We start from the raw sequence: 72,089 nt of genomic DNA, 5'->3' as shown, positions 1-72,089 counted from the left end.
TATTTATGCTTAATATACATTAAGTCATCATAAGGGTACCAGGTATGGATCAGGCCATAGGACACAGAGTCAACGCACAGTTATTCTAGTACAAAATTTACTTTTCAAAGTCAATACTTTTGTATACAAAACTATTGATTTCCCAGTTAAGGGCTTAATCCATTTTATTAAGCCAGTACAGTTTTAAAAGACTTTAAGTGAGTTAACTCTATCATACCTTAGTTTATACACCATGTTTATATACAAAACTAATATCCGATAGATAGCTAAATATGTGTTTTCCCCCTACGTCATGTTCCTGTTGGATGTGGGCTTAGAGCAGATTCCCCTAATTAACTATCTACCCGATATCAGATTATATATAGCAGTATAAACAAAGCTATTATAAAAGTAATCACCATAGTCAATATTTTACTATAGAAATATAGGTTTTCTTAAAAGAACTCTCCATTAGATATAAAGGAACCGTTACAAATAACTCCATGAGTAACAAGTGAATCACCAAGGTTATATATGACAATGATCTAACAACCAACGGAATGTGTGTTATCCGCCTTATTTACTGTACCCCGTTAGGTTGTGATGTCACACCCCCAAACCAGAACAACGGAAACATTCGGGGGCGGAGGATGTCATATTCAGTATCATAACAGTTCATAGAAAGGAAAGTACACACCACCATACATATATAAAGGTTTTAAAAATGTTTACATAATTGTATTCATTACATGTTCAAAAGATAAATACATAAACATCTTTCAAAAGAAGTAATTAACGCTAGCACGTTAATCCCAAAAGTTGATTTCCAAACCTGCTTAGCGGTTCCCTGAGAATACAAGTTATTTCAAAGAGAAAGTGTCAACAATTAAGTTGGTGAGTTCGTAAGTGGTTTAGAAAAATTGAATGCCATTCCAAAATGGGTGTTTGTTTTCCAATAAAATCCCTTATTTTCTTATTAGTTGTTTAATGTCCAAGACTAAAAATTGGAAGCAAGCCACATGCTTCTAAACATAGATCTATATAATAAACCTATCAAAGGATTTCGGTTTGTTAGATAAAGAATAGTTTTAATAACTACTCATTCATCAATCAGAAGTACTATAATAATTGTGTATCTGATGAGTTTTATAACCATACTAAACATAATATGCCTGTAGCGACGTTCTTCAGGCGTCGTAGCGTCATGAAAACTGTCACCCCAAAGGACGGACTGTAGCTAACAGTCAGGGCGCGGGATCATGACTTCCCGTATAGATCTATACCCATTTGACACATTCTCCTAATGGGAGACTCTGGCTATAGACAGGACTTGTAGCATTACTTTCTAATAAGAAAGTACTATTTGAAGATATACACGTCTCATGGATTCTCAACTAAGTCTGTATTAAAGTGATAGTTTTGTATGCAAAGTTTATCCTTTTTCACAATGTTTGACAAAGCATAAATCATAAGTTTTTAGAATGTATAAAATGACTTAGCAACAAAAGGTACTTTGAAATCACTATATACTTTATATAAGTCTAATGCACGCAAAGTATGACAAGAGTTTTCCATAGTAGTAATGAATTCCAAGTGGTTTATTCGATAAAACAAGTGAAGTGAAACTTTATAAAATACACGATAATAACCGTATGTTTACTCGTATCCCCCCCCCCCTAAAAGAGTATAAAAGCATTTAAAAGGTATTTAAAGTGTGTTTGAAGGGGGTATGAACTCACTTGATAGTTTGAAGAAGGTGTGAGGAAAATCGAGCGGAACTTTGCCTTGAAAAAGCGGATTTTCTCGGGATTTCTCGGGAGTAAAATCGACCTTCGGGACTTGCACAAAATGATCAGGGCTTTGGGGTAGTGCGGGCACGGAAAATGAGGCAAAATGCAAGAAAAGTGAGAGAGAATGAGCAATTTTTCCGGGAATCCTCGCATCCCTTTTATAGGACGCTGGAACCGCCTCGGTACGCGGGGCGTACGCGTACATCATGCATGACCGAGTCCTCGACTGCCTTGGACTTCGGATGGGACGGGGGGGGGGGGGGGGGTAGGTTCGTATAGGGGCGATGTGGACGATCCGAGGCCAAGGCCTTGAGTACGCTGGGCATACTCGTGTACGCACGGCGTACCTGCGTGACTCAAACTTCAGATAATACCGAAGTTTTCAATAAAAATATATATTAATTATTTATCAAACTTCAAAAATTCATATCTCCTTCATACGAACTCCGTTTTCAACGTTCTTTATATTCACGCGTAGGTGAGACTAAGATCTACAACTTTCGTTTAGATTCCGTTGGCAAATTCCGAAAATATTTTTATTATTTATTTATTAAAATGACGTGATTAAGGAATTTCTTTAGAAATTCATAACTTTTTAATACGATGTCCGATTTGAGCGTTATTTTTATGCACGTTTGTAGTTTAATGATATCTATGACATTCATTTAGACACCTAAGGTCAAAAAGTATTTTATTGAAACTTTGCGTTTTTACGTAACTTCGTTCCCTCTTAGCATTTGATCTTCTCATTCCCACGTGAACTCAGGTTCCCTCTTAGCATTCCATCAGACCTTTACTGTTGGAATGCGGCTCTGTTTAGTTCGTTTAACTTCCCTATCCATGATCTCGACGGGTTCTTCCACAAAGTTAAGATTTTCATTTAGTTCAATTTCATTGAGTGGAATTACAAGTGTTTCGTCGGATAAACACTTTTTCAGGTTCGATATGTGGAATACTGCATGTACTTTGTTAAGCTCGATTGGAAGTCGTAGTTTTGTAGGCCACTAGACCAACTCTTTAAATGATTTTGAAGGGTCCAATGTACCTAGGATTTAGTTTCCCACGTTTTCCAAAGCGTATCATGCCCTTCCAGGGTGAGACCTTCAGTAGTACACGATCGCCAATCTGAAATTCCAAGGGTTTACGTCTTTTGTCGGCATAGCTCTTTTTCCTATCCCTTGAGGATTTCAGTCGTTCTCGTATTTGCACGATCTTTTTAGTAGTTTCTCTGATGATCTCCGGACCAGTGAGGGTGCTATCAGGGACTAGACCTTTTGCTAATTGTGTGTCGCCCACTTCCGTCCAGCATAGAGGTGATCTGCACTTACGGCCGTAAAGGGCTTCAAATGGAGCAGTATTGATACTAGTATGATAACTATTGTTATAAGAGAACTCGACCAAAGGTAAATGAATATCCCATGCCTTACCAAAGTCGATTACACATGCTCGCAACATGTTTTCCAAGGTTTAGATCGTCCTCTCACTTTGTCCGTCAGTTTGGGGGTGATAGGCTGTACTCATGTCCAATCTTGTTCCCATGGATTTTTGTAATGATTGCAAGAATCTGGAAGTGAATCTGCTGTCTCTGTCCGAGATGATAGACATTGGCACTCCATGGAGTCGTACGATCTCTCGGATGTAGGTTCTCGATAGCTTTTCCATTTTATCAGTTTCCTTGATTGGTAAGAAATGAGCGGACTTGGTTAATCTATCAACGATTGCCCAAATAGTATCTTGGCCACCCTGAGTTTTGGGCAGTTTCGTTATGAAGTCCATGGAAATATGCTCCCATTTCCACTCAGGTATTTCAGGTTGTTGCAGTAGCCCTGAGGGTTTCTGGTGTTCTATTTTTATCTTGGCGCAAGTCAAACACTTGCTCACATAGGTAGCAATCTCCGCTTTCATGTTTGGCCACCACTAGAGTTTATTGAGATCTTGATACATCTTGTCTGACCCGGGGTGTATGGAGTACGGAGTTGTGTGTCCCTCGCTCATAACTACCTCTCTGAATCCACCAAACTTGGGTGTCCATATTCGGTTCATGAGGTAGCGTGCCCCATCACTCTTTATTTCTAAGTTCTTGTCCATTCCCCTAAGGGTCTCACCTGTCACGTTTTCGGGTTTCAAGGCCTATATTTGAGCTTCCTTGACTTGTGCTGACAGGTGCGAATGGATTGACATGGCTAATGACTTCACTCTTCGGCCAGAGTACTCCTTACGACTAAGGGCATCTGCCACGACGTTTGCCTTTCCTGGATGATAGTGAATCTCACATTCGTAGTCGTTGATCAATTCGACCCAACATCGCTGTCTCATGTTCAACTCCTTCTGGTCGAAGATGTATTGGAGGCTCTTGTGGTCTGTAAAGATAATGCACTTTGTACCGTATAGGTAGTGTCTCCAGATTTTAAGAGCGAAGACCACCGCCCCAGGTTCTAAGTCATGAGTGGTGTAGTTGACCTCATGCATTTTCAATTGTCGTGAGGCATATGCAATAACCTTTCCCCTTTGCATTAGCACGCAGCCCAGCCCTTGCTTCAAAGCATCGCAATACACCACAAAATCTTCGGTCCCTTCTAGAAGAGAAAGGATGGGCGCACTGCAAAGGGCCTGTTTCAAAGTCTGAAATGCAGCATCTTGCTTTTCTCCCCAGTTGTAGGTCACACCTTTCTGGGTTAAAGCGGTAAGAGGCTTTGCGATGCTGGAGAAATTCTGAATGAACCTTCGATAATAACCAACAAGACCTAGAAATTGGCGAATTTCTGTTGGTGTAGTTGCTGCAGACCAGTTTTTGATAGCCTTGATTTTTTATGGATCCACGTGGATTCCTTCCTTGCTGACCACGTGACCGAGGAAGTCCACCTTTCTAATCCAAAACTCACATTTTGAGAATTTTGCATACAATCTCTCAGTCCATAACATCTCTAAGACTTGCCTCAGATGTTGACTATGCTCTTCTTTATTCTTTGAATAAATGAGTATGTCGTCTATGAATACTATCACAAATTTATCCACGAATGGACGACATACCCGATTCATTAGATCCATGAACACGGCCGGGGCATTGGTTAGTCCAAACGGCATCACTATGAACTCGTAATGTCCGTATCTCGTTCGGAAGGGCGTCTTGGGAACATCACTCTCCAGGACTCGCAGCTGGTGATATCCCGACCTCATATCGATCTTGGAGAAGTAGTTGGCTCTTTGGAGTTGGTCGAATAAGTCATCGATTCGGGGTAGGGGGTATCAGTTCTTGATGGTAAGTTTGTTGAGTTCTCGGTAGTCGATGCACATTCTGAATGATCCATCCTTCTTTTTCACGAACAACATGGGTGCTCCCCATGGCGAGAAGCTTGGCCTGATGAATCCTTTTCCAAGTAGCTCATTCAGTTGGATGGATAGCTCTTGCATCTCTGTCGGGGCTAATCGATAGGGTGTTTGGCTACTGGGGTAGCTCCGGGAACCAGATCGATTCTGAACTCGACTAGTCTCGCAGGAGGTATTCCCAGAAGGTCCTCGGGAAAAACGTCGGGAAAATCACATACGTCGGGCACATTCTTGACATCCTGGACTTCACGTTTCACACCTACAACATCTGCCAAAAACGCGTGACACTCCTTGCGTAGGCACTTCTGAGCTTGGATACTTGAGATGATACGAAGAGTGGTATTGGGTTTGTCGCCCAAGACAATGAAAGTTTCGCCGGTTGGCAGATTAAGACGAACGGCCTTATCGTAACATAAAATGTCCGCATGATGAGAACTCAGCCAATCCATGCCAACGATGACATCGAAACTCTTAATGGAGACTGGCATGAGGCTGATTGAAAAGGGATTATCGTTTAGAGTTAGGGTGCAGTTTAAATATATCTCCTTAGTGCCTTCGGTTTTCCCGTTGGCCATTTCTACTATGAATGGTTCACTTAATGATTGTGGTATTGGTTTTAGCAGGCCTTTAAAGTCATGACTCACAGAACTCCTTTCCGCTCCACTATCAAACAAAATGCATGCATACGAGTTATCGAGAAGAAACGTACCCGTAACAACAGTAGGGTTCACAATGGCTTCATTCTGTCCCATTGCGAAAACTCAGCCCCTTTCGCCGGTATTCCGGTTGTTTGCCTTTGGGTAGTCCCTGCGGTAGTGCCCCGTGACTCCGCACTCAAAGCAGGCATGGCTTACTCCGGTATTAGCAGTGGGGGTGGATGGTTGGGTTGGCTCTTTGCAATAGCGGGTTGTATGTCCCTTCTTATTGCACCTGGTGCATTGAAGATCATGGCAAGGACCGTGGTGGTGGAAGTTGCATTGGTTGCACTTAGGAAGTTTCCCATTATATGAGCTTGTGGGGGCAGGGTTGGCAGGTACAGTCATAGCGTGGGTCGCTACTACTTGTTGTTTCTTGGGGTTCTCCTGGAGGGTTTGTCCCCTCCTCTTGTTCCAAGGCCTACTTTGGCCCTGAGCCTCCTTAGATGGATTTGCGGTTGCTGCAATGGTACCCTGTTTTACTCCGTGGTCAATGAGTCGCTGAGCCAGACGTTTAGCGCTGTTGTAGGTAATAGGGTTGGAAGCTAGGACATGCCCTTGAATCTGGGGTGACAACACCCAAATGTACCTTTCATCCTTCTTTGATTCTGGGTTGACCATGGTAGGGCACAATGCAGCGAGGTTGTTGAACCTAGCTGTGGCGACTAGGTCAGACCCAATCATTTTCAGATTCCAGAGCTCCTGTCAAGCTTTTGCACTTCGCCCCTTGGGCAATATTCTTCCAGTAGTAGAACCTTCAGATCCTCCCAACTCATGGCGTTGGCGACAGTGAGCATCACCGAATTCACATGGCTTTTCCACCAAGTGAGGGCTTGATCTATGAAGGTGCAAGCAGCGAATTTAACCTTACTTGTTTCTTGGCATGAGCAGATCTCGAAAACTGTTTCAGTCTTTTCGAACCATTGCATTAGCGCAATGACTCCTCCAATGCCATTAAAAGTCTTTGGCTTTGAGTTGGAGAACTCCTTGTAGATACATTCCCTTACTTGACCCTGGCCGGTGCCACGATTGGAATGATTCATGCTGCTTCCTGTTCCTCCATTTGCATTGGAGTTTATTTGTGAGAGAGCTGTTGTTACTGTTGCTGTGATAGCAGCCTGGACCATGGCCAGATCATAAGTTAGTGGTGGAGGTGGTGGTGGGGTTGCGTTTGTACGTGCTGATCTACGAGGAGGCATCGCGATGTCAAAAGAAAAGAATGAGAGATTATAAGTTTTGGTGGTTGCGAGTTGGATGATATTGAGTTAACTTTTAATAGTTTAAGAATTTGGTTTGGCCAACACAGGGTTTTTAGCTTGAAAATAAAGTTTGAATAGATGTACTTATGAATTGAACGAACTACACATAATTAACAACAAGAAAGGGATATGCCCTTATATATATTAAACATATAGTTGTGCTACATCTGAGTCTAGACAAAAGTTTTTGACCTTTCTAAAGGTCTCCGATTATAGAAAATTTTAAAGAAAATAATACTTTTATCCGAAGTCCTAATTTATAACAAAAATTTCGAGTCGGGCAAGTACTACTTGCGGCGTGGTTTGCGCTTGGAGCTTGACTCCGCATCGGACTACTTTGACTCCATGAGGCGCCTATCAAACGCAGCTTGTTGTTCCCTCAATTCTGTGAAGGCTGCATTTGCTTGTGCTTGGAATGCTTCAACGCGAAGGTGGATGTCGTTCTGCAACATCTCTAGGCGGTTGATATCGGCCGTGTGGATTTGTACTTCCACGTTGACCTCTCGGATTCGGTTGGCTTGCACTCCGGATTGATAGCACTGGTTGGCGAGTTTGCCAACCATGACCGGAAGTGCTCGGTTTGCTGATCTTCCACCTCTGACATCATAGAAGTCTCGGTACATGCCGTAGGGAGGGCGTAAGCTTTGTTGTTGGCTCCAATGGTGGAGGTGACTTCCCGACATAGGAGTGGGTCCTTGGAAGTTCCTCACGTGGACAGGAGGTTGTGGGATTGGTGGATTGATAATTTCTGGCTCCGAATATGTACCAGAGTCATCTCCTTCCTCCAACTCTATAAGCTCTTCGTCTTCTTCAAGATCTTCTTCGATCCATCCTCCATTACCTTGGTTAGGGTAGTAGGGGTCATTAGGGTGATGGAATCCCGCCATTGAGTCTGTACGAGAATAGGGTTAAGAATTTTCTATAAGCTAGAGCACATGAAACTTACCCTTAAGTTTAATGGTTGATGACAACACAAAAACTCCCTTAGTATTATGTAATGATGTGCTTTTGGTATGTTTTAAAATTGTTGTCCACTGAATACACTCCTTGGCATACGTTAGTCGTCTCTCGGACAAATATAGTTGACCAGGCTATATTCTTCCCAATTCCGATTACATGTCCCAAGGCGTACCTGTACTGCACAACTTATTTATAATACTTCTAAAATTATTCAATATGAAACTGTTATTAGTATGAAATGATTGCATGCTTACCTTAAAAACTAAATAAATTTAATTTCAAAAGTATGACTCTTCTCAGAGTGTTTTTGCCCAGTTGAGTTTATAGTTGTATATCAAAAAGAAATGGTTTTGATATACTTAATTCCCTATAAACAAAGCTCTGATACCAATCTGTCACACCCCCAAACCAGAACGGCGGAAACATTCGGGGGCGGAGGACGTCATATTCAGTATCATAACAGTACATAGAAAGGAAAGTACACACCACCATACATATATAAAGGTTTTAAAAATGTTTACATAATTGTATTCGTTACATGTTCAAAAGATAAATACATAATCATCTTTCAAAAGAAGTAATTAACGCCAGCACGTTAATCCCAAAAGTTGATTTCCAAACCTGCTTAGCGGTTCCCTGAGAATACAAGTCATTTCAAAGAGAAAGTGTCAACAATTAAGTTGGTGAGTTCGTAAGTGGTTTAGAAAAATTGAATGCCATTCCAAAATGGGTGTTTGTTTTCCAAGAAAATCCCTTATTTGCTTATTAGTTGTTTAATGTCCAAGACTAAAAATTGGAAGCAAGCCACATGCTTCTAAACATAGATCTATATAATAAACCTATCAAAGGATTTCGGTTTGTTAGATAAAGAATAGTTTTAATAACTACTCCTTCATCAATCAGAAGTACTATAATAATTGTGTATCCGATGAGTTTTATAACCATACTAAACATAATATGCCTGTAGCGACGTTCTTCAGGCATCGTAGCGTCATGACAACTGTCACCCCAAAGGACGGACTGTAGCTAACAGTCAGGGCACGGGATCATGACTTCCCGTATAGATCTATACACATTTGACACGTTCTCCTAACGGGAGACTCTGGTTATAGACAGGACTTGTAGCATTACTTTCTAATAAGAAAGTACTATTTGAAGATATACACGTCTCATGGATTCTCAACTAAGTCTGTATTAAAGTGATAGTTTTGTATGCAAAGTTTATCATTTTTCACAATGTTTGACAAAGCATAAATCATAAATTTTTAGAATGTATAAAACGACTTAGCAACGAAAGGTACTTTGAAATCACTATATACTTTGTATAAGTCTAATGCACGCAAAGTATGACAAGAGTTTTCCATAGTAGTAATGAATTCCAAGTGGTTTATTCGATAAAACAAGTGAAGTGAAACTTTATAAAATACACGATAATAACCGTATGTTTACTTGTATCCCTCCCCCCTAAAAGAGTATAAAAGCATTTAAAATGTATTTAAAGTGTGTTTGAAGGGGGTATGAAATCACTTGATAGTTTGAAGAAGGTGTGACGAAAATCGAGCGGAACTTTGGCTTGAAAAAGCGGATTTTCTCGGGATTTCTCGGGAGTAAAATCGACATTCGGGACTTGCACAAAATGACCAGGGCTTCGGGGTAGTGCGGGTACGGAAAACGAGGCAGAACGCAAGAAAAGTGAGAGAGAATGAGCAATTTTTCCGGGAACCCTCGCATCCCTTTTATAGGACGCTGGAACCGCCTCGGTACGCGGGGCGTACGCGTACGTCATACATGACCGAGTCCTCGACTGCCTCGGACTTCGGATGGGATGGGGGGTAGGCTCGTATAGGGGCGACGTGGACGATCCGAGGCCAAGGCCTTGAGTACGCTGGGCGTACTCGTGTACGCAGGGCGTACTTGCGTGACTCAGACTTCGGATAATACCGAAGTTTTCAATAAAAATATATATTAATTATTTATCAAACTTCAAAAATTCATATCTACTTCATACGAACTCCGTTTTTGACGTTCTTTATATCCACGCGTAGGTGAGACTAAGATCTACAACTTTCGTTCAGATTCCGTTGGCAAATTCCGAAATTATTTTTATTATTTATTTATTAAAATGACGTGATTAAGGAATTTCTTTAAAAATTCATAACTTTTTCATACGATGTCCGATTTCAGCGTTCCTTTTATGCACGTTTGTAGTTTAACGATATCTATGACTTTCATTTAGACACCTAAGGTCAAAAAGTGTTTTATTGAAACTTCGCATTTTTACGTAACTTCGTATCGCTGGTTTTTGTCGGAAAACTTAGAATGGTCATAACTTATTCGTTATAACTCGGATTTTTGTGTTATTTATATGCTTGGAAACCTTAAGATGATATTTACTACATAGCGTACTCCAAACAGAGATTTTGAATACTTCATTTTTTCGATGATATTCTAATCCCTTTTTCAAAGAGGTTACTAGACTCGATCGTTAATGACCTGAAATGATGGGTTGTTACATGTGAGTTGAGGGAAGATGTGTACAATCGATTGTTTATTTACTCTAAGTATATATAACTTGTACCCACTTAGTACGCATACAAAGGCCTGTAGTGTGATTTTACTTAACTTCCATTAAAGTAGGAAATATAGGATTTTCTAGAGGAACAGGAGAACTTTTCAAAAGAGAACATACAACTTACATCACTTTTACGTATACACTTTTCCACATCTTACAACTTACATCACTTTACATATACATTTTCAACAACACTTTACAGCTTACTCACATCACTAAAATCTTATGAACTCACTAGCTTAATTGCTGATCAACTCTTTTGAATAACTTGTATTCTCAGGAGACTATTAGACAGGTGCTCGTGCTGGGAATTTAGAAGATGGAGCATTACAGCTTCAAGTCTTGTTTTGTTATTTGTTTATGACTTCTATGTTTTACGATCACATACATTGTAAACACTTTCTTTTTTAATGAAATGGTTGTTCCTTACTTGCTTACCATATACATATCTCATGATACTTGACATGACGTCCTCCACCCCTGAACGTTTTCGCCATTCCGGTTTTGGGGTGTGATAGATTGGTATCAGAGCATTGTTTATAGTGAACTAAGTATATCAACCGATAACAGATATATGTCTATAAATACAATGGGGCTTAAGTTATAACGCCACGTTCCTGGTACGATTTTATTTAGATTTTTTTTTTAACTTTTGTCATGAACTCGGCGAGTCTGCGTCTTGACTCACCGTGTAGCAGCGAGGTGGACACGGGACTTAAGCTAGGAACTCGGCAAGTCGATATATGGACTCGGCGAGTTCACATGTTTGAATGAAACTTTACCTTCAGACGTTACACCCCAATTTTTCCCATGCAAAACATCCATTTCATCCCATTTACTCCCAGAGAATAGTAGAGAGCAACCCTAGCCCCTTTTTAGTGTTCTTGAGTGATTTTGATCTTCCAATGAAGGTTTTGGAGCTTAAGGAAGAAGGAAGAAGTTGGAGTGTTCCAGAAGTGAAGGTAGATCCGAAATCTACTCTGTAGAAGGCATCAAATCAGGTAATAAAACTCCCTATTTTTTCATTAGCTTCTTAGGTTCCTTTTTGTCCCCAATGGGTGGTCTTCAAGCCTTAAAACCCCCTGATTTCGTGTGTATATGTGATGACCAGACCCTAGGAACTGAGACCCACGAGTTGGATATGTTGCATGTCTCAAATTTGGCATGTACAGGAAGAAGTTTTGAAGGAACTCGACGAGTTGATTGAACAACTCGGCGAGTTCCAGGAAGCTGGCCTTAGACTCAGCGAGTTGGATGAATAACTCGGCGAGTCCTATGAACATTGCCTGGAACTCGGTGAGTTGTTCTTCAAACTTGGCGAGTCGGGTCACGAGTCTGACCAATCGTCCCAAGTAATGAGTCAGGCTGACTCAGTGAGTGGGAACAGGGAGTTGATGAGTCAGAATCGGACTAGATGTAGAAGGACTTGGCGAGTCGCTATATGGACTCGGCGAGTCCAGTCAATCAGAGAGTTGAATTTGACCAAGAAGTTGACTTTGACTAGTCATTTGACCTAAGGGGTATTTATGAGTAACTAATCCATGTTTACGGATTTATAGCCGGAGGGATTACCGGTGCGGTAGCCAAGCATAGGTTGAGTAGTTTTCAGCAGTTACTCTCGAGGTGAGTTACCTTCCAGTAGCGGTAGGTCTAAGGCCACAATGTCGGCTCACTAGTAGGAGACGTATGATAGATGATTGTCTTTGTGATATCATCTAGGTTTGCTATTACCTAATATGTTATATGTTAGCAAGATATGTGGTATGTGATAGTAACAGAGTTCGGTTGTTAGGACTGAAGGGTAGTCAGACACCCAGATATGTTTAGCAATATGTGATGATATGTTTGCACGCTGGCTTGTTATGTTATATGCGATATAGGTAGTAGGAGGGGACTAGTCCCCGAGTTCGGTTGATAAGACCGAAGGATAGTTCAGGCACCCTAGATATGTCTGATAATATGTTATGTTATGATATATGTGATAGTAGCGGTAGGGGGTGAAATACTCACCGAGGATCGGTTGTTAGGGCCGATGGGTAGTCAACACCCCAGAATGGCTTGACATGGGTACTCAGCACCCAAGAATGGCTTGACACGGGTAGGTCGGCACCTCAGAATGGTCGTACCGGGTAAGTCGGGCACCCTAGAATTTCCCGGCAGTATGTATGATATGTGATTGTATCGTATGTGGTATGATGGGGAACCCACGAAGCTTCATGCTTACAGTTTTCAGTTTTGGTTTCAGGTACCTCTTCTTCGAAGGGGAAGGAGCTGGTGCGGTAGCGGCACATCACACACACGCTTTGTATTCTGCACTATGAGATCTTCCTGGGGATTTGTACTCTGACATTGTTACATTTTATTAAACTAATTTCAAGACATGCACATATTTTATGAAATGTTATGATCGGTGAATGTTTTATCTCTAATGCTTTGCTAAGTATGTGTTTTCAAAATGAAATTTTTGGTTTGTATTTTTGGGATGTTACAAGTTGGTATCAGAGCCCTGGTTTGAGGGATTCGGACACACCTTCAGGGGTGTCTGAACTCAAATCAAGGGATTAACAGATTTTGAAAAAGAAAAATGTTTTCTCAAAGGATAAGTAAAGCGTTTTAAGAAGAAACAAAGTGTGTGATGTGCGCGACCGGCCAAGCTCAATTAAGTATTCCCTAATGTACCCATACAAGTTTATTTATGATTATCAGTTTCAGTAGAACAACATGCTAGAATAGGACTAAGGATCTAGGAGTGATGCCTTATATGCCTGCTTTATGTGCTTCAGTATATGAAAATTTCATGCTAGGGATGAGTAGACAGCAGTAGGATAGCTTGTTAGGTTATGCCTGATAACATGAGCTAAGCATTGTATGCTAGTACAATTTCCCATTATGAGGATAGAATTGCTTGAGTAGTCTCCTATGTCTGAATGCTTCTTGCTTTGTGCTTTGTGGGACTCTAAGTGATGGGATTTAGCCATTAGGTGAATGTATCACATCACATGCGAACAGGGTTAAATAATCTCAGAGTGCTAGACTTGGCCCTATTGCATAGCTCTTGTCTGAGTCTAACCGTGGTAGAGATGAGCCTTTTACTTGAAGGATTATCTGAGCCTCGCCGTATGTGATGGTATTCAAGTAATGGCTAATTGGCATTATAAGAAGGATTTCAGCAGCTGAGGACTGGATCGGGTATAATTAGAGAACTCCCTAGGGCAAGCCTAGGATGAGTATAGCAGTGATTGATAGTAGTGTAAGGGATCTGGTGGAGTCGAGGCAGTCCTTGAAGAAGGTACGGAGAGATGTGGAAGGTAGTATGGGCCCGTAGTACTGGAAGAAAAGGATCTGTACCCAACCCAAGGAAGGCCATGAAAAGACCAGGGAACTTGTAGTAGGGGTGATCCCTCCAGCGGTATCAATATCGCTAATGGGTGTTAATTATGTGTTGCAAAATGGTGGTACTACGTCTGAGGCTGACAGTTGGCGGTTCAGGAGAGGGATCAGGTTTGGGATCAGGTTCCGAGCCAGTAGATAAGAGACTACGTGAGTTCATCACGTCAGAGATCACCAGAGGCATACTTGAGTCGACCCCCATCATCTTCGGGTCGATCAAGGAGGGGATAGTTGAGTTGATGGATGATCGCCTCAGGGCGTTAAGGAGCGACATGGCATCTGACCAGTTGGGATCTCGCACATTGTCCTTTAAGGAATTCAGGGGCAGTGGAGCGCCGGATTTTCATAGGGAAAAAGACCCCATAGCTGCCAGGCGATGGATTGCAGACATTGAGTATGCACAGTTGACTAGTTTCTGCCCTGAGGGGTCAAAGGTGAGGTTTGTAGTAGGGTGTTTACGAGATCGAGCTAGGGATTGGTGGGAATCCGTTGATGACTCGTTGGGAGCCTCGGTTGTCGAGGCTATGACCTGGTCGGACATTGTGACCAGGTTTAGGGCAGAGTTTGCACCAGCTGTCGAGCTTTAGTAGCTGGCTAGGGAGTTTTTAGATTTGAGGCAGATGACGGAGACCGTGGTGGAGATCACCGCCAAGTTCCGGGAGAGGGCGTTGTTGGTGCCCCAGTACGCGGGTGATGAGGATATGAGGAGGACCCGCTATCATGATATGTTACGAGCTGATATTCAGGAGCATGTCAGTTTTTCAGCTTGCCCTACTCTGGACTCTATGATTGCCAGGGAGAGGGAGATAGATCTAGAGCACATCCGAATGAGGATGACAGAGGAGGGACAGACAGGAGGGGCTTCGGGGAAGAATCCCAAGGGATCAGATGGTAGGCCGAAAACCCAATCAGCACCGAGCTGCTGCAGGAAATGCGGCAGGCCTCATGAGGGGGCATGTAGATGGGGATCGTTGGGCTGCTATAAGTGCGGCAAGATGGGGCATTACACTAGGGATTGTACGGCCCCTGCACCTGTGATGCACACGTCTGAGTTGTTGTGTTTTCACTGCAATCAAGGGGGCCACAAGAGGGCCAATTGCCCTCAGTTGATAGCACCTGTGCCAGTGAAGGCGCCAGCCCCAGCGACACTGCAGATCACAAATGGCCGGCAGGGCAAGGCCGAGGCTCCAGTGGTGAGGAGTCAGGCATTTCAGCTGACTACCGAGGAGGCACGCGCCGCACCCGATGTGGTGACGGGTATGATTCTTTCCCCCTATTTCATTTCATGTCGTTATGTTATTGATATGTGCTCTGTGTATATGCTTTAGGATCGTTCCATGTGAACGGTATCCCAGTTCAGGTGTTGTTTCACTCGGGTGCTACTCGATCGTTTGTTTTTCTTGCGTTTAGCAAGAAATTTTTTGAGTCTTTAGGCATATTGGATTGCCTTTAGAGGTAGAGATAGCCGATGATCGATCGGTGCGGGCATCAACGGTGTTCAGAGATTGTGTTATGTGATTATTCGAGGAGCGCTACTTGGTGAATTTAGTTCCCATTCCGTTGTGTGGGAACAAGGTGATTATAGGCATGGATTGGTTGATCCCTAATGGGGCGGTGATAGTTTGCGCGTATCAGCTAGTGCGAATTAGGACCCCAAGTGGGAGAGAGTTGGTGATCCACGGCGAGAGGACACAACGTGGACCCACAGTATGTTTAGCAGCGAGAGCCAGGCGCTACCTTCAGCAGGGTTGCACGGGATATGTCGCATATGTTGTGGATATCCGGGAGGCGGGTAAGGCGACGGTGAATGAGGTTCCAGTGGTGCGAGACTACACTAATGTGTTCCCGGAGGAGCTTCTTGGAATACCTCCAGAGCATCAGGTAGAGTTCAGGATCGACCTAGTTCCTGGTGCGGCACCGATAGCCAAGGCACCGTATCGGTTGGCTCCTCCTGAAGTCCAGGAATTATCTATACAACTTCAGGAGCTGTTAGACAAGGGATTCATTAGACCGAGCAGTTCACCCTGGGGAGCCCCGATCCTATTTGTGAAAAAGAAGGATGGGTTGCATCGGATGTGTATAGATTATCGGGAGCTGAATAAGGTAACGGCGAAGAACCGTTACCCGCTCCCGGAGATTGATGACCTCTTCGATCAGTTGCAGGGAGCATCTTGGTTTTCCAAGATTGATTTGCATTCAGGTTATCATCAGACGAGGGTTAGAGAGGAGGATGTGCAGAAGACCGTGTTTCGGATGCGTTATGGCCATTATGAGTTTGTGGTGATGTCGTTCGGGCTCACCAATGCTCCTGTCGCATTCATGGACCTCATGAACCGCGTGTGTAGACCGATGTTGGATCGGTCTATGGTAGTTTTCATTGATGACATCTTGGTCTATTCGAAGATGCAGGAGGAGCACGAGGAGCATCTAAGAGAAGTTTTGGAGACGTTGAGGAGGAGAGCTTATACGCCAAGTTCACCAAATCTGAGTTTGGGTTGCGCGAGGTGCAGCTTCTGAGAAGGAGATTGTGCGAGGCGCCAATCTTAGCCCTGCCCGAGGGCGTAGAGGATTTTATGGTTTACTGTGATGCGTCCACCTTAGGTTTTGGTGCAGTATTGATGCAGAGAGGGCATGTCATCACCTACGCTTCGAGGCAGCTGAAGCCTCACGAGGCGAACTACCCGACGCATGATTTAGAGTTGGGGGCGGTGGTCTTCGCCCTCAAGATTTGGCGACATTACCTCTATGGAGTTCGGTGTACCATTTACACGGACCACAGGAGTTTGAGGTACCTCATGGACCAGCCAAATTTGAACATGAGGCAACGTCGGTGGCTTGATGTGGTGAAGGATTTTGATTGTGAGATCCTTTAACACCCGGGGAAGACCAATGTGGTGGCCAATGCACTTAGCTGCAAGGCGGCACCGATCAGGGATATTTGCTTATGGATGACAGTAGTGACTCTACTTTTGGATCGGATTCGGGAGGACCAACAGGAGGCCCTGAAGGAGGAACATCGGAAGAATGAGCGCATAGTGGGTCAAGTTTCCCCCTTCGACTATGATAGCAGGGGATTATAGATGTTACACCGCAGGGTATGGGTGCAATACCTCGGAGTCATCCGCCAGATCTTGATGGAGAAGGCACACAAATCCCGATTCTCCATTCATCTCGGGGCGACGAAGATGTATAGGGATCTTCATCTGGACTATTGGTGGCCCTGCATGAAGCGGGATGTGGCTTGGTACGTTGAACGGTGCTTGACCTACAGGAATGTCAAGGCCGAGCATCAGAGACCGCACGACAAGATGCAGCCGTTGGATATCCCGTTGTGGAAATGGGAAGATATTACGATGGATTTTATCACTAAGCTTCCCAGGACCGCGCGGGGAGTGGACTCTATATGGGTCATCGTGGATCGATTGACCAAGAGCGCCCATTTTATTCTGATTCAGGAGAGCATCTCGGCCGAGAAGTTGGCCGATATCTATATCAGGGAGATAGTGGTGCAACACGGGGTGCTAGTATTTGTGATTTCAGATAGGGATGTGCACTTTACTTCCAGGTTTAGGAAGAAGTTTCATGATGAGTTAGGCACTCATCTGCATTTTAGCATTGCCTTCCAACCGCAGAGGGATGGTCAGAGCGAGCGGACCATCTAGACACTTGAGGATATGTTGCAGGCATGCGTGCTAGATTTCGGCGGCAGTTGGGATACGTATCTTCCGTTAGCAGAGTTTTCGTACAACAACAGCTACCATGCGAGTATTGACTGCCCTCCTTTCGAGATGCTCAATGGGAGAAAGTGCAGGACCTCGATTTGTTTGCGCGAGGTCGGTCAGCGTGTCATTGGGAGCACCAAAGTTGTGCTCAAGATGACAGAGTTGATTCAGCAAGTGCATTGTAGACTGCAGACTGCGCAGAGTCGGCAGAAGAGTTATGGCGGCAGGAGGCATTCAGACTTGGGATTTTCAGGAGGGTGACATGGTCCTCCTGAAGGTATCACCCTGGAAGGGTGTCATTAGGTTCCGGAAGAGGGGCACGTTGGGCCCCAGGTTCATTGGTCCTTTTAGGGTTTTGGCCCGGGTGGGTCGGGCCGTCTATCGATTGGATCTTCCAGCAGAGCTTAGCCATATCCACAACACTTTGCATGTTTCTCAGTTGAGAAAGTGTTTGGTGGACAAGTCAGCAGTTGTACCCTTGGAGGATATTCAGGTTGATAGCAACCTCAATTATATCGAGAGACCAGTGGCAGCACTGGAAGGTTTTGGAGTGGACATGGGAGTTGGAGGAGGAGATGAGGGAGCACTACCCCGAGTTGTTTCTGGAGTCAGCATACTTCGAGGATGAAGTCTAAGATAAGTGGGGGAGAATTGTCACGCCCCGTTCCTGGTACGATTTTATTTATATTTTTTTACACTTTTACCATGAACTCGGCGAGTCTGCATCTCGACTCGCCGAGTAGCAGCGAGGTGGACACAGGACTTAAGCTGGGAACTCGGCGAGTCGATATATGGACTCGGCGAGTGCACCTGTCTGAATGAAACTTTACCTTTATACGTTGCACCCCAATTATGCCCACGCAGAACACCCATTTTGTCCCATTTACTCCCAGAGAGCAGTAGAGAGCAACCCTAGACCCCCTTTAGTGTTCTTGAGTGATTTTGATCTTCCAAAGAAGGTTTTGGAGCTTAAGGAAGAAGGAAGAAGTTGGAGTGTTCCAGAAGTGCAGGTAGATCCGAAATCTACTCTGTAGAAGACATCAAATCAGATAATAAAACTCCCCACTTTTTTCATTAGCTTCTTAGGTTCCTTTTGGTCCCCAATGGGTGGTCTTCAAGCCTTAAAACCCCCAGATTTCGTGTGTATATGTGTTGACCAGACCCTAGGAACTGAGACCCACGAGTTGGATCCGTTACATGTCTCAAATTTGGCCTGTACAGGAAGAAGGTTTGAAGGAACTCGATGAGTTGATCGAACAACTCGGTGAGTTTCATGAGGATGGCCTTAGACTCGGCAAGTTATATGAACAACTCCAAGAGTCCTATAAAGATTGCCTAGAACTCAGCTAGTTGTTCTTCAAACTCAGCGAGTCGGGTAACGAGTCGGACCAATCATCCCAAGTAATGAGTCAGGTTGACTCGGTGAGTGGGAACAGGGAATTGATGAGTTAGAATCAGACTAAACGTAGAAGGACTCGGCGAGTTGCTGAGTTGACTTTGACCAAGAAGTTGACTTTGACTAGTCATTTGACCTAAGGGGTATTTATGAGTAACTAATCCATGTTTACGGATTTATAGCCGGAGGGATTACCGGTGCGGCAGCCAGGCGTAGGTTGAGTAGGTTTTCAGCAGCTACTCTCGAGGTGAGTTACCTTCCAGTAGCAGTGAGTCTAAGGCCACAATGTCGGACAACCACAAGGAGACGTACAATAGATGATTGTCTTTGTGATATCATCTAGGTTTGCTATTACCTGATATGTTATATGTTAGCATGATATGTGGTATGTGATAGTAGCAGAGTTCGGTTGTTAGGACCGAAAGGTAGTCAGACACCCCAGATATGTTTGACAATATGTGATGATATGTTTGCACATTGGCTTGTTATGTTATATGCGATATAGGTACTAGGAGGGGACCAGTCCCCGAGTTCGGTTGATAAGACCGAAGGGTAGTTTAGGCACCCCAGATATGTCTGATATTATGTTATGTTATGATATATGTGATAGTAGCAATAGGGGTGAAATAGTCCTCGAGGATCAGTTGTTAGGGCCGATGGGTAGTTAGCACCACAGAATGGCTTGACATGGGTAGTCAGCACCCCAGAACGGCTTGACACGGGTAGGTCGACACCCCAGGATGGCCGTACCGGGTAAGTCAGGCACCCTAGAATATCCCGGCAGTATGTATGATATGTGATTGTATGGTATGTGATATGATGGGGAACTCACTAAGCTTCGTGCTTACAGTTTTCAGTTTTGGTTTCAGGTACCTCTTCTTCGAAGGGGAAGGAGCTGGCGCGGTAGCGGCACATCACACACACGCTTTGTATTCTACACTATGAGATCCTCCTGGGGATTTGTACTCTGACATTGTTATGTTTTATTAAACTGATTTTCAGACATGCACATCTTTTATGAAATGTTATGATCGGTGAATGTTTTATCTCTAATGTTTTGCTAAGTATGTGTTTTAAAAATGAAATTTTTGGCTCGTATTTTTGGAATGTTACCTAAATGCTCTGTACAATGATATATTTTAGAATATAACTTCAAGTTATAAAAATATACCTACTTGCTCATACATGTACATAATAGAACTAGGGTCACGAGGAGAACAGAATTAAAAGTATTTAAAGGTTGGACACTGTCGTCAACCTGAACAGTTATGTAATCATAACTAGGATCAATATAGCATGATCAACTATATTCATTCGAGTTGTGACCAACATGTGTTTGGGAATGATGTGGTGTTGCAATAGGGTTAAAACTTACCGGAACACCAGCCAAGAGAATGCCATAACAACTACAGTTAGAGTTAGACTACTATGGGCGTATTATATGATACGATAGCACGATAACAATTTTAGAACATACCAAGTACATTACATTAGAATACTGTAGGAGTATTTTAGTCCAGATAAATAACTTATCTGATAACTTAAAAGACCCTTACGGATAGGTCTATAATCTTACAGGGTATATTCATAGAGTTTTATATATAATCAAGATCTTATAGACATAGAATTTGTGACTGACGCTTCGCTATCCATTCCTTTTAAGGAAGTAGTGTTGAGTTGGGATCAATTGTTCGAAAGTCTATTTGACCTTCAATTATATACAATACAAACTGGTGTACTACAATTATACGAGGATTTCGTAAGGATCACCCCATAAAGTTACCTTAAAGCTCATAGGTTCTTTAGTCACTTTCATTCTTGCACAACAAGCCCAGATAAACGTAACCACATCCTTATAGTAGACAACCGAAGAGTTCAGGAAAAATAAGGAAAATTTCATGAGAAGATTTCAAGGAAAGATCAGCCGAAGTAACCAAAACGTCTTACGCGTCACACTAATAAATATTAATTAGGTTAATTTATCGAGCGACTGGAAACACTGCTCACATTACATGTGTTAGAATTATTTTCTTACATGCAGCTGCTAATAGTTATTCAGGAAACAGATACTCAATCGAGGATAGTTATTTCAAATTCATAGAGTTTAATTCGTATAGACTCATTTATGAATTGTTCTTAGAACCCTGTGGAAGTCATAACCTAATACATCCAGAACTACAATAACCTTATCTTTTCACCTTTTAGCTTGTGTCCGTTACTATAGACTTATTCCGTCTCATATTTTTTTCTTTTAGCAAAGATACCTCCTCGCAGATCACCTAGACACGCTACTCCGATAACTCCCATAACTTCTCCATAAATGGATGCAATAACTCTGAACGATGCAGTAGCCGCGGCTGTGGCAACAGCCATGGCACAATATCATCCCATTGGTACAGGTGGAGGTGAAACGCCTACTGATTCTACTCAAGGTGAGGTCCCTGTGCGCCAGGGAGAGTTCTCCTACAAGGACTTCACCAGATGCCAACCATTGTCCTTTAAAGGGACTGAAGGAGTCATTGCACTCATGCAATGGTTGGAGAAAACACAGTCGGTTTTCGAAATCTGTTTATACCTAGAAGGAAGCAAAGTGAAGTTTGCTGCCTATACCTTCGATGGCAAGGCCCTAACATGGTGGAACAGCCATGTTAAGTCACTGACCCTATCAGTGGCAAACTCAATAGGTTGGGAAAACCTAAAATAGTTAATGCGGGAAGAATATTGCTCGTTAGGCGAGATTCAAAAACTGGAACAAGAACTGTGGGATCTCACTATGGTCGACTCAGACATAGTGACCTACACCGATCGATTCAGCGAACTAGCAGCACTATGCCCCGAGATGATTACCTCAGAGAGCAAGAAGATAGAAAGATACATTTAGGGTCGACTGCTCCGACCCACGGAAATGTGCTGTCTTCTAACCCAGCCACGTTCGCTAGTGCTAAACGCCTGGCTCAGCGACTCATCGATCATGGAGTCCGCCACAGCGTAAAAGTCCCTATTCCCGAGTCATAAAAGACAGAGGACTATAATCAAGAGTCGGAGAACAAGAGAAAGAAGAAGTGAACAACAGAATACACCCCACAAGAGCAACCAGCGGGTACTATGTACGCCGTTACGATGCCTACTGCTTCAGCACCTGCCAGTCGATATGTTGGAAACCTTCCAAAATGTGGAAAGTGTAATTTCCACCACAACGGAGTATGCCAAGAAATGCAGTGTCTGAACTGCCATAGAAAAGGACACACCGTCTGTTACTGCATGGCACCGACTTAACTGATCTCCCAAGTCCCTGGAGCTGAAGAAAACCAAGCCTGCTATGGCTTTGGTAAGACTGGACACCGTCAGAAGAACTGCCCGATAATCAGGAACTCAGGAGCGGATGAATGTATTCTGATGATCACCGCAGGAGAATCTACCTCGGAGTCGTCGACGAGTAATGGTACGTTTTCAAAATGGTAATTACTTTTAAAATTAATTTATATTCATACAAGCTTAAAATTTGGGGATAACGCTTAAAAGTAACAATAACAACTCACATGTTGAAATGGGTCGTAATATTCAGGAGAACTAAAACATCCCTTAGAGAAGCTATTATGGCTCACCATATACATCAGGGTTGTGCACAACTAAGATGTTACAGACCTAGAGTGAGTGACTCCTCTTAGGTCCCCGTTCCTTAATTGGTTGAGCATTTAAGGCAGAGATACTCAGTTGACTGCCTGACTCATCTTAAGTATTCACAACTTGTATATGACGGGCGATGGTAGTGGTACCATGAGGGATCATGGTATAAAAGTATCCCTTCAGTTAGTAAAGCATTTTTATTTGTACGTATGCACACATAGCGGTACGATACATAGGAGTGTTAACTTCAACTAGAAAACAAGAACACGAGAATGGTTACAAGGAGTACATTGTTGAACATACTAGGAGTACGGTACCGAGCAAACTAGGGATACATCGTCGTTTATCAGACGTTTCTTCCATTTGACCCAAACTTTGTTCAGTATAGAGTCCATTGTATTCTTTCGTCATGAGTTGGCATGGTCCTCACCATACTGGATTCATTTGTTTCTATCGCCTCGATCGGCAAGTTCTCAAAACTTTGGTCCTTCGTATCGAAAGTCCGACCTAAACCTCAATTTTATCTTTCGCATTCTAAACCCCCGAAGTACTCGTGCGAAGAGTACTTTTTCCTCCGAAGCCTTTCGTCAGATGTCCGCAGACCGTCACGAAATACCACTCATCCAGCAGACCAAGTTCGAGCATAGAGGCTATGGACGAATACAGCCTGCCTATCATTTTGAATGTATACGTAAGGGTGGTATATCAGAGTGATTATGCAGATCTAGTACGTGTGTTTCCGCCCTATCTATTGTTTTCCGCATGGGTTGTGGACCTGGGGCAGAGTTGCACACCCGACAATCCTACTGATCTTAATCATATATGGCTTTTATACACGAGGTAATGATAGATGGACCAAGTATGAATCCTATCAAGAACACCATGGCAAGGTTGCCAGGTCTACGAGTGAGTATTCTACAAAGCAGAAGATATCAACCCCAGTAGTAATGCTAAGAGAGCTAATTTCAGGACGAAATTCATTCTAACGGGGGGATGATGTGACAACCCAAAACTTTCCATTATGTTCAACCATCCACTTCAATATGAGTTAAAACAATTTCTACTAACTTTCAAACTTTTTGGAATAAGTTTGAGTGTTTTAAAGTTAGTGCTTCAGAAGATATCAGGAGAGTTGATACCCTAAGGTTTATTATGTAGAAATAAGTTCCCAAAACTTCAAGAGCTTTGATTTTACGGTCCAAAAAGGTATTGGGACCATAAACCCAAAAGACTATATAAGTGAGACTTAGAAATGTTAATCACTTTTTTACATTTCCAAAGACTAGGCCATTTCTCTCTCAAGTGTCATCCCGTTTCTCTTCAAGATCATCAACTAGTAAGTGTTTCTAGCCCTATTATCATTAGATCAAGTGTTAAACATCAAGAAATCATCAAAATCCCCCAATAACAAGGTGTTCATGGCCCAAGATCTTCTTGGACCGTGAACAATAAAAGTGTGGCTAAAATATGCCCTTTGTCCCATTAGACCTTACAAATAAGCATAGAAACAACCCTTGACATGTTTAAACCTTAATAGCATCAAGAAAACACCCAAAATCACATAGGATAAGGTGCTTATGGTCCAAGAATCTTCCTGGACCGTAAACCCTAAAAAGGGTGCTTTAAGCGTCCCAAAGTACCCCTAAACTCTACCCAAACCTTAGAAGCAAACATGGAACCTTCCTTTGATATCTTTAGCACAAGAAAACCACAAAAATGTCCCATGTTTAAGTGTTACAGTTTGGGGAGCTCCCAAAACCGTAAACACTCCAATGAGGGTTTTAATGGCCCATATTTCTTCCTTAAGCCAAGAAATTAGCCTAGACCTTTACCTAGAAGTGTTTGGGACTTGAAAACTTCATTTGACCATAAACCATATGGGTTTACTACCGTAAACCCAAAGACAAATGGTCCAAAAATCGTAAACCCTATAAAGGTGTGATATGTTGCCCTAATCACTTCCTAAGGCTAAGACTTGAAGTTAGGATGCTTCAAAAGGACTTCTAGGACTTCAAAACACCAAATGGTCAAAGTACCATGAGTTTACGGTACTAAACCCATGAGTTCCAACCATAAACTCAACTTAAGTTGGTTACAAAACCATAAACACCAATTAGTGCCATTTCACTTCCCTTTGTTGAATCACATGTGATTCCAACACCTAGCCAAGGTGTTTCCTAGTCCCGGAAGGTGTTATCTTTCATATAGTTGTTTAAAACATTATATTCTTGTCAATATGTGTCCTTATATATCATTTAGGACTTATTGTTTCTCGGGGCTTCATTCTTGGAACTTCTCATCCGTACGCGCATACCCGTTTGAACCACCCACATCAGGTGAGCTCATACCCCGTAATGAATCTTTTTAACTATTTTAACTATTTTAAGGGGGGATACAAGTTGAACACAATGATAATTGTGTAAATGTTTGTTATAAACATCTTTCAAAATGTTACTTATGTCATTTATAAGTTACCATACATTTCAAAACTCTTTTAAAGGTCGTGTTACTTTATAGTTGTACAAAACTCCATTTTTAAAGTATAAGCATAACTTGGTGTATAAATGAGTCTTTTCAGTAACAATATAGTGAGAACATTAGTAAACTATTATAGGTATAGTTTAGGAGTATGCTATTCATTATTTCAAGTACAATGAAGCACACAAAGAGTCAGTTCAGTTCACAAGTCAATACTAATACAATGCGCTTACATGGAATACATTTACATAAATACGATATCAATACACGATAACATAACAGAACATAATATGGTGCTATGACATAGAACGTTTTCAGGATCTAACTATACTAATGAATCACTTCTACATTTGTGCAAGTTATATTGGGTATACATGATCATAGTAATGTGGATGTTCGTGGCTTGCTCTCAGATAGGGGTCGCGTGAAGTTCCTAAAATCTCTTGACAAGGGAGCGTCTAGCATAGGATCTAGCCATCACATTATGCCTTAACCATCAAATAAGTCACAATAGTACTTAAAGTAGTCACTTATTACAAATACTACAGTACTTACACTATCAACACAGCAATTATAGAAGGATATAAAATTCCAGTTACAATATTAATAATGGACTTACAGTAGAGTCTTGGTAGAAGACTACTTTCAAAACAGTAGAGTCTTGATAGAAGACTACTTTCAAAACAGTAGAGTCTTGGTAGAAGACTACTTTCAAAACAGTTGAGTCTTGGAAGAAGACTACATTCAAAACAGTCAAGTCTTGGTAGAAGGCTACTCTTAAAAGATAGGACCATAATGCTAACGTTATGATTCCTTAATGTATACACTCTAGGATACATATATGCTAAGTAGATTCCGACAGCTAATAGGATGTGTGCTCTTCGTTGTAAGTCATGTTCCCGTTGGAAGTGGGCTTACACCGAGGTCACCCAATTTATTATCTACCCGAAGATATATATATATATATATATATATATATATATATATATATATATATATATATATATATATATATATATGCTTAGTATACATTACGTCATTATAACAGTACCAGGTATGGATCAGGCCATAGGACACATAGTCAACGCACAGTTATTCTAGTACAAAACTTACTTCTCAAAGTCAATACTTTTGTATACAAAACTAGGAATTTCCCAATTAAGGGCTTATTTCATTTTATTAAGCTAGTACATTTTTAAGAGACTTTAAGTGAGTTAACTCTAAAATACCTTAGTTTATACACCATGTTTATTTACAAAACTAATATCCGATAGATAGCTAAATATGTGTTTTCCCCCGATGTCCTGTTCCCATTGGATGTGGGCTTAGAGCAGATTCCCCCAATTAACTATCTACCCGATATCAGATTATATATAGCAGTATAAACAAAGCTATTATAAAAGTAATCACCGTAGTCAATATTTTACTATAAGAAATATAGGTTTTCTTAAAAGAACTCTCCATTAGATATAAAGGAACCATTACAAATAACTCCATGAGTAACAAGTGAATACACCAAGGTTATATATGACAACGATCTAACAACCAATGGAATGTGTGCTATCCGCCTTACTTACTGTACCCCGTTGGGTTGTGAGTTGAGGGCAGAAGCGTACAATCGATTGTTTATTTCCTCCAAGTATATATATAACTTGTACCCACTTAGTACGCTTAGAAAGGATTGTAGTGTCATTTTACTTAACTTCCATTAAAGTTGGAAATATAGGATTTTCTAGAGGAACATGCAAACTTTTTCAAAACAGAACTTACAGCTTACATCACTTTTACGTATATGTTTTTCCACATCTTATAACTTACATCACTTTACATATACATTTTTAACAACACTTTACAACTTACTCACATCACTAAAATCTTATAAACTCACCAGCATAATTGTTGATCAACTCTTTCAAATAACTTGTATTCTCAGGAGACTATTAGACAGGTGATCACATACAAGCCTTTGTTTTGTTATTTATTTATGACTTCTATGCTTTGTGATCACATACATTGTGAAGATGGAGCATTACAGCTTCAAGTCTTGTTTTGTTATTTGTGTATGACTTCTATGTTTTGTGATCACATACACTGTAAACACTTTCTTTTTAAATGAAATGGTTGTTCATTAATAGCTTACCATATACATATCTTTTGATACTTGACATGACGTCCTCCACCCCTGAACGTTTCCGCCGTTCCCGTTTTGGGGTGTGACAGAATACTCATTAAGAATATCGTATGTTTAATGTTGTCATTTAAAAAATAGAACCAAAGACAGTTAAGGATGCAATGGAACACTCTAATTAGGTTGTTGCAATGCAATCTGAATTGGCTGAGTTTGAATGAAGCAAGGTTTGGAGATTAATTCCTCATCCTAAAAATGTTTCGATTGTCGGGTTAAAATGGATTTTCAAAAATAAAACCGACAAGGATGGAAATATTGTATGAAATAAGGCATGATTAGTTGTTAAAGGTCATTTGCAACAATAAGGTATCGATTAATAAGAAACCTTTGCTCCTATCACAAGACTTGAGGCTGTTCGAATATTTTTAGCTTATGCAGCTCATACAGATTTCGACGTGTATCAAATGGATGTGAAATGTGCGTTTCTTAATCGTAACCTAGAAGAAACGGTGTATGTTGAACAACCTCCAGTTTTCATAAATGAAAAATATCCTAATCATGTTGATATTTTAAATAAGGCAGTTTATGGGTTAAAACAAGCACCAAGAGACTGGTATGCAACTCTTATCTCTTTCTTAAAATAGTCGACATTTAAACAAGGATCAGTTGACCCCACATTATTTTGAAAGAAAGTTGGGAATCATCTTATGCTTGTTCAAATTTATGTCGATGATATTATTTCTTGGTCTAAATATTCGACAAACCAGAGAACAGATTTTTATCAATCAAGAAAAATATACAAAGAATCTGCTTGAATAGTTTGGATTGACGAATAGCAAAAAATTACGAGTACCAATGGCAACAGGATCAAGGCTTTCACCTTCGTTAGATAAACCTGCTGTTGATTTTGTTGGATTAATGTCTAAGTCCATAACTATAATTGGTAAGACTTGACCCGACCCAGCATGGTCCATTTGGGTTGCATGGCATCATGCATTTGGATAGACTATAATGATAGAAATAACACTTAAGGTTTGTTAATATATTATAAGTTCTAATATATTAATAAGATTATTTAATTAGTGTTGATCAAGAATTAATCTAGGATTAATTAAGCGATCAAAAGAAGACTAATTAAATATATGGGTTGATTGTGTAAATCATCCATACCTTTATACTGGGCTAAGACTCTATGAATTATCAAGTTAGGCTAAAACCCATAGGATGCTCCATGGATGCTCCATGGTGTATTTGAACCCATGGATCCAAGGAAATGCAAAGCCATGAAAATTAGGGTTCACCCTATTTGTCACTAACTATACAAGCATCTTATTGTACACAAAATTGGAAACTAGAGTATGTGTGAGTGGGCTAGTCGATTTTTATGAAGTGTCGATTTCTCTCTAATCTATTCCAAGTGTATTTGGTGTTGTATGAACCATTTGAGGTGTCACACTTGGGGTACTAGGTACTCAAGCTTCATGAAGACATTTTACATCAGAGGTGTGTGTAATTCTAACTTGATATATTCACATGAATCAATGTTAGTATGCTAGTTAGGATGAATACCTTACAACGTTCATATTTGCATGTATAATAGAGAAAACATAGATCCAAGGTATTTAGGGTTGCATGTACACTTAGGAGTGTTAAAATGCTCAAAACACTACAGTGGTATCAGAGCCTAGGCTTGTTTTGAATTACACTTGATGCAAGTTGCTAAAAAATATTGAAAACATCGATTTTCTGGCTTTCTGGGCACTGGACTCGCCAAGTCCACTGATGAACTCGACGAGTCCATGAAGAAAATCACCCTGCTCGTCGAGTAGGTTGATACACTCGACGAGTAGGAGCCCCAGACAACATATTTTCGAGTTTTTTGGCTAGAAATGGACTGGGAACATTACCCTCAGAGGTTTTTGGACTTATAAACTTGTTTTTGATGTGGTAATGTTCATACTAATCCAATTTTAAAGATAATTGTCAATAGATTCATGTTTTGTATTAGTTTAGTGATTAGGCTAATTACATGAAAAAGTTTGATTTGAATTCTCTTGTTCTTATGAGTTGCTTAGATTAATAGAAAAGTTAATTGATTATGTGTTTTCAATCCATTTTAATCTAAGAGGATGATTCTAAAATGTGTTTTTGTAACTTGTCCTCAAGTTATATGAGAAGTCACATTTATGTTTCATAAAACTCATAAAATTTGGCAATCGTTACAAAAAATGAAGAGTCTTGTCCTCAAGTTATGGAGGTTCAAGAGTTACTTCATTAAGTAATAAAATTTGTAACCTTTATTAATTCCATAAGTTACAAAATAAAGAAAAGTTACATTCGTTTATTAGTTTAATGTCTTCCATAACTTGTCCTCAAGTTATGGAACTTGAAGAGTCTTTTAATTAAAACTACTTTAAACACGTAAGTTATGGAATTAATTAGTTTTGAATACTATCAAAACTAGCCCTCTAGTTTTGGAATTTGAAAAGTTTTCTCTTATGAATACTTTAATTCCAAGTTAAGCCCCTTAGAATTTTAAAAGTTAAAATTCAACCGTTATACTTTATAATATTATAAGTTTATAATATATATATATATATATATATATATATATATATATACATATATATATATATATATATATTTATATATATATATATATATATATATATATGTATAAGAGCAAGTCAGTCTTACCGTTAGTAGGCATCATTCACAAAGTCGGTCCATAAGGGGGGTGTAAGGTTAGTGCCTATAAAATGGCAGTTTAATGGGTGTCCACTCTCACCCACCGCTTCCTTGACTGGTGGAGGGTCGTTAGCCGAACGGGTAGGAGAAGGACTATAATTCTCCCTTCATTAAACGTATTAATGATAAATACTAAGTAACTAAACCTTTTATAAATACCCAATCTTAGTTACTTAGGAAAATGTGAATAAGGTGCTAATCCATGAAATTACACTTTGCACTTTGTTTAAGTCGGTTAGTGAAACGTGAGTGGTTAACTAGCACACTAACTCGTATTTAACAAAGTGGGAAAAGGGTAACTTAATGTTTATCATAGTATCGATGGAGCGTGTGTGGTTAACCGACACATCGATTGAGGGTTAAACACTTAAGAGTACCAAGTAATTTGCATGGTTACTTCACACCTTGTTTTGTGATCTTCAGCATCCCAGTCACAAAACCTGAAGGACACACTCGAGATTGAAACATGCCATTGAAAAGTTCAATGAATCTCAAAAGAATCTAGGAGTTTCAAAACCAATTAAAACCTAATAATACATTTCGTTTATCTTGTTGGAAATTGATGAATCGTCATTCACCTACCTTCAAATATTTTATTGCTTGGATTACGACATCTCTCTTCCAAGTTATAAAGTATTGTGTTGGGTCCTAACCTTAATAATTCATATTGGGTGTTATATTAAGGACTCTAAATCAACTATCTTGAATATCTCCCAAAAGATGATCTTCCCAAATCTCTTAAAACAAGTTATCCTAAATGAAGATGATGTCCCATGGAAATCATACTTTTTTCACCTCCTCCAATTATTCTACCTAACCTACAAGTTCTTGAAATTTTTAAGGTCACTAAAGCCCTATTGGCAAGCAAAGGTCTATGTGTGATCAGATCTTGGAGATGCAGTCACATATTGACAAGCTGGGAGAGTTAGGTGTCAATGTTTTGAGAAAGTTGGTCGCTCAACTTGCTAAGTCACATAGTGAGTTCCTTTGGGACTCCTATGAAATAGACTATGACAAGACCCTTAATGATCTTATCTATTTGCTAAGGTCAACTTCCTAAAATGTTATGGACATTGACAATAATGACATTGGATATCCAGTAAAGTTCTCTCTTCCCAATGGAAAAGGATCGGCCATAGTCAACTTGGTTGAACAAATAGTAAAGAGACGAGCTATGTCTTAGATAGTTACATTATCAAGGGTCCATTACCAAAGAAAGGGGCATTGGTTGCGAAGCTGCCAAATTTACCTAAGGATGTATAAAGTCAATAAGTTTGACTCTACTTCAGGTAAAGTCCACTATCTAACTCTGCTAAGTTTCTATTCTAAGATTCTTGAGACATGATGTGACTGGGTCACATGTTGATGTTTTAAGAATCAAAGAAAAGTGAAGAAACGTAAAGAAAGAATATGCTAAATCTAATCGCGTAGATGGATTTCTATCGCATAGTTTGAAGATCGGATTCTTGAGCTACTTCTTAGGAGTTATGATGTATTCCTTACGAATAGATAACAACAAAGTTTTCATGTTCTTTTGCATTATAAGGATAGTTTTTCCGCAAAGTTTTTAAAATAAAATGAAAATTTTTTGATTTTATTTATTTTAAAATATCCTTACAATGGCATTTGTGAAAATTTTTGTTGCTTATAGGATTCCATTAAGAGCAAGAGTAGAAATATGAATTTGATTCTTTAATTTGTGGTAGTGTCTAAATTTACAAAATAAGGAAAGATTCTCATCACCCAAGTATCAGTTGGATAGAAACTTGAAATCATACAAGTTGTACAGTATGATGAATGAGAATTTTCAGCTTTGGAAAATTAAGGCTAGTTCCTTGTTCACATGTATATGTGAGTCAAGTAAAGGACTAAGGGATCGAGTACACATTCTTGTGCACTGATCAAGCCCACCACAAATAATCGTTAAGACTATTCGTCCTAATTTACTATAGCTCAGTAAATATGCTTATACTTACATCTTTAAGTGTAATTCTGATACATTGGAAAAAAAATTGATGTATGGCAGAACGAATGAGAAGAATCAAATTAGGCAGAAGGATAAAAGTTTCTCAAATCTGAAAAGATGGGAGAGTACTTTAGTATCATGTTCTATGATCATTTGTAATTATTAAGAGACCTTATCACAATTCAGCCTCTAAGTACATTCTGATAGCTAAGAAGAGGAGCTATGAATTGTTGAAGTGGTCAAATCAAGAAGATGAGTCATACTTCGTTCCAAAACAAGTCTTAGAGTCATACTCCAAGACTGTAAGTTTAGTGACATATCTTAAAGAAAGGTTTAAAACACTTGTCATATGTAAGAGTAAAAGTGTCCGACTCTTGTACATTTGAAATTGGTAAGTTTTGATGTTTTGGATAAAACAAAGACCAGCCAAGGCCAATTGTGTGAAGTGTTTGTCTTGATTAGAATCCACACTATCTCTTGAATATCTAACAAGAAATTCTTATATGTCAAGAGGATAGTGGGAGTCTAAAAGGTCTTGAAAGTCTCAAGAACTAATCAAGAATAAAACCTGAAGTTCTTCACTAACACACGACTTGAGGTTTATAATGTATCGTGTTGACATATTTTGTGCCCATTCCAATTAAATTTGGCTTTGCATATGAGTTCTTAGAGTTCTCAATTGGTTTCAAAACAACATGGAAGCATTGGCATGCCCTTGAGTTGTCAGATGGCAACAAATTACGATTGAGTTCAATCCATATGAGTTTGAATTTGTCCTTATCCTTGTCTTGTGACTATGGTTTTGACAATTCACATGGATAAGAACACATATACTATTAAATCTAAGTGTCATAAGGTTTCTCTCCGATTCATGAAAATGATAGTGCAGAAACACTTTGATTAAGTAGATTTTAGCTAGATAGCAATTGTGATATTTAGATTCTCAAAGTCGTTAGTGGAGCATGTGTGGTTAACCAGCACACTAATATGGACTTGTGAGAAGTAGAAAAGGTCTAAACAATAGAGACTATGATTACAATATCCCTTTTCGTAGTTCTTAAATTGTTTAGACACACCTGTGAGCTATCTAAGATAAAGTGTATGATATTGATAAAGTTTTATCAAAGCAATCTAGTATCAGAAATCTGAACATTGGTAAATAAAGTATTGTTTTCTAAAAGTTCAGCTGATTTCTGAGTACATGTCAAAGCTAATGGGAGCATAAGTGTTGTACTAATAATCATCATGTTAGTGGGAGCATGATAATTATGTTAAAGGTTGCAAGTTAGAAATGTTAATTATAGAAAACAAAAGGTCTCAATTGGGAAAAAGTTGTTTTGATATAATTAAGGGAGAAGAAATTATACCTCATATAAAATCTAAAAGCTTAGATTGAGGTTTTAATCGTGTTTAGTCAAGGATATATATATATATATATATATATATATATATGTATGTATATATATATATATATATATATATATATATATATATATATATATATATGAATTTCATGTTGTAATGGCTCAACATAAGGAAACTCTATATATGGGTCCATTATTTGCATTCTAAAATTTGATTATGATTACGGCATCCCTTTTCATAATCTGAATTTGGGAACTTGGCAAATAGAAATGGAAATGTTATAGAAAAAGATTCGTTTAGTCTTTATGTGAGACATCATGAATTTGTCCCATATGCTTCAGATGTAGGATCGATTACATGTGCTATATTCATCATTTCTAAATTTTCCAGATGCCCGGGGCATTAAGAAGGGAAAAGGTCTAGAATGGATATGACTAGAATGATTAAGCAATTGTCGAGGAAAATCTAAGGTTTACCAAATATTGGTTGTTCAAGGACAGTTGGAAGTATAGTGTTAATTGTTGGAAGGGCCATATTGACATATTCTGAAAAGAGGAAACTCTTGTTCAGAAATGATAGTCAAAATAGGAATATGGGAAGGTGGAAGTTGTTTAATAAATCTGAGTAGGATTATGAAACTTAATGCAAGAAGGATGTTTCCAAGGAGTTGATCTCCTTTGGAATGCTCTGTAATGTTTGTTTTCAAGTCTTTCTGGCTTTGTGCATAATCATTACAAGAGGATCAATGCATATAAGTTTAGAATCTAACAGATTTTAGTAAATGATAGGAAATTGGAATTCATGCATTTGCAGTAAGGATTTGGGACTGTGAAATAAGAATCATTGGATTTATGTTCAATCGATCTCTTTCACAAAGTAAAGATCATAGACGAACATAGTATGCATATTTGGTGTATGTCATGACTAGTCTTTAGAAAACCTAGTGTACATGCTTGGAGCATGGGACAACTATTGTTTTAATTCAAGAATAAAGTTGATAGATGAAACAATATACAATGAATAATGTGTAATCATATGGTGATAAATAAATGGTGTTTTATTTATAATTATAAGTTCTGAGACCATATTGGATTCGATTATTATTGTGTTTCACTTTTGCATGTTTTGTCACACCCTGAAAACCAAAGGCGGAAACGTTTCCAGGGTTGACTCCAAGTTGAGTATCAAATCCAATGTACATAGTAAGCAAAGTAAACAACCATTACATTACATACTCGAATTTACATTTGTTCAAAAGTAAAGTGTTACAAGTGTTATACATATATCATATGAACAAAAGTAGAGACGAGTCTTCTGTACGCTCCGTCTTCTCCAAAAGATTCGCTAGGTACCTGTCTAATGTTGACCTGAGAATACAAGCAGTTTGAAAATCAGCATAAAGCTGGTGAGTTCATAAGATGTTTGCATTGTGAAAATGTACGAGTTTCCTTTAGTTTACCGAAAAGTTGTTATCCAAGAAAATCCCATATTTTCTTAAGAGAGAAGGTTGGTTGATTGTTAGGTTACACGGTTCTGGTTGTTTAACTGTGATCCCAGGAAACTCCCATACTTTCCTGATTGTATATTACTAATTGTGAAAGATATATATATATATTTAATTGTCTAGTTTATTACTCCTTTTTAGTTATGTAATTTTTCCCTAGGAAAGTCCCGAACTTTCCTAAAAGTAATTTTAGTTATTGAATTTCGATATACTGATTTATTCCCATTCGTACCTATTGTATTAACTAGGTATTCTGGTATCCTAATAGTATTATATCGAAATATACTTAGATACATATCTTCCTATTCGTGTTCTTATTCTTAAACATATTCTTGTACTTATTCGTGTTCGCATTCGTATTTGTAGTCGTATTAATTTCCCTATTCCTATTCCTATTACTATTCGTATTCGTATTCGTATTCGTATTCGCAGTCGTATTCGTATTCGTAGTCATATTCGTTTCCCTATTCCTACTCCTATTACTATTCGTATTCGTATTCGTATTCGCAGTCGTATTCGTATTCGTTCTGTTCCTATTTATAGTTTCGTTATCCATTCTGTTCCTAGTTATAAATGTGTTATTCGTTCTATTTCTAGTTGTAGTTTCGTTATTCGTTCTGTTCCTAATTATGGTTTCGTATTCGTTCTATTACTAGTTATAATTTCGTGATCCGTATTCGTATTCGAATTAGTTATAATTGAAAATTAGTATAAATTATTCGTAGATTATGAAACATAGTTTAGATTAGAACATTTAATCAAGAAATCTATGATTAGTTTGAAAGCTAAATTCGTAATTCGAACTATTTGTTAAACACAGTTATTGATATTAGAACATACAAAATGAAAACGATTAAACTGAAAACAATAAGTTTGAGTACAAGATTTCCTTGTACTTTTGCTTGTATTCCCCCCCTTAAAACAGTGAAAACAATTGAAAAAGGGTAGGGATAATGAACTCACCGGACGAGAAATGTGATGATTTGGTTGCTAAGTGCTGGTCTGGGGCTTGAAAACACACGAGGTTCCTAAGTATAATGTAAAGATACACATTTGTATCTAATTAGGATCTAGATTGATTATTTGGTAGGGACAATTGCTTCTAGTCGCGAAAACACTCCGATACAAGTGTTTGAAGGGACCCGGGTGGCGTTTAAGGACACATATAGTTAGGGTATTGAATTTGGGACATCAAAGGAACACTCCTTAGGGAGTTTACAGCCATATGACCCTCTACCCATGATTTTACGGCCGTAAACTCATGGTGAGGTGAGTTATCGCACAAAATGGCTTGTAACACTTAAGGACATTTTTCTTGGTTTGGTTCAAAGGCTTGGAATGGATTTAAAACATCAAAATGACTTATTTATGGGAGTTTATGGCCTAGCATAGGCTCCTGGCCGTAAACTCCTTAATACTCATGAAAATGGTGTTAAATGATGCTAAAACAAATCACATGTGATTCTAAAAATTCCCACAAGCCTAGAAATGAATTTTGGGCACCATTTGGCATGTTTTTGGGAGTTTACGGCCATGGAGTGTGTTCTATGGCCGTAAACTCTCATATATGAGGTTTTGTTATGGTTAAATCCCTTAAACTATTTTTGGTTGGTCCTTTGATTTATTCCAAGGCTTTTGGTGGAGTTGGATGGCTTTCTAACACCTTAGAAGTGAGTTTACACCATGATTTAAGGAGTTTACGGCCCAAGCACATGCCTTGGCCGTAAACTCACACAAACCCCTCAAAAATTGTGTTTAAGGTGTCCAAATGCTTAAACCAATATTCTACAGTTCATATCTAAGTCTTGTTTGTGATTTAGAACGGTTTAAGGTCATGAAAACCCCTTTTATATGAGTTTACGGCCCGAGCTTGTGCCTTGGCTGTAAACTCCTTCAAATGACTCAAAATCCAAGTTTAAAATGTTATAAGTCCAATTCATAAAGCCATCTAGCCATATCTAAGGTCCAATTGTGCTTAGGAAGGGTTTTTGTGCTCCAAAACCCATGATATATGAGTTTACGGCCTAGGATGGTTCCATGGCCATAAACTCATGAATATGGTCATATTTCATGCTTTGAACTCGAATTTGAAGGCTAGAGATGTTACATAACAAGCTAGGGGAAGTACCTCAAAGATTTGGAGCCTAAAATTGATGATTTGGACCTTTAAACTTGGATTTAGGAGAGAGGTTAGAGAAAGAGTACAGAGAGCAAGAAAAAGCTTCAAATGAGTGATTAGATCACTTTAAATAGTGTCTAAGATTTGGACACGGTGGAATTCTACCCGATATCGGCATTAAACGGGGCTTTTGGTCGCACCCGATTAAGTTACCGTCACCCGGCGGGAATGTTTCTAACTTTTTGAAATGAATACTTTTGGGTTAATTTCATGAGTTCCTAAGGGGTTTGGACACTCATTCAATTAAAATATACATATAAGTTAAATTAGTTTAACACAAAACGAGAACGAAACTAATTGACAAATGGCGAAATCTCACGGGTAGAACAAGTTTTCGACGATGGAAAACTTCAGGTTGTTACATTATCCCCCCGTTAGAGGGAATTTCGTCCCGAAATTCAAAGGTTTGAACTCAAATTGCAAGTTGAGAAGAGAATCAAGGATGAGTCTACTGTTTCTGGTTTTCACGCTTCCAAGTGGAATCGGGTCTCCGCTTGACGTTCCAGCGAATCCTCACTTTCAGGACGTGTCTTGGTTTCGTTGGGTAGATATTTCTAAAAGACCGAGACGTGAAGTACCATAGGAATGTTTCTAAGTTTCGAGGTTAATCGAAGTTTGTAGGATACGGAATCAATCCTAATGATGATTTCGAAAAGTTTTACGTTTATGAAGAGGTTCGAATGAATAGATAACAGTTTATCTTTCTGGATTAGAATTGAAAAAGAATTGCAAGTAGAAGGGTTGTTGAAAAGGAATATACCTGGGGCAACTGTGGGATCGGTGGTTGTCTCACCTTGTCCTATAGCTAAGACTCTTCCAGAGTTGCCAGTTGTTGTTGCATTGGGGCAGTTTCTCTTATAATGCCCGACCCTTCCGCAACCATAACAGACTTGACTGATGTCCGCTCCGGGAGCTTGATTTGTTGGTGTTCTACAATTCCGTGCAAGGTGACCCTCTTGGCCCGAATTTTTGCAAAGTTTTATACGACAAGGACCGGGCATATAGTGGTGGTAACTGCACTGGTTACACTACGGGAGAACACCGACATATCCAGTAATAGGTGCTTGAGCCGAGGAACCGATGATGGGTACAACAGCAGGGGTAGTGGCAGCATGGACTGTCACCATTTGTTGTCTCTTCGAGAACTCCTGGGAAGGCTGATATTTATCCCCCGCCTCCTAGTACTTTCTTTTCTCACCACTTCTTTCCATCGGCTCAGGAGTAGTGGCTGCTTTCTCTACGTCCTCACTATGGTCAATCAAGATTTGCGCTAGGAATTTGGCGCTGTCGTATGTATCCGGTCTCGCAGCTAAGACGTTCCCTTTGGTTGGCTGGGTTAATCCCCAGATAAACCTCTCTATCTTCTTACTTTCCGGGGTAACCATCCCTGGACAAAAAAGCGCTAAGTCATCAAATTTGGATGTGTAGGCAGCGATATCGGAACCTTTCATCTTCAGATTCCAAAGTTCATGTTCCAGCTTCTGAATTTTACCCCGAGGGCAATACTCAGCATGCAGAAGTTCCTTCATAACTTCCTAACCCATAGAATTGGCTATAGGTAGAGTTAGAGATTTGACTCGGCTGTTCCACCAAGTCACGGCTTTGTTGGTGAGAGTGCAAGCGGCAAACCTCACCTTGTCGGATTCTGAACAAGCACAGATCTCGAAGATAGATTCGATCCTTTCTAACCATCGAGTTAGAGTAATGACACCTCCTGTGCCATCGAAGAATGTAGGTTTCGCATGCATAAAGTCTTTATAGGAACACTCCTTTCGGTGTCCCTGGCTATTTTCCGGATTTTGAGGTTGGGGACCACCTCCTGAACTACCGAGGTTCGTTTGCGACATGGCTGCTGAAAATGCTGCAGTTAAAACTGACTGAAGGGTTGCCAGGTCGATTTGAAGAGAAGGTGGTGTTTGAGGAGGGTTGTTGTTGTTCTGCGAGCTGGGTCTCTTTCTTGTAGGCATCTTGATCTAATAAGATCAGGAAGAGAGGATGATAAGCCCTCTGAATTAAATCAAGAGATATGATACAAAGGATATCTCTTTACGGCATACATAGAATTCATTTAAGTGATAAAGCAGGAAGGAATTATCAAACAGATAAATTATCGCTAAAGGAATGATTAAGGAGCAACGCTGGGATGAGGAATTTTATAATGGATTTGGCTCGAGAAATACTCCCATAGTATTTCATGATTCGCTGCAGCGACGACTCATTATTTGGGTATTGGGTAAGTTTTAGGCATGTCGTACATCACAGTCACTCCCAAGCACATGTTGGCCGTGTCTCGAATGGATATAGTTGGCCAGGCCATATTGATCCTAGACACGACTACATAACTGCCCAGGTTTAATCGCAATGTACAACACCCATTTACTTATGTTTTGTTCTACTTGTAGTTACGGATTTTGACTGTCGGGTATACTTGAATACTTTTGAAAATACTTATATTTGAGGTATACTTTTAGTTCAGAGCATTTAGGCCCTTTAGTGTTTATAGTTTTATACCATGTAAGGTTTGGTATACCAGTTCACTATAAACAAGGGCTCTGATACCAATCTGTCACACCCCGAAAACCAAAGGCGGAAACGTTTTCGGGGTTGACTCCAAGTTGAGTATCAAATCCAATGTACATAGTAAGCAAAGTAAACAACCATTACATTACATATTCGAATTTACATTTGTCCAAAAGTAAAGTGTTACAAGTGTTATACATATATCCTATGAAAAAAAGTAGAGACGAGTCTTCTGTACGCTCCGTCTTCTCCAAAAGATTCGCTAGGTACCTGTCTAATGTTGACCTGAGAATACAAGCAGTTTGAAAATAAGCATAAAGCTGGTGAGTTCATAAGATGTTTGCTTTGTGAAAATGTACGAGTTTCCTTTAGTTTACCGAAAAGTTGTTATCCAAGAAAATCCCATATTTTCTTAAGAGAGAAGGTTGGTTGATTGTTAGGTTACACGGTTCTGGTTGTTTAACTATGATCCCAGGAAACTCCCATACTTTCCTGATTGTATATTACTAATTGTGAAAGATATATATATATATATATATATATATATATATATATATATATATATATATATATATATATATATATATATATATATATATATATATAATTGTCTAGTTTATTACTCCTTTTTAGTTATGTAATGTTTCCCTAGGAAAGTCCCGTACTTTCCTAAAAGTAATTTTAGTTATTGAATTTCGATATACTGATTTATTTCCATTCGTACCTATTGTATTAACTAGGTATTCTAGTATCCTAATAGTATTATATCGAAATATACTTAGATACATATCTTCTTATTCGTGTTCTTATTCTTAAACATATTCTTGTACTTATTCGTGTTCGCATTCGTATTCGTAGTCATATTAATTTCCCTATTCCTATTCCTATTACTCTTCGTATTCGTATTCGTATTCGCAGTCGTATTCGTATTCGTAGTCGTATTCGTTTCCCTATTCCTACTCCTATTACTATTCGTATGCGTATTCGTATTCGCAGTCGTATTCATATTCGTTCTGTTCCTAGTTATAGTTTCGTTATCCGTTTTGTTCATAGTTATAAATGTGTTATTCGTTCTATTTCTAGTTGTAGTTTCGTTATTCGTTCTATTCCTAATTATAGTTTCGTATTCGTTCTATTACTAGTTATAGTTTCGTTATCCGTATTCGTATTCGAATTAGTTATAATTGAAAATTAGTATAAATTATTTGTAGATTATGAAACATAGTTTAGATTAGAACATTTTATCAAGAAATCTATGATTAGTTTGAAAGCTAAATTCGTAATTCGAACTATTTGTTAAACACAGTTATTGATATTAGAACATACATAATGAAAATGATTAAACTGAAAACAATAAGTTTGAGTACAAGATTTCCTTGTACTTTTGCTTGTATTCCCCCCTCCCCCTGAAAACAGTGAAAACAGTTGAAAAAGGATAGGGGTATGAACTCACCGGACGAGAAATATGACGATTTGGATGCTAAGTGCTGGTCCGGGGCTTGCAAACACACGAGGTTCCTAAGTATAATGTAAAGATACACATTTGTATCTAATTAGTATCTAGATTGATTATTTGGTAGGGACAATTGCTTCTAGTCGCGAAAACACTCTGATACAAGTGTTTGAAGGGACCCGGGTGCCGTTTAAGGACACATATAGTTTGGGTATTGAATTTGGGACATCAAAGGAACACTCCTTAGGGAGTTTACAGCCATATGACCCTCTACCCATGAGTTTACGGTCGTAAACTCATGGTGGGGTGAGTTATGGCACCAAATGGCTTGTAACACTTAAGGATGTTTTTCTTGGTTTGGTTCAAAGGCTTGGAATGGATTTAAAACATCAAAATGACTTATTTATGGGAGTTTACGGCCTAGCATAGGCTCCTGGCCGTAAACTCCTTAATACTCATGAAAATGGTGTTAAATGATGCTAAAACAAATCACATGTGATTCTAAAAATTCCCACACGCCTAGAAAATGGTGTTAAATGATGCTAAAACCGTCACCCGGCGGGAATGTTTCTAACTTTTTGAAATGAATACTTTTGGCTTAATGTCATGAGTTCCTAAGGGGTTAGGACACTCATTCAATTAAAATAAACATATAAGTTCAATTAGTTTAACCCAAACGAGAACGAAATTAATTGACAAATGGCGAAATCTCACGGGTAGAACAAGTTTTCGATGATGGAAAACTTCGGGTTGTTACATGTTTTGACTTTCAAAATAACTAGGTCAATTCTCTGAATTACTAAGTTTTTCAAGCCGTCTATAGTCGGTCATATGTTGGAAGTAGATATGAATCAAGACTGACATGGGTTGGGCTTATAGAGGTCTAATATGTTGGACAAGGTAGTGCTACAACACTCATGAGTGCTCATAAGTTCTGAGTATTGGATTCAACCCACCCTCATTGGAATCACTTCATGGATTTTATCACGAGTGATCATGAGACAATAATATCTTATATTTTTCAAACCTAGAGATATGAGTTGTTACTATGTGTTGGTTGTACATTGATTGCACGAAACTGCATTGGTAACTCGATATTATAAAACGTGCCTTTGTGTGTGATTAAACAAGTACTAGAACAAGCCATATGAGTCGAAGTTTATGCATTCCTTTTACCTTCGGGATAAAAGTGATATCTGTGGGCCCCTCAGTGATTTGGTGATGACAAATGTAAGTGTTCGGTCGGGCCTGGAAGGATTTGATTTGTTCAATTAGTCAGTCATCATAAATCGGAAATCGGGAAACAACAAATGGACAGATAGAATTATAATACTCCATTTCTCAATCCATATGATATTTAGAATCGAGGAATATATGATCCCTTATCTAATGGGCAAGTCATTGACAAAGGCCAGAGATCATCAGCAAGGTCAGACTTCAACAGAAGCTTTTGAGAGCTACGATTGCCAGTCGCTTCTTGAAGTCATACTTCCAATAACAGTTTTAGACATATCCAAATGGGAGACTGTTGGATTAATGTCTAAGTCCATAACTATAATTAGTAAGACTTGACTCGACCCGGCATGGTCTAGTTGGATTGCATGGCACCATGCATTTGGATAGAGTATAACGAGAGAAATAAATCTTAAGGTTTGTTAATATATTATAAGTTCTAATATATTAATAAGATTATTTAATTAGTATTGATCAAGAATTAATCTAAGATTAATTAATTGATCAAAAGAAGACTAATTAAATATATGGGTTGTTGTGTAAATCATCCATACTTGTATAGTGGGCTAAGACTCCATGGATTATCAAGTTGGGCTAAAACCTATAGGATGCTCCATCGTGTATTTGAACCCATGGATCCAAGGAAATGGAAAGCCATAACAATTAGGGTTCACCCTAATTGTCTTTAACTATATAAGCATCTTATTGTTGACAAAATCGACAACTAGAGTATGTGTGAAAGGGCTAGCCAATTTTAATGAAGTGTGGATTTCTCTCTAATCTATTCCAAGAGTATTTGGTGTTGTGTGAACCATTTGAGGTGTCACACTTGGGGCACTAGGCACTCAAGTTTCATGAAGACATTTTACATCAAAGAGGTATGTAATTCTAACTTTATATATTCAAATGAATCAATGTTATTATGCTAGTTAGGATGAATACCTTGAAAAGTTCATATTTGCATGTATAATAGAGAAAACATAGATCCAAGGTATTTAGGGTTCCATCTACACTTAGGAGTGTTAGAATGCTCAAAACACAACAGTAGTATCACAGCCTAGGCTTGTTTTCAATTATACTTGATGTAAATTGTTGCAAAATGCCGAAAAAATTGATTTTCTGGCTTTCTGGGCACTGGACTCACCGAGTCCATGAAGAAAATCATCCTACTCGTCGAGTAGGTTGATACACTCGAAGAGTAGGAGCCCCAGACAACATATTTTCGAGTTTTTTGGCTAGAAATGGACTAGGAACATTACCCTAAGATGTTTTTGGACTTATAAACTTGTTTTTTATGTGGTAATGTTCATACTAATACAATTTCAAAGATAATTGTCAATAGATTCATGTTTTGTATTAGTTTAGTGATTAGGCTAATTACATGAAAGAGTTTGATTTGAATAATCTTGTTCTTATGAGTTGCTTAGATTAATAGAAAAGTTAATTGATTATGTGTTTTCAATCCATTTTAATATAAGAGACGATTCTAAAATGTGCTTTTGTAACTTATCCTCAAGTTATATGAAAAGTCACATTTATGTTTCATAAAACTCATAAAAGTTGGCAATGGTTACAAAAAATGAAGAGTCTTGTCCTCAAGTTATGGAGGTTCAAGAGTCATTTCATTAAGTAATAAAATGTGTGACCTTAATTAATTCCATAAGTTACAAAATAAAGAAAAGTTACATTCTTTTATTAGTTTAAAGTCTTCCATAACTTAGCCTCAAGTTATGGAACTTAAAGAGTCTTTTAATTAAAACTACTTCAAAACTTGCCCTCAAGTTTTGGAATTTGAAAAGTTTTCTCTTATGAATACTTTAATTCCAAGTTAAGCCCTTAGAATTCTATATATATATATATATATATATATATATATATATATATATATATATATATATATATATATATATATATATGTATGTATGTATGTATAAGAGCAAGTCAGTCTTACCGTTAGTAGGCCTCATTCATGAAGTCGGTCTATAAGGGGGGTATAGGTTTACTGCATATTAAATGGCAGTTTAATGGGTGTCCACTCTCACACACCGTTTCCTTGACTGGTGGAGGGTCATTAGCCGAACGGGTAGGACAAGGACTATAATTCTCCCTTCATTAAAAGTATTAATGATAAATACTAAGTAACTAAACCTTTTATAAATACCCAATCATAGTTACTTAGGAAAATGTGAATAAGGTGCTAATCCATGAAATTACACTTTGCACTTTGTTTAAGTCGGTTAGTGGAGCGTGTGTGGTTAACCATAATAGTAACTCGCATTTAACAAGGTAGGAAAAGAGTAACTTAATGTTTATCATAGTATCAATGGAGCGTGTGTGGTTAAATGACACATCAATTGAGGGGTAAGCACTTAAGAGTACCAAGTAATTTGCATGGTTACTTCACACCTTGTTTTGTGATCCTCGGCATCCCAGTCACAAAACCAGAAAGGCACACTCGAGATTGAAACATCCCATTGAAAAGTTCAATGAATCTAAAAAGAATCTAGCAGTTTCAAAACCAATTAAAACCAAATAAGACTTTCGTTTATCTTGGTGGAATTGGTGAATCTTTATTCACCTACCTTCAAATAGTTTATAGCTTGGATTATGGCATCCCTTTTCCAAGTTCTAAAGTATTGTGTTGGGTCGTAGCCTTAATATTTTATATTAGGTGTTATATTAAGGACTCTAAATCAACTATCTTGAATATCTCCTAATAGATGATCTTCCCACATCTCTTGAAACAAGTTCTCCTAAATGAAGACGATGTCCCATGGAAATCATACTTCTTTCACTTCCTCCAATTATTCTCCCTAACCTACAAGTTCTTGAAAATTTTAAGGTCACTAAAGCCCTATTGGCAAGTAAAGGTCTATGTTTGATCACATCTTGGAGATGTAGTCACATATTGACAAGCCGGGAGAGTTAGGTGTCAAAGTATTGAGAATGTTGGTGGCTCAACTACCTACTAAGTCACATAGTGAGTTCCTTTGGGACCCTTACGAAACAGACTTTGACAAGACCCTTAATGATCTTATCTATTTGCTAAGGTCAACTTCCTAAAACTTTATGGACATTGACAATAATGACATTTGATATCCAGTAAAGCTCTCTCTTCCCAATGGAAAGGGATCGTTCATAGTCAACTTGGTTGACCAAATGGTAAAGAGAGAGGCTAAGTCTTAGATAGTCCCATTATCAAGGGTCCATTGCCAAAGAAAGGGGCATTGGTTTTGAAGCTGCCAAATTTACCTAACGATGTATAAAGTCAATAAGTTTGACTCTACTTCAGGTAAAGTCCACTATTTAACTCTTCTAAGTTTCTATTCTGAGATTCTTGATACATGATGTGACTGGGTCACTGAAGAGAATTGTAATCGAGATTTGAAATCAATCATGAACATATGAATTAAAACTAAGAACACAAGGAATAAAGATTAATCAAATCTTATATTGATGAAGAAACTGATTACAGACTAAGCAAAGAAAAACTCATTTCTCTACTTCTAACCTCAGTCCCTATTTATAAGAAACATGAGTGTACAAAAAGTATACTAAGTCCTGAACAATACGCTTCTCACATATGAAGACTTAGTAAAATAACTAATATGCGAAACTAAAAACAAACACTTCGACTTTTACAATAACTAGACTCTACATTCTCCCCCTTTGTAAACAATCGAAGCTCTTCAGTTTGTGAGATTCTGAACAGTTGAGTGCATTGGTCTTCGAATTTTTGAATACCAAGTGATGATCTTTTTAAGCTCCTTCCTATCTCCTTCATTATTCTTTGAGCAATTATTCATACGGACAATGAAATTCATATATTGCGAAGTGGTGTATCTTTCAATCTCTGAGACTTGAAACAAAAATCTTTTAGGCTTCCCCTTGGTATATTTCCTGCAAAAACCATGCCAAAAGGTCTAAGACATATATCCCCGTCTGCATACTTCTTCAATTCTGTTTGAGGTAATGTTGATTCCCAAGGACCTGTGACTTTTCTACCACGACCTGATGCGAGTTCTTCATCAGTTAAAGCCAAGCAATCATAGTAGTTATCTATGTATATCTTGATATGTGCAAAACCAAATTTTAACACATTAGTATCATATCCGTTAAATTTGTTTTCTTCCATCTCTTTCAGGATAAGAGCCACTTGAATGAGATCATTTAGATTCATTAAGGGAAAGTCATCAATGGTAAAATCAAAAGGCTTGTTATCTGCTCGGACAACGAAGTATCAAAAATTTTGAAGCATGTTCTCAAACAATTCACCCTTCTTAATAGTTAGCACTTTCTTTACCTGCATCAATGACCAAACTTCATCTTGATCCTTCGCAAGTATACCATGAAATCTGATTTTCATTAAAGTGTATTCATCAGCATTTTTGAACTTTTCACTGATCTTGTACTGCGCTGTGACAAACATCATTTCATTTATTGGGAAATCAAGTTGGCATCTGTCTGAATTTGCAACATCATAACTTCTTCTAGGCTTTTTCTCAAAATCATACAAGTGATTTCCCAAGACTTTGGATTCAATGGTTTCGTATGAGTACAACTTCGCAGGATCACCCTTGTTTAAATTTTTTGGATCACTTGCCCTTTGCCTTAGAATGCTCTGAATTCGCCTTTGTTTTTCCATTTTTGCTTCAACCTCTGCTTTCCTTTCTTCTTTTGACTTTTCATAAAGCACCTCTTTACCATTTTCAGTATTCTCTATTTGAGGTTTTGTACTTGAACTCCCTCCTTCTGTTGAAGTAATTATAATTCCCTTGATCATTGGCTTTGTGAATGGCTTTGTTGTTACTATTGTTGATGGAATAGGTTTCATGAGTACAGGCAGAGTTGTTTTAAGCTGAGTCTAATGTATCTTTCCAACTGTTTTCGCATCATCCTCTTTACTACCTTTTCCTTCTCCCCCTTGCATCCCTGTGAAAGCAGGTGGGGCATTATTTGGTAAAATGGAAGTAAAACATGTAATCGAGGCCAAGGCCTTCTGAATAGCTTGCTCCAAAGTGTTGACTTTAAGCGTTAAAAATTCCGGAGTAAGAATTGATTGTTGAGAAGACGGTAAAACACAATTTTTTTATTCAGTCACTAACTGAATTAATTTTGCGAACTGCTCCTTGACTTCTTTGTACTTGGCTTCGATAAGTGGAGCAGATGATTGATAATCAGTAGCAATTTCGTAAGTGCTGCAACAACAATATCAACACGTTTTTGCACATCCAAATTTTGCGAATTAAGCTGCTGAAGCTCTTTTGCAATCTCCTTCTTTAACTCCTCAACCTTGAAGTTCACATCTTCCCTGACATTCTTCACATCTTGTACAAAAAGAACATGTCGTTATTTTGTAGCAGTTTTTAGTTCTTGTACATCATTTTTAAAAGATTTCCCTTGAGCTTGAATGCGAAGCTCATTATTCTTATCAGAAACATCAACTTTCGCAGCTATTCTTTTCTCGACAGCTTTGATTAATGTTTCAACCTCCAAACTCGATACAGAAGACTTTGTACCAGAATCAGATTGTGATTGAATGATTTCATTCAACTTTCGATTTAGGATTTTAAATTGCTTACTTGACATAAGCATATGATCAGGAATTTCCTCCTCCTCTGAATCAAAGTGTAGACCTTCAAATATTCCTCCAAAACCTCCTCCTTCGGTTTCTTCATCAGATTGAGCTTGCGAAGATGCAAGTTTTGTTAGTTCAAGGGATTGTGAAAGAAACAATGTAGTGAAGGGATTTTGTAAAGGATGATCAAAGCTTGATGATGTGTTTATATTTGTATTCGGGAAAATGAATGGTTGTAATGAAGTAGAGAAAGTCTCAGATGAGATGGGTAAGGAAGTATATAAAATGATCGGCATTGAAGATTCAACACTCGTGATAGGTGTCCTCGTATTAGATACGAGAACAACCATATCAGAAGTAGGTACCCCCTCAGGAACTGATTTGGTAGTGACTACTTCGAGTGGAATGATTGTTGTGGTTGAAATTTGCGAAGTAATGGGAAGAGAGGTGTTTACCATTGAAATAAGTGGAGTCTTAGAAACCACTTCCTCATCAGATGACTCATTTTGAATTATCATCTTTCTTTTCTTGTACAGCTTCTTTGTAATATGCTTCTCAACTTCTTGAGCTCTTCTTTTCTTTGACATAGGAGAAACAGGAGCTGGAATTTCTATAAACATAGCTTCCTTACTACTCACTTCAGTTTTGTGAATTGTAGGAGAGGCAATCTTCTTTTGTGACAACTTATGTAGCTTCTTTAGGACCCCTGACTTAGCTGGTATGACATCCTTCGCAGGTTTGGTAAAAGACTCAACTTTCTCAACCTCTTCAGCCTTTGATACTTTTGGAGATTCATGTTTTTGCTCCTTTTTAGTCTTTTACTTCTTCTTGGATGACTCACCAGTAACTTTAAGTAGCACTCCTGTTCTCACATTAAGATCAACAGTCTTCATGTATCGAACTAACACCTTGTGAGTAGAGGACATTTTACGAAGCATTGCATAAGGAATTCTTGCAACACTTGTGAAGATATTCTCATCATCGTCAACAACTTTGGGAAATTGGTACAAAGAGAACTCTGCAACATCTTCTCCTTCAGGAACTTGAATTCCTTCTTTCACATATACCTTTTCCAATATCAAACTCCAGTACCTTGCACATGAAATCCCGTTATAAACACTTGTGTTTTCTAAGCTTTTGTTGAATTCCTTCCAAAGTTGAGTTCCATAATCAACACTGAGATCATAGTAAAGTCCCATAACCATTGCATAAACCTCCATTCTTCCCCTGTCTAGACCAACACTCCTTCCGGTCAAGCATCGTAGAAAGATTCCAAACAAGAAGTTCCAAATGCAGGGTAAGCTTGATTTCCTGAAATCACTTATCTTTTCAAGAGTGGGTTGATCACCAATCTCATTGAACATGAAGATAATCTGTGAATTGGTGGGCTTAAAGAATGGTGGGTTATTAGGAATGTTCAAGAAGTCGATGAACATGTTCTTTGTAAGACGAACCCTCTTGTTATTCATCAGGTTGAATGTTATCACATCTGTTGCATAGTTGTATGATGCAGTTGAGGCCGCCATTGACAACCAAGTCATAGGAACTTGGAGTGAACTGAACATAGCAGTTGACAATGCTGATCTTTTTGATGCAACGATCAACATCTTCAATTTGTCTGGGTAAGATGAGACTTTGGGATCAACTTGGAAATTTGTGCTTTGAATCTTCATGACAGACTGTGAAATAACTTCTTCTGTGTTGGATTGAGTAGTAGCCATTGTTAATCTGAGTAATTTCTTGAGAGAAAGATTAGGGCTTTTAGTTCGTCTGAGAATTTTGAATCACGTAACAATTCACAGAAAAGATTATCCCTTTTATATGTTACTTCCAAAGACGATCCTTTTCCAAAAAGAGAGTGGGCTACGTGTTCCGAGAAAAGTGTAATCAATAGCCATTGTAATGATCATGCCGCATAAAGTGCCTTGAAACTAGGGCTGACGGTTACTTGAAACTGTTCACGAGTATAGTTTTTTGATAGAAGACTCTTCGGTATTGAGGTTGGGTTCTTTCGTTTATGGGATTTTAAACGAAGTCATTTATGCGAAATCTTCAACCTAAGTTGGTATTACTTAGAGCCTCAAGGATTTCGTGAGTGCATGTGATTCATAGAAATGAGATAAGAAGCAAGTAAAAAAAATTTGGAATTTTGTGATGTCAAAATTTATTGACATAAAGCACTAAAACCCCATGGAAAGGTTACTTCATTAATTACCAAGAGAGGTAATCAACTGCTTTCGCATTTTCCCGTAACATACAATCAAATACATATAGAGAAGTATCGAAGGGCTTCTTTTATAGTCTTAATATGGTGATTTGCGAATTTCGTTACATATCATCCCAAACATAAGGTGAGTAATTGTAACCGAAATTACTTGTTTGAACATTGTGTTCAGGGACAAGATTGCTCTGGATTATTTTTGAAAAGTGACAAGGATTTTAGAGATATACTCACACGGAAATTATATTCAAAAAAAATTTAAGTGTTGGACCCTGTTGGGAAACAAACTTCGCGGGCTACGAAAATTTGATTACGATCACTCATAAGAATGAATATAATTTGGAGTATATGAAATATCAGGTACAGAAACAAGTGTTTCGTAAAAATCTGGAACATAGTTCTCCGTCAATTCCTTAACTTGCGAAGTTTGTGGGTTTCACTTAATTCACGGACTCATGAAACAAGATCATTAACACAGAATGATGACATGTCTAAATCACGATTGGTTTGATCAAGTGACCTCTTGGACATGTGTCATTGTGTGTGCATCGTGTTAAGAAATTTTGTGATGAAAAATATTGGTTATAAGATCGAATGTACCTCTGTTATTTGTGGACCAAACAGAAAACTCTTTACTCATGTGAGAAGAGTAAGGTAGCTCTTTTTACTAATGTGAATACAAGCCTGATTGGGAAGAAATTTCCATAAGATAATTTCATTAAGGCTTTTGTTTCTCACACATAGAGTCATATGAGGCTTGGGTCAACATGCTACATCATGCTTCTAGTGACATCCTAACTAGTACATAGTAGAAAGAAATGATACCTTCCCATAGACACAGAAACATGACCTCTTCGCATTTTGCTCTTGAGTAAAACTGAAAACACACAAAACTTAAAGAACAAAGTTAAAAAGAACAATATGTTTTTGATTTTGTATTTTTCAAATATAAAAGAACAAAAAAGAAATCTAATTTTAACAATCTTTAAAAAAATATTTTTGAGTTTTGTATTTTTCAAAAATTTAAGACAAAATAAAAGAAAATATTTTTGTTGTTTTTGAATTTTTCAAAAATAGACAAACAAATGAAAATATTTTTGATTTTTCGTGTTTTTTGCAAAGCAGAAAACAACAACATTAAATTGAACTTCAGTTACCAAATGTGTGAATGAGAAGCAACGCGAAGCCGCTTAACACACAGTAACTTCTGAATGATTCTGAATCAGAGCTGCTGAATGGACCTTTCATTCATGAGTGATAGATTTTGACACTGAATTCGCATCGATCATCCCTAAACCTGCTAAAATTCTCACAAATGATTTTTCATCAAGAGGTTTAGTAAAAATATCAGCAAGTTGTTCAGTGGTTTTCAAAAAATGAACTTCAATATTCCTATCTTCCACATGATCTTTGATAAAGTGATATCTAAGAGCAATATGTTTTGTCTTTGAGTGTTGTACTGCATTATGACAAATATGAATTGCACTTTGAGAATCACAATACAAGCGAATGTTTTTCATATTTATAGCATAATCGCAAAGTTGACTCTAAATCCAGATGATTTTCGAAGTACAAGCAGCAGATGAAATATATTCAGCTTCAGCAGTTGATATAGCAACACAAGTTTGCTTCTTCGACTGCCAACTCACCAATTTTCCATACAATAGTTTACATCCACCACTTGTACATTTTCTATCCAAATTACATCCTCCTAGATCAGAATCTGAATAAGCTTGAATGAAGACTCCTGATTTTGAAGGATACCAAAGTCCTAACGAAAGTGTCCCCTTAGGATAGCGAAAAATATTTTTCACTACAGTTAAGTGTGGTTCTCTAGGATTAGCTTGATACCTAGCACAATCACATACATAAAAACATAATATCAGATCTACTTGTAGTTAAGTACAATAAAGACCCTATCATGCTTCGATAAAGTGTTAAATCAATAGCAGGAGTATCTAACGAAGGAGTTAGTCTTGTTCCCATTACCATTGGTACTCTAAGCTTCGTGTTGTTCGTCATTCCAAACTTTTCAAGCAGACTCTTTGTATATTTTTCTTGGTTGATTAGAACTCCATCCATGTTCTGTCATATATTTAAACCAAGAAAATTATTAATTTTTCCCATCATGCTCATTTCAGATTGACTCTTCATGAGATTTTCATATTCAGTAGACAATGTTGGGTTAGTTGAGCCAAAAATCATATCATCAACATAAATTTGAACAAGCATAAGATGATTCCAAACTTTCTTGCGAAATAATGTGGGGTCAACTAATCCTTTTTTAAATTTAGATTGTTTCAAAAAATTTGTAAGTATTGCGTACCAGGCCCTTGGTGCTTGTTTTAACCCATAAACTGCTTTGTCTAATACGTAGAGATGATCAGGATGTTCCTGATTTATAAATCCTGGTGGCTATTCAACATAAACTGTTTCTTCTAGTTCTCCAGTTAAGAATGCACACTTAATATCCATTTGAAAAACATCAAAGTCTTTGTGAGTTGCATAAGCTAAAAATATGCAAACTGCTTCGAGACTTGCAACAGGAGCAAATGTTTCTTCATAGTCTATTCCTTCTTGTTGTGAATAGCCTTTAACAACTAGTCTAGCTTTATTTCGAATAATATGGCCTTCTTTGTCAGTTTAATTTTTGTAAATCCATTTTAATCCGACAATCGAAACATCTGGAGGTTTAGGAATTAATCTCCAAACCTTGTTTCGTTCAAATTCAACCAGTTCAGATTGCATAGCAACAATCCAATCTGAGTGTTCCACAGCATTCTTTACTGTCTTTGGCTCGATTTTTGAAATAAAAACATTAAACATACAAAATTCTTGATTCACATTCAGTACCTCATTTTTCGCACAAATTTGAGCTCTTGTCAACACACCATCTTGTGAATTCCCAATCACCTGTTCTTTGGGATGATCCCTTGTCCATTTCTCAAGTGGAAGAAAATCAGGATTGAATTCCAATGGTGCATCTTCGTACATATCTTCATTTTCAGATCCCGCAACAGAAAAATTATCATTTAATTCATGAAATTCATCATTTTCATCAAGATTAATTGTCTCTTTTTCATCATGCTCCCCCTCAACATGATGTTCATCTTGATGCTCCCCCTCAAAATGATGTTCTTGTTGAAATTGTGAATTCTCCCCCCTCAACTTGATGATTCATAGTCTCATTCTCCCCCTCGAAAGTTTGTTGTCCCTGTACATTTGTGATCGTATGCTCCCCCTCCATACGAACTTCAGACACACTTTCGCAAGATATTGGCGTCGTTGTAATTGTTGAATCATTAGTATGTTTTGAGGATTCTGATGTTTGATTATCAGGAGAATTAACTTCCGCATTAATTGCCCTGTCAGAAATTCCAAAAATTAAGTGATAATCAAAATCATTGATATCGGAATTTTCAATTTGATTATGTGAATCAACAAGAATTGATTTATTTTCAAATTTAGTATCCGCTTGTTTAAGATGGTAATCATCGAAGGTTAGGTGGAAAGTTTCTTCAACTTTTCTTATTCGCTTGTTTAACACCCTGTATGCAACTGAATTTTGCGAATATCCTAAGAATATGCCTTCATCAGCTTTAGCTTGAAATTTGGTCAAATTATATTTTAGATTCATTATAAAACACCTGCAACCAAAAACATGGAAAAATTTACATTACGTTTACGATTGTTGAGTATTTCATATGGAGTAATATTGAATCTTCGATGAATGAAAGAACGATTCTGAGTAAAACAAGCAGTCGACACAGCTTCAGCCCAAAGATATTGAGGTAAGTTCGCATATGTTTGCATGGTCCTTACTACTTCGCATAGAGACCTATTTCTTCTTTCAAAAACACCATTTTGTTGTGGAGTGTATGGGGATGAGAAATGATGCGAAATGCCTTTGGTTGTGAGAAATGAATCAAGTGTTTGACTTTTAAACTCAGAGCCATTGTCACTTTTAATTCTTGCGAACATTCTTTTTCAGACTCATCTCAATTATTTTGATAAAATCAATCATCGTCTGAGCAACTTTATATTTTAACCTGAGAAAGAATACCCGCGTAAATCGAGAAAAATCATCAACAATAACTAAAATGTACCGCTTTTTATTGATTGTAGCAACAGTCGACGGTCCACATAAGTCAACGTGAACAAGTTCCAATGATTCCATGATTTTTGAATCTATCACAATTGGATGACCTTTTCTATGTTGTTTTTCTTGTTCGCAAGCTGCACACAAAGTATCCTTGTCAAATTTTAGCATAGGTAAACCTCAAACTAAATCTTTAGTGACAAGCTTGTTAATATTGCGAAAGTTCAAATGAGACAATCTTCTATGCCAAAGCCAGCTAACATCATTAGAGGCCTTCGACAATAGACACACTGCTGGTTTGCCCACAATCGGTTTGATGTCGAGTGTGAACATGTCTCCATATCTTTTCGATTTGAGAAGTACTTCATTTGTCTCTACTTTTGAAATGATACTTCCTTCTTCATTGAACACAACCTGATTTTCATTACCCACAACAAATTGCAAAACACTAATCAAGTTATGTTGAAGACCTTCAACATAAGCAACCCGGTTAACTGTGAATTGTCCATTTATGACTTTTCCATAACCTTTCACTTGACACTTGTGATTGTTTCCAAATTTGACTACTCCTGCATTTTCCAAGATTCTATAATCTCGCAAGTTTTCCTTTCTTCCAATGATGTGACGAGAGCAACCACTATCAATATACCATTTCGCATCATATTGCTCGTCACATATCACATGCATTTAATGAAAGAATTTAGGAACCCAAGATTTGTTGGGTCCTTCATTAGTAGCACTGAACAAATTCTTTGAATTTAAAAACCACGTTTTCACTTTGTCTGTGACATTATCAATTAAATCAACATCATCAAATCTAGATATTGAAATATAGTTGTTCGATAGTTTTGGATTTCCATTGTCTTTTACCTCATCCTTCACAACCTTCACAATTGGCTCCCACTTTTGTATTGGAACTTGCGAACCATGAGATGATGAACTACCAGAATAAGAATCATTCACAAACTGGTCAAAAGCAATCTTTATCTGTTATTTTGAGAGCTTTCCATTTTGGTATTGTTTTCCTTGCCCTTCAAGCCAATTATTGAATGTGTATACATCAGATTTTCCTTTTGTATACGAAACTGTGGTAGGTTTTGTAATCGAAAGATTTGTAAAATTTGGTGAAAATTTTAGTTTTGTTTGACTTTTGACATTCAAAGTTGGTGAATTGGTCGTTAATTTTCTAACACTTTGAAACTTATGATCACTCACAAAATTTTGCGAAGTCTCAAATTTTCTAATGTTTTCAAATTTTCGAACAGATTCATCTTCATTTTTCATTGAAATTCTATCAACAGAATATATCTGTTTGTGAAAACTTGTATCCTTTTGTTTATTTGTTCTCTGAAATTTTGATGGTATTGTTTTAGGAATTTGTGCTTTCGCAACTTTTGGTTTATCATTAGACACAACTTGCAAAAAGATTGCTTTTCTTGCTTTTCATTTTGAAATATTGTTTTCTTTTGAATACTTTCCAACCATCAACTTAAATTCATGAGAATTCAATTTCACTTCCATCCTTGGTTTTTCATATTTTTCAAAAACTTTGTTTTCTTTTTCACTTTTAACCACCCATTTTTGTGATGATTTTTGGTGTTGAAAAACATAAGAGTTTTGAGTTAAATTGTTTTCTACCGTATTTTGATTTGCAAAGAAACCTTCGGTAGTTGACCTTTTGTTGTCATTTTCAACCATTTGGTTGAATTCAGGCTTGATTTTCTCAACATTTCCAGATGTGACAAAGACTTGGTTTGGAAAAATCGTGTTATCAGTGCCTTTAAAATTCGGATAGACCACAGTGTTGGTTTCCAAATAATGTGCACCTTTGTCAATAAGAACTTTCTCAACTTCATTTGTATCACCAAACCCTTGATTAACAACAACACGTTGAGGTGATTCATGCGAATCTTTCACTTCTTCTTTGTCTTCATCAGTGCCATCTGACTTACAGCTTTCAACTTCCACTTTGTCAAAGTCACAAGTTTGCGAAGTAGAGGATTTATCATTTTCATCCTTTACTATCGAATCAACTATAATTTCTTTACCTTTGACCTTTGATGTGATATTAATGATAGACAATTGAGAACAATCAACCTCTTCTTCCTCTTCGATCTCACTGATTTCACTCACATCAGCATAATTGTGTTGAGAATCAAGAGTTGAAGTTTCAGTTTTCTTTAATATTTTCACTTGTTCATTCATTTTCAAGCATTCATTAACAATATGAACCAATTCATTCGCATTCAAAAATTCATCAATTTTGACAATACCATATGCGAACCTATCATCAGTTATTTTGTCAAACTGAGCAATAGTATTCTCACAGTCATAAGAAACAACATCAACTTTTTCGTGTTCAAATTCAAGAAAAGGTAGTAGTTTCCTATGTTGTTCTTTGCTTATCTCAGATGAATGATGTAAAGTAATTAACTTTGCATACAAACGTTCAGCAGAGTTACAATAAATGTTTCTTTGTGCTAGTAACAACCTACTTCTTTATCAAGTTTGTCCCTATCACAATTTACATTTTTCATTTTTAATTCAACTTTATCTACTCCGCTACGTTTTATTTCTAATTGTCTTCTTGTCTCAACTAGTTGTAAATTTAGATTTTGTGCTTCAGTACTATCAGACACAATTACAGCATCAAAATAAGCAACAATATCATCAAATGAAGTTATTTCAGCATCATAAGCAGATAAAGGAATATTAAAAGATTCAAGAATAGCACGTACCTTAGTGTTCATTGGAGATTTATCAGTGGACTTGGACACAAAGCATCGTCCAGAAACATTCTCCTTGCAATTATCTTCATAACTTGCAAACATTGCACCATGAGTTGGGTGCCTCATCTCTTCATCATCAGATCCAGAAGACCAGATCTGATAAGTTCCACTTTCTTCTTCTACAAACTCTCCTTTCGCAACCAAAGACAATCCTTTCGCCTTTGCACGCACCTCCTCAAGCTTCTCTAAATAGTAGGCTTCATCTTTGATTTTACTCTTCTTCTCCTCTTTTTTTCTCAACATGAAATCAGCTGCGAAGTGATTCGCACCATTGAAGTAATGACAATTAATTCCTGAATCACCTTTTAGTTTCTTCTTAGCTTTCGCATCTTTCTGCTTTTCTTCATCCTTCTCAAATTTCTTCTTTTCCTCACCTCCAGCTTTTATGAATCCACTCTTTGCATCAGTTTGTTTTCCTTTTGGATTAAAAGGCTTTTTGAAAAAATTTCTTAACTCTGTTATTCGAATAAAACGCAACTGCTTCATCATCAGAATTCATTAAGAAACCTTCATTGTCTGATTCTTCTTTCTCACCAGCATCAATTTTAGTAACCTTCGAAACTAAAGCCAATGGTCCTCCTAGACTCTGTTTCGATTCTTCAAGCATTTATGTAACTTCGCTTTCATGTGTTTTCTGCTGGTTGTAGAGATCATTCACGGTGGTTGTATCAAAACTTTGTTGGTTCTTTATCATCATACTCACACTACGCCATTCTTTGCGAAGACCCATGATGAATGTCAGATTGAATTCCACGAGAGATCTTGAGATTCCATACCTGCTGCAACGATAAACAAGCTCATTCAGATGACCATAGCAGTTTTCAATTGTTTCAGCGTCCTTTAGTCTGAATTCCTTAAGCTCAACAAGACATTGCTTAACAGAATTGATCTTTGTCTTCTTACTGCCTTGATATTTCTCTTTCAGTGTGATCCAAATATCCTTGGCTGTTTTACAACTATGAATGTAATTGTAAATCACGGGAGGCAGCGCACCTCTTAGCTCCCTCATACATCTTTTCTCTTTCTTCTTCATGCGATTCTGTTGTTCAGCAACTTCATTTGAAGAAGCAGATGATCTGATTTTTTGAACATTTTCAGGAGGTAGAACTTTTCCACTGATACAATTCAAGAGTTCTTCATCAATTCCATTTAAGTAATCCTCCATCCTATCGGCCCACTAATCATAGTACTCCGGGATTAACATTAGAATTTTCATTGAAGAACCAAGCAGGTGAGAGAAAGAAGTCATGGTATTCATGTTGAAGTTCGCCATTGATGAACATGAGAATTTTTCAGAAAAACTTGAAAAACTTGATGATTTTGCGAATTGATCACTGATTGCTAATCGATCACTCGACTAAACAATTCAAATGCAGAATCGATTCAAATCTGAAGATCACGAGTGATTTTCAGAACAAAAATGCGCGGAAATTTTTTGAATAAAAACACTACTCAAAAAGCAAATGATTCTAAAACGAAAGTCAGATCAATGCAGTTTGAATCCTACTCTAATTCCAATTGAAGAGAATTGTAATCGAGATTTTGAAATCAATCATAAACATATGAATTAAAAGTAAGAACACAAGGAGTAAATACTAATCAGATCTTATATTGAGGAAGAAACTGATTACAGACTAAGCAGAGAAAAACTCGTTTCTCTACTTCTAACCTCAGTCCATATTTATAGGAAACATGAGTGTACAAAAAGTATACTAAGTCCTGAACAATACGCTTCACACAAATGAAGACTTAGTAAAATAACTGACATGCGAAACTAAAAACAAACACTTTGACTTTTACAATAACTAGACTCAACAGTCACATGTTGATGTTTTAATAATCAAAGAAAAGTGAAGAAACTTAAAGATAGGATATGTTGAATCTGATCGCGTAGATGGGTTTCTATCACATAGTTTGAAGATCAGATTCTTGAGCTACTTCTTAGGAGTTATGATATATTCCTTATGAATAGATAACAACAAAGTTTTCATGTGCTTTTGCATTGTAAGGATAGTTTTTCCGTAAAGTTTTTAAAATAAAAGGAAAAAATTTTATTTTATTCATTTTAAAAATCCTTACAATGGCATTTGTGAAAATTTTTGTTGCTTATAGGATTCCATTAAGAGCAAGAGTGGAAATACAAATTTGATTCTTTCATTTGTGGTAGTGTCTAAATTTACCAAATAAGGAAAGATTCTCATCACCCAAGTTTCAGTTGGATAGAACTTGAAATCATACAAGTTGTACAGTATGATGAATGAGAACTTTCAGCTTTGGAAAATTAAGACTAGTTCCTTGTTCACATGTATATGTGAGTCAAGTAAAGGACTAAGGGATCGAGTACACCTTCTTGTGCACTGATCATGCCCACCACAAATAATCGTTAAGACTATTCGTCATAATTTACTATAGCTCAATAAATATGGTTATACTTACAAGTTTAAGTGTAATTCTGATACATTGGAAAAAAAATTCGATGTACATGGAAAAATGGATTTCCAAGAAGAAGAAGAAGATAAAAATACGATAGCTTGTAATACCAACGGAATCTTCTGAAGAAGAAGAAGTGCCTGAAACTCCCGAAGCAACTCTTATCACATAAACTTCATCTCCTGATGAGACTATAGTCATACCACCCGAAGTTTCATCTGTCATGCCATTTCATGAGGAGGCACGAACTTCATACATCACTAAAGACGTATATGATATGGATGTAAATGTCAATAAGGGTGAAGGAAATTTGAATAAAGAAGTAGCAAAATCTACTCAAGGTACTCCTGTTATTCTTCCTATCGAAAATGTCACTAGTACACTTGTTTCTCTACCTCCATATATCATACCCAGTACTTCATCCACTGATTCACCTACTTTTGAAAATATAATCAATCAACCCTTCACCACTATTTTCTCATCCCAATCTACTGATCCACCAAAACCCATTGAAGAATCTAAGAATGAAGAAGGAGGTTTTGGAGGAACTTTCAAAGATTTAGAATTTGACAAAGCAGAAGAAAAATTTCCTGACCACATGCTCATGTCGATGAAGCAATTTCAAATTCTGAATAAAAAGTTGAATTCTATTATTCAGTCTCAATCAGATATAGGGGGAAGTAGTTATGTTTCAAGTTTGGAAATTGATGGTCTGTTGAAAGAGTTTGAAGCCAGGATGGTTAGTAAAGTGTCTAGCATGATTAAAGATTCAGAGTCTGGAATCTTAAAGAAGGTGGACCATACTGATCAAAATAATGAGTTACGGGTGAACTCTCTAGATTCGATGTTTGTGAGGGTAGTAAAAGACTTGAAACATGTTACAAAAGAAAGACATACGTTGTTTGTTCTTTATGTGAAGAAGGTCAGAGAAGATGTTAATCTCAAGCTTCAGGAACTTTGTGAGGATATGGCTAAGTAGATTAAAGTGGTGCAAAAGGACTATGCTTCGTTAAATCAGCAAGTTAACATAAGTGTTGATGTTGTGACAAAATTTGTGAAATTGTACGAAGCCATGACTCCTCAGCTTACTAAGTTTTGAACTCAAGAAACGAACAATTTAATTGAGATTACTTCTCAGTTCAATGAGTTGAAGGGGTTACTCACAAAGTCCAGTTCCTCTCCGTTAATCACTCCAAAAAATTTATCACAAAAGTTTACTCAATTCGAAGCAATCCTTCACAAACAATTAGCCCCTTTATATCGCATTTCAAGTTTGTTACCAACCGATGCCCCACCTGTTTTCATAGGGGTGCAAGGGGGAGAAAAGAAGGTTGGTGATGCGAAGGCTGATGGTGAAGCTTCACATGAAGATGCTGAGGTTGTTGGAAAAAATTTCTCTTCGAAAATTCCATCAATAAAGCCAATCATTTCATTTGTTACGCCAGTTACTTCAACTGTTGTAACTTCAATGCCAATTACAAGGCCAATTTCAAAAGGGATTGTGATTGGTTCATCTGCTAGTGAGAGTAGTGTTTCGAAAACAAATGATGCTATTGATAGTTCAGCAAGTAAAGACAAAGGGAAATCAATTGCGGTTGAAAAATCAAAAGAAGAAAAGAAAGCTGAAGTTGAAGCAGAAATGGAGAAGCTAAGAATTATTCAAAGTATAATGAGTCAACGTGCAAATGATCCTCCTGGAATAGAAAAGGGAATTCCAGGGAAACATTATAACTATGAGACCATTGAATCAAAAGTGGCTTATAATCACATGTATGCTTTTGAAAAGAAGCCAAAACAAAGTTATATGGTTACAAACACAGATTCAAGCCAACTTCACTTTCCAGTAAACGAGCTGATGTTCATAATGCCTCAATTCAAGATTGCTGAAAAGTTTAAAAATGAAGATGAGTATACCTACATGAAACCTCGATTTCATGTTGTTCTTGGGAAAGCTCGAGAGGAAATATGGTCTTTGGTGAAAAAAAGAAGGTAATAAGCATCAAGAAGGATGTTCTGTTCGAGAACATGATGCAGAATCATCGGTTTTACGTGACAAGGGTGAATGGTCAAGTATGTATTTTTCTATGGCTAACTTTCCTTTGATGAACTTGTATGATTTAATACAAGTTGCCTTGCTTTTAAAAGATAAAAATGCTTCGTATCTTCGAGAAACGGATCCGTAATTTTTTCAACTTGGAGTTGCTCACATCAAGATATTCATAGAAAAATACTATGAATGTTTGGCACTTACCGATGTTGAGTTAGCTACTACGAAGGGATTACAAGTGAAAGCTCTGATGGAACCAACAAAGTCTCAATCAGAATTAAAGAAGTATGCAGATGAGGAGATCTACTTAAAGCCATTTGGAATGGTCTTCGCAGGAAAAAATAAGAGTGAGAAGGCTAAAAGGTTTTTGTTCCAAGCATGCAAAGTAGAAAGGTACACTACGTCCCAATATACAAACTTTATTGTTCGTATGAATAACTGCAAGAAGAATAATGAAGGGGACAAGGAGTTAAAGAGAATTATTTCTTGGTAAACGGAAATACGAAGGGTGATGTTGTTTGCTATACAGATACTCACAAACTAATAGAATTCGACTTTATTACAAAGGGGGAGATTGTAAGGGTCAAAGTTGTTTTGTAATGAGTCAAAGTCTATTTAATGTACCCTTCGTATGCTTTGTAATATATTTACTAAGGTGTCTTTTGTACGAAGCCTAATGTCTATGCCTTAGTATTTTTTTATGCTTTCATGTCTCCTATAAATAGGGACATTACTTAGAGTTAGATAGAAGTCTTTTTATAGAACTTGTCTATTTTTCTCTCTGTAAAATAGTTGAAAGCATAATTGAGCTGAAACTAGATTATATTTACTTCTCGTGTTCATATTACATTTTTATTACTCTGATTTGTTTCAAACTCGATTCATCACATCATCAAAAGAGACTGATTAAATTACGGGGACTGAGGCTATAAGTGCCTTTAAATAGGCCCCAAACCCGGGGATTTAGGGTTTCTCATCCCAGTGTCTACTCAGTGAGTCGGTTCTCCGACTCGTCGAGTAGGTCCTTAACCCCACATGGCACATCGCGACTATACTCGACGAGTTGGAGCACCAACTCATTGAGTAGCATAATAGTCCTCAAAATAGACAAATGAATAAATAAATAATATACCTGGAAGTTCAGATGTTACAATTCTCCCCCACTAGAATCAGACTTTGCCCTCGAAGTCATGATCTGAAAATAACTTTGGATACTACTCTCGCATCTTGAACTCTAGCTCCCACGTCAACTCGGACCCTCTTTGATGTTGCGACTCAACCTGAACTAGGGGTACCTCTTTGTTCCTCAGAACCTTCACCTTTCGATCCATGATCGCAATCGGTCTCTCAATGTAATTCAGGCTTGTATCCACCTGAATGTCCTCTAGTGGTACCACTAGGACACATGGAAGGTGTTATGAATCTGACTCAACTCCGTAGGTAGCTCCAAACTGTATGCCACCCTACCCACTCTGGCGGTCACCCTGAAAGGTTCAATGTATCGGGGCCCCAGCTTTCCTCATTTCCTAAATTGGATCACCCCTTTCCAAGGGTATACCTTCAAGAGTACAAAATCTCTAACTTGGAACTCTTGCTCGGACCGTCGCCTATCTGCATAACTCTTCTGGCGACTCTGGGTCGTTAGTAACCTCTGTCTAACCTGCTGAATCTATTCAGTTATCTTCAGCACTATCTCAGTGCCACCCATCATAATAGATAAAATGGCTAAAAGGCGAACGAACTGAAGGCCCTGCGATAGACATGATGCTTAGGATTCTCTTTCAGCTGCTTTTTATTAACTTAGGGAGTTAGCTAGCAATAGCCAACGGTGCGAGGTCAAAGGCAGGGATAGGCGAGGAAATAGGAAACTTCATCCTTTACAAAGACTTTAAAGTTTAGGGCATTCCAAACTATGCTTTAAGACCATGTCATAGGGACGGTCTTTCAAATGAGAGTCGGTAACTCAGATTCGATATAAAGACACTAACTCAAAACTTCAATGAATCAACTGAAGGTTGCGCTGCCCCACTTTTCCCTAACAAATAGGAGCCTGATACTTTCTCACATAAGGAAGCTCAAAGGGAGGCATACCAATACTCGAATGGTAGTTGTTGTTGTAAGAAAACTCAGCCAAGGGCAAATAAGTGTCCTAACATCCTCTGAAATCCATAACACATGCACGCAACATGTCCTCAATCGTTTGAATCGTCCGCTCACTCTACCCGTCTGTCTGCGGATGGTATGTGGTACTGAAGTTTAACCGGATACCTAATTTCTCATGAAATTTCTTCCAGAATCTGGAAGTAAAACACACGTCTCGATCTGACATTATCGATTTCGGCAATCCATGCCGAGCTACCACCTCCCTCACATAAATCTCAGCCAATCTCTCTACAAAAGAACTCTCACTGATGGCGAGGAAGTGAGTGCTCTTCATCAGTTGATCCACAATCACCCAAATCACATCAACTCCACGCGCAGTCCTCGGCAACTTGGTGATAAAGTCCATGGAAATTTGTTCCCATTTCCACTGGGGAAATGGACCATGAGGATGCTAGTGCTTGGCGTTAACTTGATGATAGGTCAAGCACATCTCGACTACCCAAGCCACGTCTGTGACAACCCCTGATTTATTTCAGTCACAGTGACCCGTTTTCGTTAATAAAGCCGTTAAGTTCCAAAATTTCCGTTAACTTTGTTTTGAATAAATTATTGAGACTTCTATTAATGTTTTTAAAAATGATGGAATACATTTTAAAACATTAAAATATTTTCTATTTCATTTAGAGAATATTTAGTTTTATTTAAGTCGTAATTACGACAACTTTATCGGGTGCAACCAAAAGCATCGTATAACATCGGTATCAGGTAGAATTCCACCGTGTTCCAAACTTTCAGCATACATAAGGTTGAGAGAGCCTCATTTGCAGCTTTTTCACTCTCTCTCTCTCTCTCTCTCTCTCTCTCTCTAAAATCCGAAACTTACCCAAAATCATCCAAAACAAGCTTCAAATCATCAAGGTAACTATCCTAGCTCCTAGTTTAACACCTTTGGCCTTCAAATTTGGGATTTATATGAGGAATGGGACCATAAACAAGTTTTACGGTCTTGGAACCTCCTTAGGCCGTGAACACATGTAATAAGGGGTTTTGAGCCTTGAAACCCTTCCAAACCTCATTTGGAGCTTAGATAAGACCTTTAGACTTGCACGCATGTACTTAGGACCCCAAAATCTTGGTATTTGATGTATGAACATGAGTTTACAGCTCAATAACATTCTTGGACCGTAAAACCCCATGCATGAACCATAAACTCCTCTTAAGGTGTTAAAAATGCCCTTAAACACCACCAAAAGCTTCAAATGTGTCTAGGACCTTCTACTCCATCATTTGAAGCACCAAATCATACAAGAAGGGACCAAACATGAGTTTATGGTCCAAGAACATGCTTGGACTGTAAAACCTCATTCATAGACCTTAAACACCTTTTAGGGTGTTATTTTGCCCCTAAACACCTCCAATGAACTTCCAAGAGTGCATAGAACCTTATAACCCTTCAAGAAATGCACCAAATAATTCATAAATGGGACAAAATAGAGTTTATGGTCCAAGAAAATTCTTAGACCATAAACTCATCTTCCTAGACCATAAACTCTTCAAATGGGTGTTTAAGTATCCTTAACTCCTTGAATGGCTTGTATGTTGGACTAGAATCACATGTGATTAACCTCCAAACACCAACACCCATGAATCTTGGACAAACATGAGTTTACGTTTGTAAACTCATGTGTTTAAGGTATTAAACTCCCCAAGAACACCTTCATAGACTGTAAACTCCATTTCCAAGGCCATTTCAAGTCCCGATCACTTCCTAAGCCATGGAATCAACCCTAGCACTTTCCTATGTGCATTGTAAGACTTTTTGGCATCCAAGAACACACCACCCATGAGTTCATGGCCGTAAACTCATGGGGATATGTTCAATGGACTATAAAATCCTCAAATAGTTTACTTTTGAAGAGTATACTCCATAACTAGGTCCTACACATCCATAAATATCACCCGGGTCATCCGAACACTTGTATTGAAGTGTTTTCACGTCTCAAAGTGTATATTCATATCTAATTAGTGGTTCAAAGTCTAATTAGATAAAATTGTGTATCATTTCATATTACATAGGAACCCCGCGCGTTATCAAGCCCCAAACCGACACGTTTTCTCGTCTGGTGAGTTCATACCCCTACCCATTTTCAATGTTTTCACTGTTTTCAGGAGGGAATACAAGCAAAGTACAAGTAATACTTGTACTCAAAAATTGTTTTATATGTGTTGTGTTTCATATTACATATGCTTTTTACACTGACAGTCGTAACAAACAACCGTTTGAACCCATGGAATACATTATCATATTATTTGTGAAAAACATTATAAATCGTTGTATTTTATATTTTCAAATGTTTTCCCACATTATATCAGTTAAAAGCATAACATTTAAACTTAGAACATTGTTTTGACCTCAGTAACACTCCACAGAGATACGCGAGTGGAGGATAGTCATTTGATCTTTCAGTATTATTACTAGTAAATTTGTTATTCCTATAAATTGGAGACACGTCCTCAGAGAAGACTCCATAGAGATACGCGAGTGGAGGACCGCCCCCGTAACCAGAATCTCTTAGATAGGGAGCGTGACTTGAGTGTATAGATCTATACGGGGTTGACTACCCCACACCTGGCTGCTAGCTACAGCCGAACAGAAAGGTTCACGGGTGACGAAAGTCATAAAGTAAGATGGACTACTTATTGCCATAATTAGTCTATAGTAGGGTTATGGAACTCGCAATTTGGATAACATAGATTTACTTTTTAGTAATAATGGTTTTAGTAACTAGTTACTTGGTATTTATTAGTTTTATAAACGTGTTAAAACTAATACATTTTCATTGTACATCTTTTACATTTCATCTCGGGTTGGTAAACTAGCATACATTTCACAAGGATAACCAGGTTTTCAATATACATCTTTCACCTTACGAAAATATGGGATTTTCCTGGGATAACAGTTGAACATAACCAGAACTGTGTAACATAACAGATAACTAAACTTTACAAATAAGAAAGTATGGGATTTTCTTGGGTCGTAACATTTTCATAAACCAAAAAGGATACTCATACATTTTCAGAAAACAAAACCACTTATGAACTCACTAGCTTTATGCTAATTTTCAAACTGCTTGTATTCTCATGTCCGCATTAGACAGGTACCCAATGATCCTTTTGGCGAAGACGGAATACGTAGAAGACACGTCTTGCTTTTGTTCGTATAAATACATATGTATTACACTTGTATAACTTTACTTTTGAATAAATGTAAATTTTCATATGTAATGTAATGGTTGTTTACTTTGCTTACTATGTGCATTGGATTTGATACTCAACGTGGAGTCCGCCCCGGAAATGTTTCCGCCTTCAGTTTCGGGGTGTGACAACATCCCTCTTCATACAGGGCCACCAATAATCTCTCTTAACGTCCAAGTACATCTTAGTGCCTCCTGGATGGATCGAGAATTTCGATCTATGCGCCTCCTCCATCAGAATACGACTTGTAACACCGAAATTTTTAAAACAAATTTTTCGTTTAAAATCGTTTATCCCTTTAACACTTTTCATCAAAATCTCCTTTTTTGTTTAAATAACAACACATGACTCTTTTGTTCAATCAATTAATAGACCAGGATCCTCAAAACCAACGCTTCTTCTGGTGTGTACAATCGAGCCGGTGTCGTCCCGTGATCCTGAGAACCCTAAGACATATAACACAAAACACTGTAAGCATAAAGCTTAGTGAGTTCCCCAAAATACCACTTTAACACATATTAGCCACTCAAGGCAATAACTCTATTGACCCTCTGGTCAGTGTGTCTCAGGGGGATGCTCCTTTCCCAACTCTCTGTGGACCCACTCGCCCTAACTCTATGGACTCAAAGTTCCTAACTCTGATAACTCTGAATCATGCATATCACATATCACAATAAATCTCATAAAAATAAATAGCATACAAATACACTGGCACATAACTCTAAACCTAACTCTGTAGACCCTCTGGTCCTAGCTCTATGGATCTTCCGATCCTAACTCTGACATACACACAACATACATCATATAGAAATAATGCAGTGCCACACATCGCATAGATAGCATACAATAACTATGTCACATAACTCTGTTACCACTCTAGGTAAAGTATAGTGAGAAAATCACCTCAGATGTCTCAGTAAATCTCTAACTCAGTAGAAATATGGTCTAGCCTCCGCCTAATCACATAAAGTAAATACTCTCATAAATATAACTCTCGAGACTAGACTCAACCCTCTCTTGGCACCCTCGGAAAGTAAAAAGACCATTTTACCCCTCTCTGAACTCAAAGGCTCCATTGTTGACCAAACCCTAAAAGTCAACAAAAGTCAATGGTTAAACTTTGACCCGACTCGTCGAGTGCACTAGGGTGACTCGGCGAGTCAACACATGACCACTATCCCTCTAGCCCTACATGACACGTCGAGTATTTCCCCTGCCTGACGGGTCCCACCTGGCGTGAGTCACGGGGCCACCCCGACTCAACACGCCGAGTCCCATTATGAACTCGGCGAGTTCCGCCTTAAACTCCAGTCCTCTAATTCCTTCTGACTCACTGAGTTATTCTCCCAACTCAGCAAGCACTCACTAAGTGAACCATGGTGTCACACCCCGCTAAAGCGGAAACGCAAGATATGACAGCGATAACGGTTTCATTGCAAAAGATAAAGATACATCACCATAGCAATATTCAAAAGTTTACAACCCATAGCTTAAAAGAAACAAGTACAAGTATTTCCAAAATAACATTTTTCAAAATATAACTTCATAAATAACTTCAACACGATGCAGCATGCTCTATGATGATGAATCTTTATATCCACTTACTAATTATTTCCTGAAAAGGCATGTAAAATGAGCGTCAACTATGAAAATAGTTGGTGAGTTCACAAGTTTATAAGATCAAGATTTGGAATATGGCTTTTCAAAAATACAAGTACATTGCTTTAATGAGAAACAAAGTTGAATGCTATTATTGATAACAAGTTTATTGCTATAACGAGAAACGAGTTTGTATGCGTATGAGCAAACAATGAGTCTCAACCAAACCTATGACTAAAGCCCTATCGAGATCTATGCTTATCATTCCATAGATGAATATGGTATCATGCACTCCAGCAATAGGCCGAGTGAGGAGTTGTCAGTTCCTTATAGCGCTATCCATAATGACCATTGGATCAAAGAGTTAATGGTTAGAGATAAGGGAAGGGCCTTAGTACAATAAGTTCTCATGTTTTGTGTTGCATAGACATAGATAGAGAGACATAGCAATACAATAGCAATCATGTTTGATACAAATCAATTTAAATACAACATGCAACTAATAGTTTTTCTAGACATGCTTTTCCACCCTAAAACATAAAAACTGAAAATAAGGGAGTGCGTGAATACTCACAATGTTTCGAGTAAATACAAATGGTGCCTCAGAATACACCAACATCTTAATACCGGGATCCTACGACATCAAACACACACTAGTGAGTTTCCATGTCGAAATCTAATGCTAATATACTAAACTCTACATATAGTGAAATACCAATTTACGTTCTAATATTGGATTTTATATTAATTGGTTACACGTTTTCTGAAATGATGAAATTCTACAAATCATGCGATTAATACAACTTTGGGATATTAATTTTCCAAATTTAGTAATATAAATTTAAGGGTGTTTCAACTCATTTAAAGGTGTTTTAAATTCCTAAGAATGTAAGATATTATCAAACAGTTTCCAAAAATTGTCAATCCTTGTATTTTCATTCTCAATACAATAGAGGTTTCCCAGAAAATTTTCCTTGAATTTTTGATATGGTTAACTATTTTCCAAATTTTTTAGCCTTCATAACAACATAAATTCACGAAAAATAGCAATCAATGGATAAAAATTCTCAAACTTTTTATTTTACTATTAATACACATTACTAAGCTGGAAAAAATATAAAAATGGATTTCCAAGCTTTTTAATTATATTTTATGATTTTTGAGCATTTATTCCAATAAAAATTGAAATAAATAGAAAACAGTTTCCAAAATTACCCAAACTTTTTATTTAAATGTTATTATACATAACTAGGCTGGGAAAAATATAAAAGATATTTTTAAGTGGGTATTTCTATTTTCCTTGTTTTATCCCCTTAAATAATCATTAATTGAAGAATAAATAATAAACAATTAAAATAATTTCCAAAAATTTTTGTAACATCATTTACAGCGTAAGTAATCTGGGAAAAAATATCAAAAGTGGTTTTCATATTGTATAATATGGTTTTGGGTATTTATGTGTATTTAAGTGTATTTAAGTGTATATAACCTTAGAAAATAGGAGCAAAATAGTATACAGTAGAGACAAATCATCAAAATTTTCATATTGAAATATTCTGACATTATTTTTCTGAGTCTCCCACCACAGGTAAGAGCTGTGAAAATTGTTAGATAAAATTTTCACACTCTCTAAAGTGGTTTTGTGATTTATTGCACCCAAACAAAAAAGAAAATCGAAAATCATACTAAACAGCAACATAAATCGCTGACTGTGAGTGATGAACCAGGCATGAGTTCTATTATGAACTTCAGGACGGAGTCTGCCCAAGACTACGAGTAATTGTGCTTCCTTGAGAATAAACTTAGAAGTACCTATCTTTTCCTCCTTAATTCATGAGTAATCATACTTTCTTTTAGATCTTCACGACATCTAACCCACCCTAAGAATTTTGACGTCATAAACAGTATGAGCTGGTTAAGTCTATGTTGAACCGACATCATGTCTTTGATAGAGCAGCTCATCCTAACCTCCCTAAACAACGAAACTCTAGTTATATGCTGCAACGAATCAAGTACGAACCTTCTCATCATTTCGTGTATGCAAGCTCAGAAGTGCTTGCGAAAGGATCGACTCGCACCCGAGTCAAATAACACTAAAGCAGGTACAAAACTTACAAGAAATGTACCTAAATATAGCACATGATAATCACAAAAAGAGAATCTCAGAATAAATTAATAAATAAATAAGGAAATACATACTAGCCATGACATCAGGTGTTGTGTGGACCTCTGCCGCTGTCAGCTGAAAAGCTCTCCAATGAGCCTTCGGAACCTCGGCCTTCACCGGACGAACATCAGTAGCATGCAATGCACCAGGAGTGGAACCCTGGGCTGATCCCTGAACAAGCTGAGGGCACTTGGCCTTCCGATGGCTGGTCTGATTGCAGTGAAAACAGACTGAAAAACCCTTGGGGAAATCCTTCAGCATATGCCCCTCCTTGCCACATTTGTAGCAAATCCCCGCCGTGCAAGATCCCTCATGACTCTTGCTGCACTTGCCACAAGTGTGGCCCTTCTGGCCTCTTGATCTCGAATCAGCAGGCTTAGCCTGCTGGTTGCCGGCTGCGACTGCATCGGCCGTGAAGAGATTTGGAATCAAGTTTCAATGTAATTATAGAAGTAATTGAGTAAAGTATTGAAATGATGAACACGAGAGTAAATAGAATCTTTGATCAGCTCATATTATGCCTTTCAGTTTACAGAATACAATGAATAAACTGTAAACTTGTGTGTGAAAGTTGTTACCTAGATCAGTAGTACATACCCCTATTTATAGGAGAATGAAAGCATAACAAAAATACTAAGGACTAAATGTTAAGCCTTCACTTTATAACGCCTTAGTAAAATAACTATATATACGAAGACACAAGATTCTTTGTAACAAACAAACTGACTCTTCGACTATTACAACATTTTAGCCCTAACAATCTCCCCCTTTGGAATCAAGGTCGAAGTCTTCAAGTAGTCAGTGCTTGAACGGTATACATCAGCACTCTTCGGATCTCCGTATACCAAGAGATAACCTTCTTTATCTCTTTCTTATCTCCTTCTGATTTTTTCTTGCAGTGATTCATACGAACAATTAACTTCGTATATTGAGAGTTGTTGTATCTCTCCACTCCACAAGTTTGAAACAAAAATCTTTTAGCTCTTCCAGCTTTATCTTTCCCAGCAAAAACTATCCCCAATGGTTTTAAGCAAATTTCACCATCTTCATACTTGCTCAGCTCATTTTTCTTCTTTGTTGGTTCCATTGGTGCAGTTATATCGATTCCTTTGACTACAACAACTTCCACATCTGTTTGAGCCAAGCACTCGAAGTAATTTTCCAAGTATACTTTTATGTGCTTGCACCTAAGGCTAAATACATCCGGCTCAGTATCTTGAAGAAATGAAAATGATTTGTCTTAAGCATCAAGGCGACATTGATGAGATCATAAGTATTCATCAAAGGAAAATCTGCCACCGTAAATTCTTGAAGTTTTCCACTTGATCTTGCAACAAAATATTTGATGTTTTCAAACTTCCCTTCGAAAATGACATCTCTTTTGATAGATATCACCTTTCTTATCTTCTCCAAAAACCAAATCTCTTCCTGAGCCTTTCCCAATACCACATGAAACCGAATTTTCATCTTCTTTCCCTCTTCTGTTTCCAATGACTTTATTTCAGCTTTA

The sequence above is a fragment of the Lactuca saligna genome, chromosome 5 (assembly GCF_052625555.1).
Source record: "Lactuca saligna cultivar CGN05327 chromosome 5, ASM5262555v1, whole genome shotgun sequence".
Taxonomy (NCBI): domain Eukaryota; kingdom Viridiplantae; phylum Streptophyta; class Magnoliopsida; order Asterales; family Asteraceae; genus Lactuca; species Lactuca saligna.
This window is presented reverse-complemented; position numbering follows the sequence as displayed.